The sequence below is a fragment of the Crocuta crocuta genome, unplaced genomic scaffold, assembly GCF_008692635.1.
Source record: "Crocuta crocuta isolate KB4526 unplaced genomic scaffold, BGI_CrCroc_1.0 scaffold16, whole genome shotgun sequence".
NCBI lineage: Eukaryota > Metazoa > Chordata > Mammalia > Carnivora > Hyaenidae > Crocuta > Crocuta crocuta.
The window spans coordinates 670,823-742,911 of record NW_027531893.1 but is presented as its reverse complement, the minus strand read 5'-3'; the positions used below and the strand labels follow the sequence as shown (position 1 = coordinate 742,911).

The window sequence follows — 72,089 nt, the reverse complement described above, 5'->3', positions numbered from 1 at the left end:
CCTGTCCCCTGCTCACACTCTCTCAAAAATAAATATAAACATTTAAAAAATATATAATCCAAACTGGTATGGCATGTGTATAGTTGAGAGGTCTGAAAAGCTCTTGAGCATTTCAATTGATTTGAAGTTTACCATAATTATAAGGTATAATGTAATTGTTGAAAAGCTAAAAGTATTAGCATGCTACAAGGAAGCTCACCAGCTCCCTTAATAGAATAACTAATTCCCCAGGCTTCGCAGTGGACAGAGTCTACAGATAGAGATGAGCAGTTAGACCTCATAGCTTGACTCTTATACTTTAAGAGATTACACTGGTACTAGGGCGCCTGGGTGGCTCAGTTATTTGAGCGTTTGATTCTTGATTTTTGGCTCAGGTCATATCAAGTTTCATGAGCCTGAGCCCTGGGTCTGGCTCTGTACTGACAGGGCAGGGCCTGCCTAGGATTCTCTGTCTCTCAAAAATATGTAAATAAACATTAAAAAAAAAAGAGATTACACTGGCACCAACAGCTGTACCCTATATATCCTTACTCTGGCACAAGTTATAATTTAATAAAAGGTGCCAGGAAACTGGAGAGAATTTCCACACAAAGACTACCTTACATAATCAGCTTCTGGGAATGGCTTTTCTTAAAAAGTAGAACCCTGGCTCACGTCAGGATCGTGGGTGGGTGGGAGTGACCCCCTGCCCAGGCGTAACATTGTGTTTCCTTGGTAAGCATCCAATTGCCTCCCCATGCACTGTCTGATTTCTCCAACAATAAGAGTCCTCCAACACTTCTAAAAAAGTGTGGAGTGAGGAAGAGGATCCATGTCTTTCTCATCATAGATCCCCTTCCTAGGTCTTAATTTTATTCCCGGGATGTATCTTTTCTATTAGCAATTGACATTGGGAACGACGACCTCATCACAATGAGACCTTGATTTCTACTCTTGTGATTGGCATGAGAGTGCACTTTGGCTTCACTAGGACAACTGTGTCATAATACAATAGTCCAACATTAGTACGAGATATACACATATGGGCAGGGCCGGGTTGTCCTTTCTATCAAACCAAAGTATTATCTGTATGAAGAAATAATACCTTTGATTTTGTAGTACACCGAATCTTGAATATTAAATTCAGTTCCTACGTATCATAAAGAGGAACTTCGACATGCTGCTGTGTTTCCCAAAGAAGAAGCTAGGTTTGAAGAAACTGGAGGAGTGAAGGTTGCAGAGTAACCAGGGAGCTGATAGCTTTCTTGAAATTCCATTTAGATGAAGAAACACCTCTGAACTTAAGGTTTCTGTCCTCTCAAAGATCTCTGACTCTTGACTATTCTATGTTGTTCTAGATGGAAGTACGAAGACCATTGGGTCTAAGATACAGGGAAGCTGACTTTGGTTCAATATGATTAAAAACAAAAACTCTCAAATACCTAGAATTGTCCCCATAAAAAAGACTGCCTTATGATGTGTGCTGTCTATTGTTTAAACTATCTTCAGAATTCTCCTGGAAGAACTGGTTACTGAGTAGTCAATAAGGCAGGGTCTGTTGTTGGATTGCTTAGATCAAATCCCAGATCCACCATTTACTACCCGTGACCCTGGGTATGTTATTCAAACTCTATTTCTCAATATCTTAGCTGTATCATGTGAATAACAACAAAGTTGTTAGGGGGTTAAAATGAGTTACAATTGACAAATTCTTAGAACAATAGAAGGCAAATATTAACCACAGTAATTGTTGGGCGTTACCATTTTCAATGTTTCTGACCTTCGCAGATAAGGAAGTCCATTAATATAATACTCTGGGCATATGTTGGGTTGATGGGCTTCTCTGGCTGTGTGCTATGATTTAAACATCAATTTAGTAGAACTATGGGATAGATATTAAAATAAATAAGTTTAGGCTCTTATAAAAATTTATAATTTGGTGCTTTTTAGGAGGCTTTGAGTTAAATTTGATTTAGCATAAAGAGAAGAAAAATAAGTACATGAATAATAAATATGAAGATCAGGACCTGAGCCGAAATCAAAAGTCAGACACTTAACTGCCTGAGCCACCTAGGCACCCCTAAAACAACACTTTTAAAAATACTAAAAGTGACACAAATTTCCCTGCACCCAACTTTTTTTATATCAACTCTAGATCTATAGGTTAGCAGCGATTACATTTCTGTCCTTTTTCATCGGTGTTTATGTTGCTTGCATATGAAAATAAGTTTTATTATCATAGAATTATTTTCTGGTTTATTTTTAAATTTTGTACTCAATGAAAGCAAAAGGAAATATTGAAGAAATGATGCTGTATTTTAAGTCAGAAAAGATATATCAGATAATCCTTTTCTTCTCAATTAAAAACATGTTCTTGATATGCATAACATTTTTCTTCATCTTCATTTAAGATAATATAGCATGTAAATTATGTAAGTAACACTAGCAGCAATAACGAATATTTACTTAGTGCTTATCATATACTGGTAAGATCTTGGGCTTACTATTTATTCTACATTATCGTTCTAACAAAATCCTTAGAATAGTCCTATGTCAAAAGGAAAACCAGAGATCCAAAATGGAGTCGCTTGTGCTAGGTCATGGTGCCAAACCAAATCAGGTTAATACGTAACCTAATTGCAGTTTCAATTTCTGCTTAAAATGTACTTTTAAATAGGTCAGTCAGGAATTTTCTGGTCAGCATCGATAAAGTAATCCGTCACATGGACTCTTCCATCACCCACAGTGAGATGAGGTAATCCACCTGGTAAGACCTTTTTGCCCCCAAAGGAAGTGACTTCACCTGAAATAATTCTTTTTACTTTTTAAGATTTCCTTGTCATGGCTTTAAAGCCTTTCCCTTTCTATAGATAGCCCTTTGGAGCACCCCTCTACTTGCTCAGTGCTGCCTGTTTCATGAATTAAATAATGAAGCCAATGAGATGTTTAAAATCTACTCAGCTGAATTTTTTATTATTTGACTTCTGTGAGGTAGCTCTTATTACTCACGTGTTACATGTAAGGAAACATGGATTACAGATGTTGGTAAACAGCAGAACTAGGATTCTAACCCATGTCAGCTTCAAACCAAAATTTTGAGGTTAACTTGCCACTGTTCCCAAGTATGCACAGCACAGCTGTAAAATGCAAGATCATTTTGGATAGTATGGGCATAAACATTTTTTATTTTAAGAATTGTGTATTTATTTTAAAGCATTAAATTGACTTCTTAGTATGTCTTATGAGATGTGAGGGTACCGATCAAGAAAGAAAGGGATCCTGACATTGGAACGGTGACACCTGGGAATATTTAAAGAAAGCTAAACCTCAAAGTGGCCTAGAATCACTCAATTATTCTCTTTCGTATTTTGGGGGAATAATTCTAATCCCTGGCTTTGCTGGAAATAGCTGACCATTTCCCCTTTATTAAGAAGCTGCTGGCTCTTAGCTAGTTTTAAGAATATGGATTTACAGAGCCTCTTGGATAAAATGTAGATTCAGATTACAAAAAAGAAAAGTTGCAACCAGAATGGACTGGTTTATATTTAAAAAAATCTTAGTTATTCCATATCTTCCTCCAGTGCAATAATTATTTCTCAGAAGCTGCTGTGGTTAAGTTACAGAGTTAGATTCTGATCTCTTGACCTCAAACAGAAGACTGTATAGCAGGGGAGTCAGAAAATAAGCCAATAGTTTTCCATCCAATATAAAATGGCATTTGTGACATAGACTTCCTAGGGATGGCCTGCTGGTCTATGAACAGCTATAATAGGAGGTCTGACTTATTCAAGGGAAAAGATTCCCCGATGGGTTAAAGTTTACCAGGTATAGAAGCAGGAACAAGCACTCCAAGTAGGCAAAATAACATGTAGAAACACTGTGCACACATAAAATAGCATGTGCACATGTGGTGGCGGGGATAATCAATAAAGGGCTTTAAGAAGGTCACCATGGCTAAAGTAGACAGGACAGTTAGAGCAAGGAGGCACAACATGAGACTAGTTTTGTTAATGAGCCTTACCTTCAGTGGTAAATCTTATTCTTCAAATTTCAACTAGCATTAAAAAAATTTTAATGTTTCTTTACTTTTGAGAGAGAGAGACAGAGAGAGACAGAGACGGAGCATGAGTGAGGGAGCGGCAGAGAGAGACACACACACAGAATCCAAAGCAGACTCCAGGCTCTGAGCTGTCAGCACAGAGCCCGATGCAGGGCTTGAACTCACAGTCTGCGAGATCATGACCTGAGCCGAAGTTGGACACTTAACTGACAGCCATCCAGGTGTCCTTCAACTAGCATTTTAACTGCAATGTTCTGTTTTAATCGTACTTAGTTTTTTTTAAAGTTACCTTTTGAGTACTAGGAATACTCGTTTTCCTTCTACTTAGTAATATTATTTTTATTTTATAACCAGTTTATTTAAAGAGTAAGCTTTAATAATTTCATAATCAATATGATTATAGAAGTGCATTAGGTTTAGAAAAAACCAGGAAGATGGCATAGACTGACTCTAGATTGACAAACTTTTTTTTCTTTAAAGTTTATTTCTTTATTTTGAGAAAGAGAGAAAGTACATGTCAGGGAGGAGCAGAGAGAGAGGGAAAAAGAATCCTAAGCAGGTTCCTCACTTCCAGTGCAGAGCCTGATGCAGGGCTTGAACCCATGAACCATGAAATTATGACCTAAGCCAAAGTCAGATGCTTAACTGACTGAGCCACCCAGGAGCCCCACCTTAAGAAAGTTTATACAAGGCCAGTGTTTGTTCGGCAAATTATGGCCCTTGGGCCAAATATACTCCTCATTTTGTAAATAGCTTATCACTGGAACACAGTCAAACCCATTCGCTTATTATTGCCTAGGGCTGCTTTCCCCTCACACTGGCAAAGCCCAAAAGCCTAAAATATTTACTACCCAGACTTTGACAGAAAAAACTTGCTGATCTATGTACCAACCTAGCTATACTTGTAAAGCACTTTTGAAAGCTTTACAGTCATTATACTCATGACACAGATACATTTAACAGCCCAACTGCCCTCTCACTATACTTGTCCCTTTTCTATATTCAAGACAGTTGAGTGCCTTTCTACAGGGCAAGAACATTCCAGGACACCTAAGACTGGAGGCCATGGGAGAACACTGGGCTATTATGAGAGTTTCTTTGTTTGCTGTCTGACAGGATGGATTCTGTCTTCTGCTCAAATTCTGTTTGATCAGAAACACAGAGGCATAATAAAAGGAGCAGATGAATTACTGAGGCCCTGAGCCTTCACTAAAGATTAGAGTAAAACTTGAACTTCAAAGGATCCTGGTGAAGAGGGAAGGTCGATAGCTTTGAACTCTCAATAGGGATGAGGTGAGGGGACTTGAGAGAGGGAAGGTGGAACCCGTCATTCCTAACTGGTTTTTGCAGTGCAGGGTGGGGAGTACTTCCTGTGCAGGTCAAGGTTCCATCACATGCCGGTTTCATGTTCCTTTTCAGCCTAACAAAGATACGCTGATTAGGTCTCCATGATGAGTGTTCTCTCCAGAGAACATTCCTCCTGGTTACCTGGGCGTGTCCTGTGAATGGGCAGCAGGTATATTTCTGCATTACAGCTAGTTAATGTTATGAATGCTTGCTGTATCCTGTGCTCTGTTTCCAGTCTTCCACATCTATTATCTCACTTCATCCTTACATCGACTCCATGAAGTAAATACTATTATTATCCCTATTTTACAAAGGCAGGTGCGAAGGACAGGGGGATTTAGTAACCTGCTCAACTTCACATAGCTGGTACTTGGCAGAGTGGGGATTGGAGTTCAGGATTTGACTCTACTGCTTCTATTCTGACCTGGATACCCTGATGAAGGCCCAGTGTAAAGCTGTACTTGCAGGCTTTGGAGGAAGAGGTGTTTTTTGAGAAGTGAATATTAGTGTCAATCCCTGAAGAAGAGACAGGGCTTTGGTCCAGAAGCTGGGATGAGGAAGGTTGGCCTTGGAAAGGCTAAAGAAGGAATTCCACTTCCTACACTTGGTCTCTTTCCTTTTTAGGTAAGACTTTTAGGGAGACAGAAGTTTATTTTGTACATGTTTTTTAAATGTTTATTTATTTTGAGAGAGAATGAGACAGTGTGAGCAGGGGAGGGGCAGAGAGAGAGAGAGGGAAAGAATCCCAAGCAGGCTCTGTACTGTCAGTGCAGAGCCTGACTCTGGTCTCCCACCAACTATGAGATCATGACCCAAGCTGAAATCAGAGTCAGACACTTAACCAACTGAGCCATTCAGGCGCCCCAGGAGGCAGAGGTTTAGACATTAGCTCTTGGGTGAAGGCTGCCACAGTCAGCCGCTCCCCTCCACCCCCATGTGGAAAATTTTAGGTGAACCAAAGGAAATGGGGAGCTGTTGGAATTTTCAAATAAAGGGCTAATATATGTGCTTTATAAAAAAGAAGAAGGGAACCTGGGTGGCTCAGTTAGTTGAGCCGCCAACTCTTGATTTCGGCTGAGGTCATGATCCCAAGGTTGTGGGATAGAGCCCCACATCAGGCTCTGTGCTGACAGTGTGGAGCCTGCTTCTCTCTCTCTCTCTCTCTCTCTCTCTCTCCTCCTCCTCCTCCTCTCTCCAGCTTGCATGCTCTCTCTCTCTCTCTAAAAAAAGCCAACACAACACAACAAAACAAGCCCTGAGGCTTTGCTGAAGTTATACTGGAGGGAAGAATGTAGGAGACTTGAGTGGAGTCAAGTACACACAGCTGCAAATGTGCACAAAAGAGGAACCTGGAGAGCATAGTGTTGGTGTCACAGCCGCCCTTGCTGTGGGGAGGTCAGGGAAGATGTGACTGACTGGCCACCAATTTGGCCACTTGGGGGTCTTTGGTGACCTTACGTGAGCAATTTTCATGAGCGGTGGAGACAAAACCTCATCAGAGTGGATTCCCCAGAGAATGAACTGTTAACATGTATGTACTGCAGGGTGGAGACCTCGTTCTCAGAGGAGACTTGCTGTGAAGGGGAACAGGCAATGAGTAGACAGAGTTGTGAAGTTGTGGGGCATTTTATTTTTTTTTGTTTATTTTTTTAAAAAAGGGTGCTATTTAAGTATGTCAACTGATGAGTATGATCTAATGGAGACAGAAAATTTGATGATATAGGAGATAAGGGGATTACTGTGGGAGCAAAATCCTTGAAGTTTATAAGAAGTAGTCGGGGATGGTGCATGAGCAAGGAGTTGGCCTTATACTGGGACACAGGTGTTTACTATTAAAAATAGGAAGAAAGCCAGACTCTGTGGATTTGTAGATGTAGGGAGGCTGATGGTTTGGTTGATAGCAGGGAGGAAGATAAGAACACTCTCTTCTGAATGCCTCTATTTTCTTAGAGCTTAAGGAACAAGGTCACCATCTCATGTGAAAACAGAAGAAAGGGTATCAGCTTTGAGGAAAAAGGAGAAGCTATGTGTGATATTGTGATTTGTAGAAAGATATATGTGTTCGGTCTTTTTCCCATTTCTGGAACAAAGTTCCTAAAATCCTTGGAATTTCCTAAGTGATGAGAACAACCAATGTGTCTCTTGTTATGTTAATTAGGCGACCTTTGGAAATCATGTAGGATGGAGGGATGGGGGCTGGTTAGCAGGAGAGCCCACTCTGTGGTTAGAGGGTTGAGGGACAGCACTGGAGATTGAAATCAATGACCAATGATTTAATCAACCCTGTCTATTTAATGAAGCCATCACAAAACCTCAAAAGAATAGGAGTCAGAGAACTTCCAGATTGATGAACTCACGGAGATTAGGGGAGGGTGGCATGCTTTGAGAGGGCATGGGATTTCTGGCCTCTCTCCATACCTTGCCCTGTGCATTTCTTCCGTCTGGTGTTCCCGAGTTATATCCTATTATAATAAACCAGTGATCTAGTAAGTAAAATGTTTCTCTAAGCCTTGGGAGCTGCTGTAGCAGATTAATCAAACCTGAGGAGGAGGTCGTTGGGACGTCCGATCTTATAGCCAGTTAGTCAGAAGTACAGGTGACAATCTGGGCTTGTGACGGGCATCTGCAGGGGAGTGGGGTGGGGGCAAGCCTTCAACCTGTGGAGTCTAATGCCATCTTTGGGTAGATAGTGTCAGAATTAAGTTAAATTATACTGAATTTCAGACACCCTGCTGGTGTCCAAGAATTGCCTGTGGTGTGCAGAAGACCCCACCCCCACCCCATCGCCTACATGTTGGAATTGAATTCAGAAATACAAAAGACTATAAAATAGTAAGAGAACTACTTGTCTAGTGCATTGGGGTGCTCTTAAATTTTGAGTTCTGTACTTAACATAAGTCCTTTTTGTTCCTTTCTCTCCATCATCACCTGCTTGAGTAAAGGGGTGGAATAGACAGAGTGGAGTTTTCCAGGTTTGGAGTTTTGGAAAGATGTACAGAAGAGAAACAAGCAAAGGAGAGAAGGTTATATGCATGTGAGGGAAACCAGAATATGTCTCCTCAAAATGTTCCTCTTTGCAATAAAATTTTTTTGCAGACTGAAGGCAATTAAGAAGTAGAAAATGTAGAAACAGTTCTTCCTTTTCTACCCAAAGGCAGGAAATAAATTTTCTTTTTGTTGGAAACAGACTCTTATCAAGACTAGAGAAATCTGGGGGCCCCTGGGTGGCTCAGTCGGTTAAGTGTCCGACTTCGGCTCAGGTCATGATCTCAAGGCTCGTGGGTTCAAGCCCCACGTCGGGCTCTGTGCTGAAGGCTCAGACCCTGGAGCCTGCTTCAGATTCTGTGTCTCCCTTTCTCTGATCCTTCCTTGCTCACGCTGTCTCTCTGTGTCTCTCAGAAGTAAATAAAAACATTTAAAAAATTAAGAATAAACTAGAGAAATCTGCAAGTAAATTTGTTAAACAAACCTTTATCTTTCTAGTTGCTTCTTTGCCATTTATTACCCATCACCCACACCCCTTTGCTTTGTCCGTTCTTTGCAAGCTTGTTTCTTTGTCTAAAAGGTGTAAAAACTTCTTGGTCTGGCCATTTCTGTAAGAAAATATATTTCTGCTGTTTTAAGTTACCAAGTTTATGGTACTTTATCACAGTAGCCCTAGGAAACTAATGTAGTCATATTATTATTAATCTAAGGATTCTTTTTTGGCCTGACTAAATGGTAAGAAGTCTAAATTTGATTACAGAGCACAGTTGAACGTGGGCATTTCTCGTGCTCCAGTCTTCCAGAGAATGCAAGAGGGAATGGGCTTCTTGCATGAGGAACAGATGGTGTCAAATCAGCAACTGAAACACACTTTCATATCTTTTTTTTAAAAAGTCTTATTTATCTAGTTTAGTAATCTCTACACCCAGTGTGGGGCTTGAACCCACGACTCTGAGATCAAGAGTCACATGCTTTTCCGACTGAGCCAGCCAGAGGACCCAAAACACACTTTTAGATCTTAAAAACCTCAACAGTTTTAGATGTTACGTCTTGCTCTCTTAGTGCGCACTATGAAAACACATGGTTTTCAACACGGGGAGAGTGTTACTGGCTTCTAGTAGAGCAGGGATGTTGTTAAATACTCTACAATGCACAGAATAGTCTCCCACAACAAAGACGTATGTGGCCCAAAATGTCTAAAGTGCTAAGACTGAGAAATTTGGGGGTAAATATAAATATAGTGCCATGATATTCCCGTCGCTCCTTCCTTTCAACTTAGCTGTAACATGATTTCTGTTTATATCAGTACTCAGCACTGAAATTATCATGATTGTTTACTGTCGAGCCAAGTCGTGTACTATGTGTTTCCTTTTCATATAACTTTTGCTTTTCACGAAGGTGGTCGTTGACTCCTTTCTTTTTCATTTATATATTTTTCTTCTTAACCACCATTAAATCCTCCTACATCTTCAATTAGTCTCTCAATATAACTTCCGCATTGTCGAACTTGCCAAATTAACGCAAAGTTCTTTTTCTTCCAGAGAAGCTGCTTTCTGCCTTCTGTTTTTATGTTCCAAGTTAGAAAAGGGTACAAAACGGTTTCAGAGAGATTAAATGGACAGAGGTCACACAGCTAGTCTGTGGCAGAGAGCTGGGACTCAGACCCAGGCACGGCAGTCTATCCCTCGCATTTCTTTTTGGTGTCTGTGTTGATTGTGTGGCTCTCAGATCAGGTTTAGGTTGGGGGCTCAGGTAGTGAGAAATTCACCCAACGCAGAACAAAAGAGATAGAAGAGTATTGAACACACAGCAAGGGAGCTGTGGGCAGAGCAGTAGAGACTGTCTGCAGTGAGGTGGTGAGGAGAGGCCACAATTACAGGGTGGGGTGAGGGAGTATGGGAATGTATGGAATTAACCTTGTTTTGGTAAGTTTCAGAACTGTGCCTGGTTTAATTGGTCAGTTAGGGCCTACGGCTATTTAGAGGTGGGTCCGCATAATGAACCCCTTTGCATTGTCTGTTTCCATGTAGCTCCGTGGTGGCTTGGGCCGTTTTTCTTACTCCGGTTTCCCTTGTTCAAGCTGGTTGCGTGCAAGTGGCCTCTACATGATCTATTGCCAAAATAATGGTGTGTGACCACCCATCCCCAAACTCAGTGCCTCAAGAAACGATTGTGTATTTTTTCCCACGTGTCTGGGGTTATCTAGGGTTATCTGAGGCCGCTCATCAGAGGCTTAGGGGCTCCATTTACCTACAAGCTGGCCCAGGAATGCTCTCATGCCGACAGCAAAAGTGCAGGAAAACGAAGTCAATTGTACTAGTGCTTTCCAGCCTCTGATGATCGCATCCTCCTAATCTCCCATTGATCAAAGCAAGCCACATGGCCAAGCCCAAAGTCAAGGGTCAGAAAGGTTCAGGATACCTATAAGGATGGAGTGGTGGGGAGCAACTATTAATTAAGAATAGTTGTATCTACAATGTTGACTAACTAGTAAGATACATAAATGACAAGAAATGCTTATTAAAATATCTAATGATGAATATAAATAAGTCATCTACCTTGAGATGTCTCAATTAGTTGCTTTTGGCTAAACACAAGCAATTTCTTTAGTTTTAACCATGAATTCTCGCCAAAAATATGTAAGCATTAAAATCATATTGATGAGGAGAACAAAGGAAAGAAACACGTAGTTTGCATTCCATCTCCTGATGGCTTGCAGCCCATTGACAGACACCTAAAACATGCAGAGTGTGACCTTCCTCAGGGAGTTAATGGCTGCCTTCGTGCCTTCAGGTTTATGCTTTATTAAAGACTAAATGTAACCTTATCTTAACTGCAGCTAGCTCCTCAAGGTCCTAAAAGCCTTGCCTCAAAATTGCCTAAAAACTTACTTTATCTCTATCACCCCTCCCTCCACAAATTTACAAGTATATAATCAGTGACTTCTCGCAACCCCAGGGTAGCTCTTTCTGCCCACGCGTCCTGTCCCTGTGCGATAACAAAATCACCAGTTGGCACTAAAAATGTCTCAAAAATTCTCTTAGCCATTTACTCTCGAACCCCAGACTTGCACTTTTTATCAATATTGCAATGCGGTATTAAATGTATCAAAATACTTCAATCTGATTCGTTTGCTTTCTTATTCTCTTTCGTAGTTTTTGAAATTTGCACACATAAACGAGGATACCCATTTGAAATGTCAATGTTACAGACAATGAAATTAAACTAACTTCTTTGAACTTTAAAGTAGAACATTAGGGCACCTGGGTGGCTCAGTCGGTTGAGCAATGACTCTTGGTTTTCTCTCAGGTCATGATCTCACAGTTTGTGAGTGTTGGGCTCTGTGCTGACAGCTGGGAGCTTTCTTGGGCTCTCTCTCTCCCTCTCTCTGCCCTTCCCCCGCTTGTGTGCTCTCACACACTCTCTCAAAATAAATAAGTAAACTTAAAAAAGAGCATTGAATATATTGCTCTTAGACTACATTAATATTTGAATGATAAAAATTCACAAATTAATTTTATTCCTAATTAATATTCCTAGAGCTAAACCATACCCATACTCTATAAATTTATAACAGCATGTTTTTAAAATATGCTACTATAATGTGCTACTATCACTCAGGAGCCACTGAATGATAAATACCTTCAAAAACAAAGCAAGGAGCTTTTAAAAGATGAAAGACTTGCAAATTTCTGTTTGAAAATTTTAAGCAAATTACCTCAAGATATATGCTTGTCTATTAAAAAACGTTAAAGAGTTCAACTGTATAAATCACTTAATATACTATGCAAAATAATCAAAAGAACCCCTAGACTAATACAAGAAAGTTATTAATATATATTTATACTTATTATGTTGATATTATCATTTATTCAGTAATACTATTACAATAATGTTATTTTTCTATGATGCTGTATTTGTTTTAATGTGGATATCTTTTAACTCTGAAATAACAGATAAGAAAGACAAGCAGAAAAAGTGTTTCTATACAACCATAAATCCAGTCAGAGATACCCTACTACTAAATCTTTCCCACTTTCTTGTTTGGACTGTGACAGCCTATGGCTAACTGGATTGTTCACTTTTCGTTTCCACCATGTGGAAGTAGGTCAGGTGCCAGGACTTCCCCTTGTTGGAACTCCCGTGAAGGTCGAGAAACTGTAGACCAGGTCTGTCTGCAAAGAGGCTCAGAGTCAGATCATACAGGTACTTTCTGGGGTAGAAAATTAGAGGCCACTGAAGGAGGCAGAGCCATCTGTGCCCTCCTGGAAAATTGTCCTTAACATAGGTCTGCTCCTAGTGCTTTCTTGCAAGCTGCAATTGAGAGAGCTGGCTTCCCTCTCCTGCCAGAAACACACGGGAGCCTGCTGCTGCCTGAGGGCAGGTAATAGAGGAAGGGGAGCAAACAGACCCCGCGTACGGCCTGAAAGCGCCGCTTCTGCCCACTTGCTGACCCCAGGTCCTGGAACTTGCCAGCACCAATCTTCAAATTCTGGTATTTCTTCCCGGAAGTGGATCAAAATTGCCCAGACCTGTGTTGTATTGAGAATCCTTACAGCCATTTAATTTACAGTTGTTGCTTTGTGCGTCTGTCAGTTGGTGTGAAAATATTAGGATATTTGTGCTAATGGAAGTAATTTTTGACAGCTGCACTTTTTGGGGAGTGGGCTAAGGAGTGACCCCTGGGGGCCCCAGTGCCCCTCAAGGGATCAGGTTTGTGACCTCAGGTGGCCCAAGATGAGTCAGTTTCCATTCACAGATACTTTGAAGTGCGTTTCCAACTTCACCCTATTCCTGAACCAGAACCTTACAAGGTTGTTAGACACCTTTGGTCTTTAAATACACGCAATATACGAAAAACACTTCAACTTTTTTTTTTTTAATGTTTATTTATCTTTGAGAGACAGAGAGAGATACAGTGTGAACAGAGGAGGGGCAGAGAGAGAGGGAGACACAGAATCCGAAGCAGACTCCAGGCCTGAATTGCCAGCAGAGAGACCGATCCGGGGCTCGAACCCACAAACATGGGATCATGACCTGGGCTGAAGTCAGACGCGCAACCGACTGAGCCACTCAGATACCCCTTCACAAAGCACTTAAAAGAGGAGGGAATCCAACATCTGGCAAAATGAATGTGTACTAAGATTAAAAACAAGAAAAATATTTTATGCCAGCTCTTTGTTTTAAACAGAACATAGTAAATTCACGAGGAGTTTCTACATGTGGCAACTCTATCAGTCTTGACACTACTACATTTTAAGACAAAACTATCAGACAAAAATATAAAGAAAGTCATGGGTATCTAATGTACAGCATGGTGACTGTAGTTAATAATACCGTATTGCATAGTTGAAAGTTGCTAAGAGACTAAATCTTAAAAGTCCTCCTCACAAGATGTAACTTGTAACTTTGTGTGAAGATACATGTTAACTGGAGTTACTGCAGTGATCATTTTGCAATTCATACAAATATTGAATCATTATACTGTATATCTGAAACTAATGTATGTCAGAGAAAGAGTGAGAGAGAGAGAGAGGGAGAGAGAGAGAAAAGAAGGAAGGGAGGGAAGGAGAGAGGAAGAGAAAGAAAGAGAAGGAAAAGAATGAGGATGACATGGTGTTTCATCAGGCACATGCTTAATATTAAAACTTTTGGGATCCCAGACCCTCCAATCCTTCCTTTACCACACCCACTAAATCTCCAGAACCTGCCTTTCAAATAACTTTGTCCCGTCCACTGTGCCACAGCTTTACTCAGACCCTCAGTATTTCTTACCTGGATTATCACAGCGACCTCCTGGTCTCACCACTCTCCCCACTGCTGATCAGACTAATCCTTCTAAAATCCATATCAGGGGCGCCTGGGTGGCTCAGTCGGTTAAGTATTTGACTTTGACTCAGGTCATGATCTCACAGTTCGTGGGTTCGAGCCCCGCGTCCGGCTCTGTGCTGACAGCTAGCTCAGAGCCTGGAGACTGTTTCAGATTCTGTGTCTCCCTCTCCCTCTGACCCTCCCCTGCTCTTGCTCTCTCTCAGAAATAAATAAAAACATTAAAAAAAAATTCTTATCTGCTTACAGACAGTTCACTCTCTTGTTTTCATTAAACATCCATAGGATAAATCCAATCTTCGCATAGAATACACATCTCTAAATAGCCTGACCCCTATTCTGGTCTTTTTTTTTTTTTTTAATGTTTATTTATTTTGAGAAAGAGAGACAGAATATGAGTGGAGGAGGGGCAGAGAGATAGGGAGAATCTGAAGCAGGCTCCAGCTGTCAGCACAGAGCCTGATGAGGGGCTCAAACGCAGGAGCTGTGAGATCACAACCGACTGAGCCACCCAGGTGCCTCCACCCCTATTCCAGCCTTACCTGCAGCCACCCCTACACCATTCCCTGCTTCTCTACCTCTGAACGGAGTGTCTTAGCTCTCCATCCCCAGTCAAGTGTCTGCCCATATGCTTAAGAACAGAATTTGTTTGTGAAGGATGCAGCTACCTACTTCCTTGTGGTTATAAAAAAAGGGTACTTAATACCTACTCTCATCAATGAACTTGGAAGGACAGCATAATTCCAATCAGACATTAAAGGGAATCTTAACAAGTGTGGAATTTTGAGATAAATAAGTGTACCATTTATGCAGGCTTTCTTTGTTTTTTTTTTTTTAATGTTTTATTTATTTCTGAGAGAGAGAGAGAGCAAGCAGGGGAGGGTCAGAGAGAGAGGGAGAAACAGAATCCAAAACAGGCTCCAGGCTTTGAGTTAGCTGTCAGCACAGAGCCAGATATGGGGCTCAAACCCACGAACCGTGAGATCATGACCTGAGCCAAAATCAGACGCTTAACCGACTGAGCCACCCAGGCGCCCCAGGCTTTCTTTGTTTTAAGATTAACCCCAATAGGTAAAAAATGTACTTAGTAGTATCTCTTAAGAAGTGCTTCTGGGCATTGGAATTAAGTTAGATGTGGCCCAAAGGTGGAGTGGGGAATAGGGAGGAAGGAGAAATGTACCATCTCATACACAATAGAGAAACCAGACAGCAAAGGCTAATGCCCTTGGTTAGTGTGGTTTATGGAATAATTTTTCATCCCTGATAAATCATAACTAAATCTTCCTCTCTAGGAGTGCCTTGGTGGTTCAGTTGATTGAACACCTGGCTCTTGATTTCAGCTCAGGTCATGATCCCAGGCTCATGGGATCAAGCCCTGCATCAGGCTCTACTCTCAGCGTGAAGCCAGCTTGGGATTCTCTCTCTCTCCCTCTGTCCCTCTCCCCAGCTCACATGCCCCCTCTCACTCTCTCTAATAAATAAAGTGGGGAAAAAATCTTCTTTTCTAATTTGAAGCCAGTTTCTAGAGGGAAGTGAATTGAAGAGTTAGTTTACACATTTACACGCTCAATTTAAAATTTATCTACTCATCTCCCAGTGCAAATTTTACATCACTATTTATTTGGTCAATAAAGGAAGAATTCAAGGAGGACTGAGCACAAAAAGACAAGATTATTTTATTTTTTTAATAAATTTTTTAATGTTTTATTTATTTCTGGGAGAGAGAGAGAGTGAGAGAGAGAGAGAGAAAGCAGGGTAGGATCAGAGAGAGAGGGAGACACAGAATCTGAAAACAGTTTCCAGGCTCTGAGCTGGCTGTCTGCACAGAGTCTGATGCAGGGTTCGAACCCACAAACCATGAGATCATGACCTGAGCCAAAGTCAGACACTTAACCGACTGAGCCACCCAGGCGCTCTGAGACAAGACTAATTTAAACCTGAATTATCTGGATGCCAATAGGGACTGATCCCACAGGAGAGGGTCATTCACTCATCAAACAGAAACTGATCACGGTGGGGCCCTAATGTTTGGTACCATATCTAGCTGAGTGAATTCTACCGAGAGCACCTAAGAGGGAGAAGGGGGCAAGGAGAACAGATGGCCAAGAGCAGAGGAAAGCCTTTCAAAAGAAAGAGATTAAGGGTGGGGGGTGACTGGGGGGATAGGCTAAATGGGTGAAGGGGATTAAGGAGAGCACTTGTTGGGATGAGCACTGGGTGTTATATGTAAGTGATGAATCACTAAATTCTATTCCTCAAACCATTATTACACTATATGTTAACTAACTTGGATTTAAATGAAAAAAAAAGTAATAGACTACTGATGTATACTGAAAGAAAGAAAGAAAGAAACAAAGAAAGAAAGAAAGAAAGAAAGAAAGAAAGAAAGAAAGATGAAAATATCAGCAACAACAACACCACACTGGGTGTTATGTGGAAACTAATTTGACAATAAACTATTTGTAAAACAACAACAACAACAACAACAGCAATAGAAGAAACGGGTTAGGAGAGTTTGGGATGCAAAAAAGCACCATCAGATACAGGGAAGGACATCCTATTGTTTCTGAACAGTGATGGGCTTTCTTTACGCCTTCCCCTTGCATTCTAGTTCCATACACGTATTGATAAGCGAAGCTTGCCCTGACACTCATTTCCTTCGAATTCACAAAACCTTGCACTTGAATTTCAAAGTTTTGATTTCCTAAGAGCTTTACTATAAGTTGATACAGAGGATTCTGCTTTAATTTCAAGCTTCTACAGGTTATTTTTTCATTCTTTTATTCTCTAGTTTCCTCCCACATTCATACGGGGCATTAAGAAATGCAGTGGTGTTAAGAAGAGCTTCCTTAGAGCTAAGCCAAGGTCAGACACGCAGATGTATCTCCACCTGAAACTACTGACTGTTTTGTGTGACAGTTTTGTTTAGACAAAGCCATGATTTAAAGTACCATGCTCTTCCACCACACAGTATATGAAAACTGGAAATTGCAGAAGTGTGTTTCTGACACTTACAGGAAAGAAACTTATAATAGAAATATCCATGAAAGAGAAAAAAAGTTATCATGGGTATTAAATAATGAATAAACAAAGACAGGGATGAAACTTTGTGGTTATACCTCAACACAACTAGAAAATGGAAACACATCTATACATTAATATAAAGCATCCCATAAAACAATAACAAAAAATAATACGATGGATGACGTCAAGTTAGCTGCAAGTATTGGGTATATAATGGGAAGATGTAGATCCTGATACTGCTCTTTCTTTAAGTTTAGTCCTTTTAGTTTAGATATTGAATGATACAGAAAGTGAGGTTAGGGAGATAACATAGGAGACTGTTATGGTATATTTCTGTTTCCTCTGGAGGCTAAGGGAATAGAAAGGAATTAATGCAAATGGTAAGTTCAGAAGAGACTCTTTAAAAAAAAATTTTTTTAATGTTCACATTTTGTTTTTGAGACGGAGAGAGACAGAGTGGGAGAGGGGCAGAGAGAGAAGGAGACACAGAATCCGAAGCAGGCTCCAGGCTCTGAGCTGCCAGCACAGAGCCCAACGCAGGGCTTGAACTCGTCAACCATGAGATCATGACGTGAGCCAAAGTCAGATGCTTAACTGACTGAGCCACCCAGGTGCCCCTGAGAGGAAATTCTTGATTTTCTTGATCCCTAACTGCATATAAGGTATGCAAGAAGGAGGGATCCAAGCTACTTCTAAATTTTGAGAAGCTGTTTGAATACTATTGAAATCCTGGGCAAAAGGAGTGCTTTCCTTGCAGAGTTACCAACAGTAAGAAGATCAGAGTGAATTGTGGCATAGGCTGACTGTTAGCTGATATATTTAGGGCAACCTTTTCCCAAGTGTATTTTGTGAGAGGCCAAAACACAAAACAAATGTTCTGTTGGACTGCACTGTTACAGAGTAAAGTTGACTATCAAATTATTTATCAACATTTATCTGGTTTAGTGAATGGGCCTATTCAAGAAAGTTTGGTATTAGAAAAGACAGTGGTTTTGTAGAAAGGCAATGTTGAATAACGAACTTCAATCACCTACTTCTTCCATTTTGAGAAGTTTCCATTGACCTCCTGACATGATTTGGGGGGCGGCAGGTTGACCCCTGACAGAATTTTTTACCATTAAATTAAACATGTTAGCCCCCCAAAATGGTTTGTGTTGTAAAGTTTAAAAAATCTGGAATTTATTTATCCTCAAAACTTCAACAGGAAGTTTTCACTCAGACAATTTCTAGTGTTGGGGAAGGCTGATAACTTCTAACACCGAGGATGACTCGGAGGATGTGTCCCCTACGGGACTGTGCTTTAATTGAAGAAAGAATATACGGAACATTTAAGCTGCAAACAGTTCCCTAGAAGATCACCTTTCCTTCTGATGTGTCTAAATTACCTGATTTGCACGCAGCTTGCAAAGTAATGTACGATTTTCTGGATTAAAAAACATTCTTTCCTTTGGCTAAGAAAACAAAATACCCCGTTATTTATGTTTTCGATTTTATGCCATCAAAAGCAAAGCATCCCATTGGCAAGCATATCTGGAGTTATTTATAGATCCTCTAGAAATAATATTAGGAATTCATGTTTCTGAAATGGAAATGAACACTGTATAAACTAAATGGAAATGTGATTACCCAGTAAAAGTTGTAATACATTGAAAATTGATTTTGTACTCTTGAATACCACTGGTCGGCTATTTTAAACACTGATCTCAAAATATATTGTATGAAATTAAGTGAATTGACTCTGAGTTTCATTGCCCTTTAAAGCCTCTGTGTCAGCTTGCAGAAAGTCCTGGAGACACAGTGTCTGCGATCCGATGTCTCCAGACAGCTAATTTTCTGGGTAACAAGTAGACTCTGGAGAAAAAAATAAAAATGGGGAGGGGCTCACTTAGAAATCTGTGTATAAATACTGAGAAAGGTTAAAATTAGGCATGGGCAAAATAGAACGTATCTCTAGAGAGAATAAAAACCAGGGATTAAGCAAACAAGATCCTCCTTTTTTCAGAGTCTTCTCCCCCTCCCGCCCCAGCCGACAATTACCACAGCCTTGGACTTTCTGAGAGACCGATATGTTGCTTTAAAAAAATATGCTGAAATGGAGTTTCATTCTTATTTCTGTGTAGCTGGGTGGCAGATAGGTTCCAGTGATTTCATCTATGAGCTGTGGATTAATAATAATAGTAATAACAAGAACAACCATACAGGGTCATTGTGGGAATTAAGAGAGAATATATGCCATGGACTGAATTTATCCCCCCCTTCAATTTAATATGTTGAAGCCCTAACCCCCCCGTGTGACTGTATCTGGAAACAGGACCTTCAGGGAGGTAAGTAAGCTTAAATGTGGTCATAAGGGTAGGACCCCATCTTGAAAGGATTAGTGTCCTTATAAGAAGAGACACCAGAGAGCTTGCTCTCTCTCTGCCACATGAGATGGCAGCCATTTGCAAGCCAGGAAGAGAGCTCTCACTAGAAACCAATTCTGCTGGACCTCTAGCCTCCAAAATAGAGAAAGTGAATTTCTGTTGCTTAAGTCAACCAGTCTATGGTATTTTATTATGGCAGCGGGAGCTGAAGAATACAATAAGGTAGGGTATCAGAGGGAGGATCCATGTGAGGCTTGCTCATTTTTTAATTCCAGAGCATTCTCAGTGCCCATTATATAGTAGATACTCAACAAATCTTTACTGAATGAATGGATACACAATTGAATCAAAATTAGAAAAGTTAGGCAATAGATATGTATTCGAATTCTCTTTGAGTAGAACTGGTTTCAGATGCTTTCTCTGGGTTCTTTATTAGTTTGCATAACTTGGGCAGCATGTACATTTAGTGTAGTGTCAACCCCGGGTTCTTTTTCACTCTCTACCTGTCCCTTTTCCTTCACCTCCTCCCTTTTCCTCCACTTACCTAGGTGGGTTTTTAGAGTATGCATCTTGGGATCCAGACTGTCTGGGTCCAAATCCTGGCTCTACTGCCTGTGGCCTCGGGCAAGATTTTTAACTCCTGCATGTGCCAGTAATAGCATATGTAAAAATGCAGATTATTATAGTATCTATGATTGGGTTGCTGTGGAAATTAAACAAACTGATACATGCCATGCTTAGAAAACAAACGGTGAGCTCTCATTGAGGTTAGTAGTTATCAATTATTCCTATTCATGCTTTCATCAGATGTTATATCCCTTTCCTCTTTTGTCCCTTAAATCTCTGTCCTGGCTCCTTCCCACCAACATTTTATATATGCAAAAATAACCCAATTTAGAGATAAAAATTATTCCTTCACCCCTTACCCCTCTTTGGCTACAGGCCAGTCCTTTCCCTCTACTTTACAGCTACTTTTAAGACAGGTCACAGATGCCATTGCCATCCTTTTCCCAAGTTGCTCTCAGTATATTTCAGCTGAACATCTTCCTATCCGTGCCTATCCTCCCCCATCCTGAATAATTGGAAATACAATGGTCATTGATCCTATTTTTAATTTTCTCTAATTTCAAGTGGAATTTAATGATACCAAGCATATCCCCCTTCCCTTCCTCTCTTCTGTTGTTGGCCAAACCACATTCTCTGGCTCTCCTGCCGATCTGACCATTTGTCCCTGCATCTCGTGAAGGCTTCTTCTTTACACTTGCTTTCGGAGGTCCTCAGGGCTCTGAGTCTGCATTCACTTCACGGCCAATTGCATCCACTTCTCTCCCTCTACCCGCACAACCATCTATCACCGCACGCTCTCTGTTGCGCGTCTTCAGTGTCTCTCAGATCGATGTATGGAAGTCCATCTCCACCATCAATCCTGGCCGAGCCCACCATCCGTCTCTCACTTTTTTAATACAACAGCCTCTAACTGGCTTTTTCTGACTCTCATCTTGTCCTCTCTCAGTTTTCATTCCAAAACGCAAAGTGGATCTGTCCTTTGTCTGCTGAAACCCTCTAAGTGACTTGTCAACACCCTTAGGAAATGGTCTGCCTGCTCTAATGTACCCACAAGGTTTCAAGACCTGCCTTTTTGCCTACCTTTCTGGCTTCAGCCCTGACCCACCCATCTTCTACTCTCCTAATCCAGATTCCATGGGCTTTGAGTTACTCAGTGTTCTGATACTCACTTTTGGCAGGACTTTGAGCATCATAGACCCTCTTCCCAGACTCTCCCTACTATGCTTTCCAGTCCAGGTGGCTTTCCTGCTATTTCCTCCAACAGCATCTTTCTCTAACACAAACTTTTGTTTTAAAATCTATATTCTTTGCTCCATAAGAAAATGAATTATCTATGTCTTATTTGCCTCTTAACACAATATGCATTTAAATATTTGTTGAATAGGTGAATAAATGAATTCTCCTCAATTTTCCTTATGCTCATTTTTAATCTTTTGGTTCAAATGCTTTGATCTGTATGATGATTAATGTTATGTGTCAACTCGACTGAACCAAGGATATCTGGATATTTGGTCAAATATTCTGAGCACTTCAGTGAGGGTGTTTTTGGATGAGTTTAATATTTAAATCAATAGATGGGGTAAAGCAGATTGTCCTTCCTAATGTGGGTAGGCTTTGTCCAATCAGTTGAAGGCCTGAATAGAACAAAGAGACTGACCTTCTCTGAATAAGAGGAAACTCTTCCTGCCTCACTGCTTTCTAGCTAGGGCATTGGTATTTTCTTATCTTCAGACTCAAACTGAAGCATCTGCTCTTCCTTGGTCTTAAGCCTGCCAGTCTTGAATTGAAACTATACTATTGGTTCTCATGGTTTTTAGGCCTTTCAGCTCAAACTAGAACTTTTACTATTGCCTTTCCTGGGTTTCTAGCTGACAGACTCACCCTGAAATTCTCAGGATGTGTCAGCTTTCATAATTGTATAAACCATTCTTCTAATTAACCTCTCTGTCTGTTTATCNTATACACCTAGATAAAGATCTCTATTGGTTCTGTTTCTCTGAAGAGCCCTAACTAACAATCTGTCAATAATATTTGGACTTGGAAATATAGCAAGAAGTGAATCAGATACAAAGACAATAAAACTAAATGTTTACCACCTGTTCCTTGCATCAATTTTCTAAATATAACTAATTTTGAATTAATTAATTGATTGATTGATTTTTGAGAGAGAGGGAGAAAGTGTGAGCAGGGGAGAGGCAGAGAGAGAGAGAGAGAGAGAGAGAGAGAGAATCCTAAGCAGGCTCCACACTGTCCGCACAGAGCCCAATATGGGGCTTGATCCCATGAGCTGTGAGATCATGATTGGCGCCTAAACCAAGAATCAGGCACTTAACCAACTAAGCTACTCAGCTGCTCCTGAATTTCATTTTTATTCAAAAGTTGCCAAAATCCAGAAGGTTGTCATCAAAAACAGTGAAAATCAAGAGGCATCAACAAGCTGTAAATTGAGCACATCAATCTTTAGGGACGTGTCATGCAGTAATACATATACTGCCATTGAGTGCATGTTCACACCAGTTTTTTTTTTTTTAATTCATATTTCCAAAAGAACATTTCAAACTTAGGTTCTCCAAATAGCCTACAAATTTAAAAAATCTATAATGTAGCTAAAGTCTCTTATTGAGAACCACGTGAGTTCTGCACACCTGACAAAGGTAGTTGCTGAACAGAAGAGGGGAAAATTGAGCAATTAGGCAACTCCTACTTTTTTTCTAGGCACATGGTGAGTCTTGTGTATGTTCCATAAATTAATGTCCTGTTGAAATCCCAAGTTTGGCACCTGGTACATTCCTAATTCCTGGTGCCACTATTGAATTTTCTGGCATGAGAATTCAGATAAGTCCATCATCATCAACAACAAAATCTGAACACCTGCTCTGTGTTAGGTTCTTTGCTAGGTGGGGAGAAAACATGAAGAATAACATATGCCTGCTCTTGAAAGAAGAGTAGGAACAAAGGAAGAATGAAGAAAATGAAGAGTGAATTCAGTGGTAGATTTTCTGTTCTTTACTCTATTTGCCTTCATTTCTCTCTCACTCACCTTTAGGACAAATCATGGTGTACGGGAAGAGCATGGATCCATGCCAATTATTTTTATACAAATGTGCAGGTGCATAAAGGAATCACTGGCCAAATGGCAGTTTACAGGAAAGAGATTTAGAGTATTTAGATACATGACAATTCAGTTGAAACAATAAAGTGTTCTGAGCTGCTAAAAAGCTAACAGTGCTTAATGTTGTTCCCATTTGCAGAAATAAAGTGTCCTGATCAAAGTAGGTAGTAATTTTCCAATTGTATACTTTATTATCTATTCCTGAAAGATCTTGGATATTAAGCCTGAAGTAAAACAATTAAAACACATCTGGACATTTTCTTCAAACTTTTGGCCCTCTTCTATGGATGACAACTTGGAAAAATGTGTGAAAATTACATATGGGTCTTACTGTTGAGAACTTTCTAGGGGTGCCTGGGTGGCTCAGTTGGTTAAGTGTCCGACTTTGGCTCCGGTCATGATCTCATGGTTCGTGGGTTCAAGCCCCGCATCCAGCTCTGTGCTGACAGACTCAGAGCCTGGAGCCTATTTCGGATTCTGTGTCTCCCTCTCTCTCTGACCCTCTCCTGCTCACGCTGTCTCTCTCTCTCTCTCTCTCAGAAATAATTTAAAAAAAGACTTTCTAGCAACTAAAACTACAGAACGAAGAAAGGGGTTGGCCTGGGAGAACTGAGTTAAGTACAATAATCTCTGTCACTGGATGTGATCAAGAAGACAGTGGAAGGACACCTGTAAAAGATGATCTAGAAGGAATTAGTCTATTGTTTGGGAGTTGAATTAGATGACTTTTAGTTCTGTCCTCGAGCTCTGAAGTTCCATGATTTTAGATTTTTAGTAAGTTGTAGACTATTTATCTATTCAATGGGTAGACACTCCAAAGGCATATTATTAAAACTCTTATAGCATGTCCAATAACATCATTACCTATGCAAACAAAATGAACTCCGAAATTTTGCTGAATAATCATTAATGCAATAAAGTGTACATTTTGGTATTCAATCAAACCTACAGTATGTGGTATTTCACAAGTTGAACATTTTCCTTGTAATTCAAATCGTAGATGATATAAAGAGTAAGAATATCATTTATAGGGGCACCTGGATGGCTCAGTCAGTTGAGTGCCAACTTTGGCTCAGGTCATGATTTCGCAGTCTGAGAGTTCAAGCCCTGCATTGGGCTCTGTGCTGGCAGCTCGGAGCCTGGAGCCTGCTTCGGATTCTGTGTCTCCTTCTCTCTCTGTTCTTCTCCCACTCATGCTCTGTCTCTTGAAAATAAATAAACATTAAAAATTTTAAAAAATATCATTTACAATCTGAAATATTTTAGCCATAGAAAAATAATCCATGAGTTCTCTAAAGCTATTTAATACTTTCCCTTCCACTGTATCTTCTATTTCTGTCTTTATTATTCTTTTGTTTCTGTTTTGTTTTGTTTGTTGAAAATATCATCATTACAAGTAAGTACAATGATAAATGTTGTTAGATGCTTGCGTTAAGTACTTGGGATCTGAGTACTTGCTCAAATGTATTCCAGGGAACATTTTCATTTATTTTATCTTCCTGTCCATTCATTGTTTCTAATAAAAGGTTAAGACTAAAATAGTTCTCCCTCAGAAAAGTACAAGAGCATATTTCATTTAGCTTTAATTCCTAAAAGTTAGTGAAACCAACTAACTACTACGATATAAACTTTCTGCATATTCCTCTCAATATTATTTTTCTCCAACAACTAATTTTCAAATATTTAAAAGTTCTGAATCTGAGATCCTGTGAGACTAGTTCAATTTTTATCATGGTTATTAATAGTATGTTAATAAAATATCTCAGATGTAATATAAATTCTTGTTGGAATCCCATGAAAAGTGGGGCTAGTTCTCTCTTTAATGTATAATTCACTTTTTTTTTTTTTAATTGGGACATCTCTCATCCTTCCTGGCTTGCTACTTGCTTCTGTGACATCTGTGGCCTCTCAATTCCTTTCTTTTTATTTATTTATTTTTTAATGTTTATTTATTTTTGACAGAGAGAGAGAGAGAGAGGGAGAGAGAGAACAAGTCAGTGAGGGGCAGAGAGGGAGACAAAGAATCCAAAGTAGGCTCCAGGCTCTGAACTGTCAGCATAGAGCCTGACACGAGACTCGAACTCATGAGCCGTGAGACCATGAGGTGAGCCAAAGTCAGATACTTAACTGACTGAGCCACCCAGGCACCCCTCAATTCCTTTCTTAGTGGAGCTGTTTAGGTCAGCCAGAGGAAGCTGCCAGGAAACTCCCTCAGTTGACATCCTGAGCAATAACCAAAGACAAGACTTTTTCTGGGTCCAACCAGATTGAGACTCCAGTGAACCAAGCAGGGTCCCTACTATTTAACCTTTTACTCCTCTACCTGCAGGCAATGTTTCTTTTTTCTTCTTTTTCTGAAGTAATGTCGATTGCTGTCAAAGTTATCAAAACCCTTCTGCTTAGACTCTGTGAATGAAGCATCATTAGGAAAGATGTAAGACCATACGTATCATGATAAAAGAACGAAACATTGATTTTTTTTAATGATGAGAAAACAGTATCTTATAAAAAGTTTCATTGCAATATACGAGCAGAATGAATGATATATATTAGCTCCTGAAAGCTTTGCAAAGCCTTGTTCCTTCACTGAGAGACGGTGGGGTTTATCCACTCAGCTGTTGACAGCTTTCCCCTTATTTGGTCTTTGCATGAAAACCATAATTAATACTGCCTTGAATAGTCCAAGCTGAGTTGAGAAACCATCTGTCAGAGATGTTGTCATAAATTCCTGCCTTGGATCGAAGGCTGCATGTTATTAACCTTTACGGTTTCTTTCAACCCTTGACTCTCCTTAATCATGATAAAGATATACTTTTTCCAAATGGGAAGGTTGGCCCATGTGATGTTTTGATTCTAGTGGAATTGTTAAAAGATGAAAATAAAATCTTTCTGTAAGTAAAAGATCATTCCCTCACTCTCACCCTCTCTTTCTTTCTCTCTCTCTAATGGTTGTCTAAGAATTGACCATTTCTACAGAGAAAATTTAAAAATTAAGGGGGAAAAGTCTTGATATTTATATTCTCCTTCTATTAAGAGAAAAACTCTCTAGGGAAAAATTTCTCTATACTCATCCCAGGTTAATTTATCATTTGGGTTGCTCATGTCTGGTAAGCCACTGCCTATGTGATGGCTTACTGCTTCAATGTTAAAAATCAGAATGAGGCCAATTCTAGTGAATAGAGGTCCACACAATTGCTGTTTTTGTTGGTTCCTCTGTACAAAGTCTAAGAATGGAGGGGAGGGAACCTGGCAACACAACAAAACATCTCTGACTGCCATCGTTTCCTGCAGCATATACAGAAGCATGTGTTTGATGGGGGGTGGAGAAGAGCGTTTCTTCTTACTTTCCCTCAGTAAAGGAGCTTAGTTCCATTAAGCAGTGTTGGGAAGTGTACTGGAGATTGTATATTTAAAATTAATTTGAAAGGTAAAGTGTTTTTAGTGCCTTTTAATATAAACAAAAATTGATTTTATTAAACTGCTTTCAGATGTTACGATACAATGATTTATCATTCCAAGTCTGCAGCATAACTTCCTTTCCAAGTATATTGATTTTTAAATGTATTTAGGAAGTGGAAAAAGAACCAAAACAGTCTACCGAAATTCTTCACCCTCCCACTTAGACAGAACCAGGTCCATTACGTCAACAGAGTCTATTTCAAAATAGTACAGAAAAATTATTTTTTCCAAAGGACAGAATTAGCCAACTAGAAATGTTTGTTAAGCAACAAAGGAGAGGTCATACGCTTCTGAGCTGTGTTTTGCTGAGTTGAAACATGAAATGTCAAATATTGATAATATTCAAAGTTAACTACACTGAATCATTGAAACGTCTGAAATATTGACATGGATTATCAATATTATTGGAGTCTTTACAGAAACTAGAAACTTCTATGTTCATTGTTAACATGAAAAATGCAAAACATTCTATTTCTCTTCAGATTCAGTACCTAGATAGAATTAATTTAAAATTTGAAGCATTTTTAGAAGAAAACTTCAGTGTTGTAGAAGTTAAACATGGGGCAAAAACCATACTTGTCACTTTTTCCCATGTTTTCTGTTAAGGACATAATGGTTGCTAGCTCAGGTGTTTAACTGAGCTCAGAATAAATGTCTCTGCAAAAAATGGAATTTTAATTGTTGGGCTGCTTAGCTGTTTCAGTGATGCTCATTCAGAATGCTGTGTTCAATATGTAGCAATAATTGTATGTATTTTTCCTAGCTTGTGATAGAAGGTATTATGTCTTTCGGTGTAGTATTCTTCTAACAAGATTATCTGATTTCAAATAAAGAACCCACTTCAGAGCGCAGCTTAAATATAAAGACTATCATCTGAGGATTAGAACTAGTGTGATTTTCAGTTATGCAGCTTGGTATTAGCTCTATTGTTATTTCCCAGGCAACATGAAAGAGCATATTTGTTTCTAGTGCCTGGCTTTTCTACATCTTCCCTTGCATCTGTGATAGTGGAAGGAAAGAGCAATGCAAATTGTAAGGTAAAATCCACAGAAGATCCCAAATCACCGTGGTTAGTAGGCAGAGGCATGACAGCGTTGGTGTTACGAACAGACACTGGAGTGCGGTGTATTTGGACTTAAGTCTGAATATTGAATAGTTGTCCGACTTGGGCAGTTACTTAACCTCTGCAGGTTGAAGTTTCAGAGTCTTCATGTGTAAGAGGAGGTTTGCTAGAGGTTTAAGTATATGTGTGTGTGTGTGTGTCTGTATGTATATGTATACATGTATATGTACCTATAGTTAAGATATATATATATATATTTTATATGTATGTATTACTTATATATGGATATACATTTACTTAAGATTAAATATATCTTACTTAAGATATATACATCTTACTTAAAACTATATATACTTACTTAAGATTATATGTATCTACTTAAGATGTATTTATGATCTATATTCATTTAAGATATAAACATGGATATATACATATATTTACTTCAGATTTTACATATATAATAGGGCAACATTTCTTGGCAGGTGGTGTTACTTAAATATTACTATATTGACTTGTCACTTCATAATTAACTTCTAATAAGTTAATTGAATTGATTGATCTGATGGTTCTTTCCCTGTTTCTTCTTTAAGGTTATAGCAAAATGTCAATTAAGAAATTGAGTAAATATGTAATGAGAAGCCCTACAAGTCAATAGACAGAATAATCACTTCCTGAATACATATGAATGAAGTCTCTGTAGAACTAGCTGAGGGGCTGTTCATGGGCTTTTGTTTTAGGGCTTATGGATTGATATTCCAGGGACAGGCCTGACGAGAGCCCTTCTAGCCACCGCCTCTCACCACCTAGTACTACAAAAGTAGACTTGCAAAAACGTATAACCTCAAATGAATGGATACACTAAGCTGGAGCTTCATAAGGACAGAGAATTTTGCCTGTGTTGAGCCATTGCTGTATCTGCAGAATTCAGGCAAATGCTTTGCAAATAGTGGGTGCACAGGAACTATTTCTTGAATGAATTGAATGGGTGGAGACCTTGACCTTTTCTTTAAAATAGGATTAGCTTTAGAAACAAGACAAACAGGGTCACCTGGGTGATTCAGTCAGTTAACTGTCCAACTTCAGCTCGGGTCATGATCTCGNAATAGGATTAGCTTTAGAAACAAGACAAACAGGGTCACCTGGGTGATTCAGTCAGTTAACCGTCCAACTTCAGCTCGGGTCATGATCTCACTATTTGTGGGTTCAAGCTCTGTGTGGGGCTCTGTGCAGACAGCTCAGAGCCTAGAGCCTGCCTCAGATTCTGTCTCTCCCTCTCTCTCTGCCACTCCCCTGTTCATGCTTTCTCTCTCAAAAATAAACAAACATTTAAAAAAACAAGACAAACAAGCAAACAAAAAATAACAGGTTCTCCCCCTTTTTGACAGATTTCTTACCCCAAGAATGCTGGTAAGCAGGAAAGCAGGGCTGAGGAGTAGCAGGTGAAGGACCTGAGTGCAACCTGTACACTTTACAAGTATTCTAGAAACCAAGGATTTGGTTAAGCATTCACAGGAATGTGTGGTGTGGAGTGGTGCCACACTTGACCCAGATTCCAGTGCATGTGTCACATTTGTATTACAAATATTTTGTCCAGCACCTAACTTTAGTGTTCATACTTACACTTTGTCCTTGCCAAGGTTTTCAGAAATCCTTTATCTATGACCAGTGTCATAAAGTGATGTTTTTACTTTCTGCTAACATTTAGCTTACTTTTTTTTAAAAAAAGTTTATTTTTGAGAGAGAGAGAGACAGAGTGCAAGCAAAGAAGGGGCAGAGAGAGAGGGAGACACAGAATCTGAAGCAGGCTCCAGGCTCTGAGCTGTCAGCACAGAGCCCAATGCGGACCTCGAACCTACAAACCGCAAGATCATGACCTGAGCCAAAGTCGGACGCTCAACCGACTGAGCCACCCAGGCGCCCCTCGCTTACTTTTAATAGCTGCTCTTCAACTTTGGCCAGCTAAAATAATCAGTGTGACCCGATCCATTTCACAGGTGGGGATGAATATATTGCATTACTTATAAGTTAGCTTGCAACCTCAGAGAGTGGATTAAAATAACATTCTCAAAATTTTTCCTGACAATCATCTAAATACATATTCAGTTTTACTGCCATAGTGAACATTTCTGAAAACAGAAATAAGCCCCTTTCGTCGTACAGACGAGCTAATAGCTTGAAGCGGAAACCATTCATTTGTACATACTGTAAGTTTTCCTAATTATCTTTGTAATGAAAACTGAGAAGGTATTAGTCATCCTTTGCTGAGCCATGCTCAATTCTACTTGTCATTTCTAACTATAATAAAAACAACAAACAACCTTAAAGTACATTATTAATTGATTAGGCATGATTAGATAAAATGGCTTTTATCATCTCATTTAACTTTGGAGTTTCCAGACATTAATAATGAGTCACCAAAAAGCTATCACTGATTTATAATGCACATTACCACATCAAGGTTTGGCCCCAAAACTCTGTGGGCCCAGAAGCAAAAAGAAAGATGTTTACAAGTGAGCCATTGCAGAAATACGCTGAAAACATATATCTGTTTTCATGATAAACAATTAAGCCAAAGGTGAGTATAATGAACATTCAGGTTCATTTTATTCCAAGGAACAATTTCTCTTCCTGAAGTTCCATGTAGAAAGAGTCCATAGGGTTAGAACACTATTGGTGGTATAACTTTGCTTGGCCTTTGGGCATACAAGGTAAACGTTTTACAACAAAATTTACAGCCATAGATAACACACAGGATCTGATCAGTGTCAACACACTTGGCATTTAAGGCGAATCCACGTTGGAAAACAATCATTTCCAGGATGGAGATCAAATATCTTAACACAGTGTCACCTGTCTGAGTTTAAAAATGTATCCATAGGATGTGTTTTCACATTTGTCAGTTTCTTTCCACTTGTGTACTAGAGGGAGGCACTTCAAGAGCCATTAACTGTAGTTTTAGGCATACAAGATACTGAATTTCAGCAGTGATTGGTTAAATATGGCAAGGAATTAAAGTGAACTTGGATTAAGAAAGTAAACAAGTCATTAAATCAGAAGATTTTGCCAAATCTTGTAAGATCACTCATTTCTGATCTGAATAACCTCCTCACTTAAAAAAAAATAGTAGTAGTTATCACCCACCCATGCCCAAAAAAGTGAATATACTACAGCTTCTGACGTTAAGGTATAATGGTTTTGCTATAGGGGCTCATACGGGGTTTTAAATATTGACAAATACTTTATGTTTTGAGTAACATTTCAAAACATTGTATTATGCATAGGTTCCAAAGTGTCATAAAAACTACAAGGTCCAATAAAACATATTGGAAGAGTTTAGTAAAACGTATAAAAATTAAAAGGCTAAAAAAACCCACTCTGTTTTAAACGTGTAAAAATAAATCCAATTGGTTCGTGGGAATCCAGTGACTTTTTTTTTTTTTTTNCCCGCCACAACACGTTGGAAAGTAGGTCCTGGTACACACTAAGGAATATCCAACCAGGTAAATACATCAGGGTGATGAGGCCCATGAAATTGAGCGGGTAGTGAGAATAGTCCCAGGAGCAGGCGCCGCACGTGCGCAGTCCCAGACCCCAGGACAACTCCCATACGTAGATGAAGATCACGTAGATGGGCACCCGCTTCCAAGTGCTCCAGCCACGACGGCGGTGCAGGTGGAAGTAGAGCTTTTCCACCACGAAACTGCAGCTGCCATATATAAAGAAGGACCAGAGGGACGTGTGGCCGCTGGTAGCCCCGGCTCCCGGCTCCAGTAAGTTAAAGAAGAAAGTGAAGAAGATCTCATCCAGAAAGCCGTGCATTCCGAAGAAAAGAAAGCGGAGCAGGTCCGGCAGCCCCTGCCCGGAGGCTCCTCCAGCGCCCTGAGTGTCTCGGGGTGGTCGCCTCCGGCCGCCTGCAACCGCGGGGGCCCGGGCTCCCTGAGGGGCGGGGGGCGCGCGGGGCCACGGCTGCTGCGGCTGCTGCTCTGGCTGCCGCCGGTACCGCAAGCGCAGGAAGCGCTTCAGGAACACATGGCAGTGGTAGAGCGCCAGCACATACTGCAGCGCCAGGTNGTGCCCGGCGCCGCCGCGCCCCCCGGGCCGCTGCGCAGGCCGAGCAGCGGAGCCTGGCCCGCGAGCGTCTGCAGCGCCACGTGGGCCGACGGGTAGACGAGAAAATTGAAGAGGAAGGCGCTGGGGCAGCGCCGCTGCTGCAGGTAGACCTTCTCCAGGGCTAAGTGGGTGAGCGAGTGCAGCAGGCAGCGGTAGGGCGAGGAGAAGCCCACCATCCGGAGGTCCGGGCTGCTCGCGAAGCGCCGAACCGAGGACACGAGCACGTCCAGGGTGATCCCGTGCATCCCGTAGAAATAGAGGCGAATCCAGGCGGGCAGCGCNGACGCCCCTTCCCCCGGCCCTCCCCATGCCCCCTCTCCGCGCGCCGCGCAGGGCCCCCTCCCTGCCCCACCCTCCGAGTAGATCCCGCGGGGGTCCGCTGGGGGAGAAGGCCGGGCCCTGCCTCTCCGCCCCCTTCCGCCAGCCCTGCACCCTGGTCCCCAGAGGCGCTGGGCGGAGGCGGGAGTGGAGAGACACCTAACAGGTGTGACTGCGAGCGGATGGGCACTCCCGGTGTCGCGGAAACCAGGGCAAGGGCCTGGCTGGCAGACGCCAATGGCCTGGTGCCACAGACCAGAGGCCGGGCCTGAGACCAAACTGCCGTGCTCTGTATTTAATGTTCTCGTTCAAAGCCAGCTGTGTCCCAGTCACAAAGAGTCAACACGAGACTCCATGCCTGCGGACCCCGGCATCTGAAATGTTGCCACGGCAGGTGGTCCACTGTTTCAAGCTCTCTCCCTGACCAGTCTGCTTTCCTAGGTTGGCTTACTGGGGCCCAAAGGCTGAGTCAAAGCCCCTCAGAATTAGGAAATGATTTGAGGCCAGGAGCGCTGGTCATTGCTAGGGCTGCCGCGGAGTCTCACATCAAGAATAGTACCTCGGCTCAGGCTGGCACACCCCGGTGCTGCCTTTTCTCCTTGCAGAACTAGGTCATCCCAGAAATGGGCAGTGAAACAGAGGGTGAGGATTTTGGTGTGGTCTTTTTTTTTGTTTTTTGTTTTTTGTTTTTTTTTTTTTGCTTTTGAGATAGAGAGGGTGGGAGAATCTAAAATTTTGGTGTGTTGGGGGCTGCACTTTTTAAAAATCCAATTATGATTCAAGCTTAGAATTGAAAAGAACCTTATCATAGGTAAAATACACTGATTTGTTACCCTCCAAGTCCCCACCATCATGTCTAGAAGAAACTAGATGAACTGTTCTAATCTGTAAGGCGATGGGCTTTTCCTTGGCTGGAAGGCTTTCTGGAGATTTTTTTTTTTCTTCTGGAGAATAAATATTCTGACGCTGTTCCTCCATTTCTTAAAGCAATCTCCTCCCCACTCTCCCCTTATGTTACAGTCTATGGTTCCTAAATGATTTGTGATTTAGGTAAGAAAATAAAAGTATGATGAAAAGAAAAATGGTTAAAGTAACAGCACTTGTATCAGGTGAAAGTAATGACTTATTTATGTATTTTTGGCTTTCTTAGTATGTGGCTTGGTTGCAGACTTCTTTGGCAACTGTCAGAGTCAGTGGATGGAAAATGTCATGCCAGGGACAGGAGCCTCAGGTAGCAGGCTCAACAAACCAGTTGCAAAATCAGAGACGGGGTTAGTTGCTCAGGTGACAGAGCAAGTACAATAAAGAGAAATAATAATGTGTTAAAAAACAAAGTGCAACTGGTAAATTTGAAGACCTATTCGCCTTCAGTCAAAGGTTCATGAATTGGGCAGCATCCCATTTAACAAACAGAAATGATCTCCAAGGAGCTGTGTGAAGTGGAAGACGTCTGTAGGCAGAAACATGGAGGGACATGGGAAGTTGTGAGTAAAAGAAAAGAAAATCATTTTAGGCAAGGTCACCTTCCTTTGGGTGGGGGGGGGGTCTATCACACATATTTAGTGCTCATCAGGAAATTCCAGATTGAGTGACTGAAGGTCACATTTCTGTAATTAAGTTTTGGTTTGCTGTCACGGGGGAGAGTGTCTCCATACCGAGACTGTTATTCTTTTTAAACACTGTAAACATTTTCATGAGCACTTACCATATCCAAATGCTAAACACACTGGGAAAATAGAGGGTTCTGAGATGTACTCTTCAAGAAGTATATGATCTAATTGATATGACAATAATCTATCATACATTTCACAGGGCTCCTGGGTGGCTCAGTTGGTTACGTGGCTGACTCTTGATTTCACCTCAGGTCATAGTCTCACGGTTTGTGAGATTGAGCTCCTCATCGGGCTCAATTTGTGCTATCTCTTTTTCTCTCAAAATAAATAAATAAATAAACTTAAAAAACATATTAATAACAAACCTATCATATCTGTGTAAAGCCTATTTATGATTATTATTAATAATAACTACTTGTGATCAGCTAGTTGTACTGTAGTTTCCCTTATCTGCAGTTTCGCTTTCCGTGGTCCAGGAGCAGATGCTCTCTCTTCTGACATATCACCAGAAGGTCAGTCGTAGCCTAACATTATGTCACTCTCCTCACATCACACAGACATTTTATCCTCTCACATCATCAGGAGAAGAGGGAGTATGATACAATAAGATATTTCGAGGGAGAGAAACCACATTCACATAACTTTTGTTACAGTATAATGTTACAATTGTTCAATTTTATTATTGTTGTTAATCTCCTATGGGAACTAATTGATAAACTTTATCATAGGTAAGTATGTATAGGAAAAAACATAGTATATATGGCATATATACTCAATACTATTGGTTTCAGGCATCCACTGGGGGTCTTGGAATGTACCTCCTGTGGCTAAGAGGGAGGGGAAGCTGTTATACATACCAACAAATACATTTCTTTGAGTTATTATTTTACTATACAAACCCAAGCCTAGGCCAAATTTATCAGATACTAAAAACAAATACACTCATTCTCCATAGCTGCCACTCCAGCAAGGGACGATAGCATCATCATATAGCATAAATATAGCCATTTAAACATGCATACACAGATTTACTATACTAAACTTGAATCGTTTTCTAATACTCAAGTAAACTTCAAGGGCTCAAGTCTATTTATTCTAATTTTTCTTTTAAAAATGTTTATTTATTTTTTAGAGAGAGAGAGGGACACAAGAGAATCCCAAGCAGGCTCAGCACTGTCAGCACAGAGCCCGATAAAGGGCTCTAACTCATGAACAGTGAGATCATGACCTGAGCCAAAATCAAGTTGGTCACATAATGACTGAGCCACCCAGGCACCCCATATTTACTCTGTTTTTTTTTTTTTAAATGTTTTGATTTATTTCTAGGAGAGAGAGAGAGAGACAGCGTGAGCAGGAGAGGGTCAGAGAGAGAGGGAGTCACAGACTGAAACAGGCTCCAGTCTCTGAGCTGGCAGTCAGCACAGAGCCTGACGCGGGGCTCGAACCCACGAACCGCGAGATCATGACCTAAGCGAAAGTCGGACGCTTAACCGACTAAGCCACCCAGACACCCCTACTCTGTTTTTTTTCTTAAAGATGACAAGGAAAACCTTGAAAGGTCTAATTCTATACTTCAGTCTAGTTCATCCCAGGGAATGAAGGAAAATCTTTTGGATTAAACAAAAAAATTAGATCTTCGGTGTCTGTATTTTTAATCTCAGCACTTAACAACATTACTGTTTTGTGTACCATACATATATATAATATTAGTCTAATAGGACATGTATAACATGTATGCGTATATAGTACACATGCATTTGAAACATGCTAATTTTTTAAATGAGGGAAAATATCATAAAAAGCTTGTGTTTCCCCATTGTTGTCAATGTAGTGTTCTGCTGAGTGGGTTAGATTACTAAAAATCTCAGTGTTCTGGGTCCTTTTATGAATCTGTTTCTCATCTATTTTAGGAGAAGTGATGCAAAATATAAATCAATAGTTATAAATCTATAGCAGAATATGCAACTATCACTTGTTATTCTATGCTATTTTTTAATATTTTTGTGATGGCCTCTCCTTAGTTACACCACTTCAAAATGTATGAAACACTAACTTATAAAAAAAGTAGAGATGGGGCGCCTGGGTGGCTTAGTCGGTTAAGCGTCCGACTTTCGCTTAGGTCATGATCTCGCGGTTCGTGGGTTCGAGCCCCGCGTCGGGCTCTGTGCTGACTGCCAGCTCAGAGCCTGGAGCCTGTTTCAGTCTGTGACTCCCTCTCTCTCTGACCCTCCCCTGCTCACGCTGTCTCTCTCTCTCTCTCCTAGAAATAAATAAAACATTAAAAAAAAAAAAAGTAGAGGTGCACCTGGGTGGCTCAGTCGGTTAAGCACCGACTTCGGCTCAGGTCATGATCTCATGGTTCGTGTGTTGAAGCCCTGCCTTGGCCTCTGTGCTGGCAGCTAGCTCAAAGCCTGGAGCCTGGTTCAGATTCTGTGTCTCCCTCTCTCTCTTACCCTCCCCTGCTCATGCTGTGTGTATATCTCTCTCTCTCTCAGGAAAAAAAAAAAAAAATTAAAAAAAGTAGAGGGGCACCTGGGTGGCTCAGTCCGTTGAGCGTCCCACTTTGGCTCAGGTCATGATCTCATGGTTTGTGAGTTCGAGCCCTGTGTTGGGCTCTGTGCTGATAGCTCAGAGCCCAGAGCCTGCTTCAGATTCTGTGTCTCTCCTTCTCTCTGCCCCTCCCATGATCATGTTCCATCTCTCTCTGTCTCTCAATGATAAATAAACGTTAAAAAATTAAAATAAGTAAATAAATAAAGTAGAAAAATAAAGGATAAAAGGAAAAGTCTTTAAAAAGGCAGGAGACCAAGGACTGGAAGAATACCCACTGTGTAAGTTGCCATTAATTCTTTCATTTATTGTCTCATTTTAAAAAATGAGTATCTTTTACCATTCTGAAAAGTTAGCCCACCAATGATACCAATCTTTGTTTCTGCTGTATCTTCACATTGTTCTTTTGTTTTAAATGTTTCATTGCTGGGTTTCCAAAAAGAAAACAGTAGCACAGCTTTAATGATCCGTGATGATCTTATAATTTACAATCCTCACATTGAAATGATCATAAAATGCTTAAAGGCATTTCTGTGTTGGCCTTTGCTACTGCAAACATTAGATACATCTGTAAACCCAGCAACTTATTGGGAATTGGTGGGCCTGAGGATGAGGGGACTTTAACAGTATAGAACAGGAATCTATAATAAAATAACATCAGTTTGAGATTCCTTAGATTAAAAAGTAGCCATTCAATGAATGCTTTGAAACTTTGTTCTTCGTGGAAAACAGTCTTCTTTGACCGCAGAGAAGCTGAGTCAGCGTGTCTGTAGAGATATAACAATTCACGTGGAGCCAACGCTAATCTTACTAGGCTGGCCAGGTTGGCTCCAAATAGGTGTACACCCCAGAGCCGGGTAGTTAGTGTGACCAGGGAGAGATATGTAAATAAGGAGAAGGGTCCTTTGGAGGATTATGATAATCTTCAGTGAATTGTTGCCTAGTGGCCACAGGGTCTCAGTTGTAGTCTTTGAGATGCATGGAATGCCTGAGACCTTTCACTGCACACCAGAACAAAAGGAAAGTGCCTGGAGAGCCCAGCATTTAGAAGAAAGCTTAAAGAAGTCCAATAAGGTAAGGTACAAATGTAATGACAGAGGAAACAGTAAAAGGTAGCAGCCACATTAACAGTAGATGTAAAAACCTTTCTGAGTATGGATCAAATTACACACACACACACACACACACACACACACACACACACACCCTTCCTATATAGTATAATCATCAAACTAAGAAGCAAGACATCCATCCAAGAAGGTTTGCAATTGCTGAATGCTGGCTCCCTACAAATCCCACCCAAATAACCTGCTGCTAAAGCAAACCGAATATGTTGCTTATCATGGTAAGGGAGCTTTCTTCCTTGACAATGATCTTGGAGTAGGAAGGATAATGTTGGACTATTTATGAAGTCTTTAGATTCTGGTTTAAGATGGGTCTTTCACTAGAAGGGCTTGATTAGAATTAGGTGATGACTATGATATAATGGTTTGGGATTGGTGGACACAGCAAGATGGGTGTTTTGAGGCGAGAGCTTCAAAAAATGTTGAGAATGAATAATAAACTTCTATCTCTCTGGTCCAGACCTTCCTAGAATAATAAATTTGTGTTGATAAAGACAGTGGAAGTCATGTTCGTGACGATAGCCAAACAATAATGCCATGACCATAAAGATAATAAGCTTTGGCAGGTATATGATTTGGGGTTTTCACAGTCTAATGGGGAGTTTGAGGAGAATCATTTGAGTAAGGATAGGCAAAGGGAATGAAGAAACAGGACTGACACTGAGTTTAGCTAAAATGATGCTCGTCCCCAGTGGAGGACAGGGGAAGGAAAAGAGGTTGATTGACAGTTCAACAAAAACACAGCTACATACAATCTTTGTATGCATATGAGTATAGTTTCACTTACTTTACGTATATTGTTTTTTAATTTCTTTTGATATATACTACAGTTTCAAATTAAAGAATTCTTTTTTTTATTATTTATTTATTTATTTATTTATTTTTTACAAACAGTTTATTGTCAAATTAGTTTCCACATAACACTCAGTGCTCATCCCCACAAGTGTCCTCCTCCCTNGAGAATGAATAATAAACTTCTATCTCTCTGGTCCAGACCTTCCTAGAATAATAAATTTGTGTTGATAAAGACAGTGGAAGTCATGTTCGTGACGATAGCCAAACAATAATGCCATGACCATAAAGATAATAAGCTTTGGCAGGTATATGATTTGGGGTTTTCACAGTCTAATGGGGAGTTTGAGGAGAATCATTTGAGTAAGGATAGGCAAAGGGAATGAAGAAACAGGACTGACACTGAGTTTAGCTAAAATGATGCTCGTCCCCAGTGGAGGACAGGGGAAGGAAAAGAGGTTGATTGACAGTTCAACAAAAACACAGCTACATACAATCTTTGTATGCATATGAGTATAGTTTCACTTACTTTACGTATATTGTTTTTTAATTTCTTTTGATATATACTACAGTTTCAAATTAAAGAATTCTTTTTTTTATTATTTATTTATTTATTTATTTATTTTTTACAAACAGTTTATTGTCAAATTAGTTTCCACATAACACTCAGTGCTCATCCCCACAAGTGTCCTCCTCCCTGCCCATCCCCCCTCCCCCCCACATCCATCAGTCCTCAGTTTTTGTCAGCATTCAAGAGTCTCTCATGGTTTGCCTCAAGAATTCTTTTTAAAAATGTTTATTTATTTATTCCTTCATTTATTTGTTTAGAGAGCATGAGGGAGCTGGGGAGGGGCAGAGAGAGGGGAAGAGAGATAATCTCATTCAAGCAGGCTCCACACTCAGCATGAGCATGGAGCCCGACACGGAGCTCAATCCCAGGACTGTGAGATCATGACCTGAGCCAAAATCAAGAGACAGATGCTTAACCTATTGGGCCATCCAGGCACCCCAGAGAATTCTTTTTATATGTTCCCTAAACAGTTGGGAGAGCAAATGAACCATCAGGAGGCAACTAACAGATTATTAGTGCTTATTGACAACTGCAGAAAGGTCAAATAGAAGCATGTAAACTTGTTTTGAACATGTCACTGTTGGGGAAATCTTTCCTATTGTTCCCATTGAATGTCTTTACAAAGCTCCTTCTTTTTAACTGTACTCTTTTGATTCCTCTTTCTGATAATCTGATTAATGGGGAGTCATATTGATATCAGGAAAGTTTTCTTTTGTACCTCCTGGTAGCCCTTTATGTATTTTTGTATTGTCAGTTTGAATTTCAGGCCCTTTTTCTGTCCCAGAAATTTCTTAGAGCTCCTAGTTTTCACCAGGGAACTGCCTCAGCTAAGGATTATTTCTGAGATTTCACTGAGTGGGGCTCTTAAAGAATAGACTTTGAATAGATGTTTTTCATTCATAAAGCTTATAGAAAAACCAAAACAGTAACAAGTTGTTTTGGCAAAGCTTGCTTAAAAAATAAAATTTCACTTTGAGCAATATTCAAATCAGAAATACTCCCTTCGTGTAATCTTTGCCTGGTTGCCAGTGCCCTACTTTGAATGTCCAAGGAGACTATTTTTCCCTCTCCAGTTAATTCCATTCTTTTTTTCAAAGGAAGCAGCTTAGTTTGAATAATACTACTTGAGTCCATTGGTTAGGGTTTATTGGTAAGAGAGATCATCACTGTTAATGGACACTACTTAACGTGTACCTACATGTTAGCTGTGTACTTCACATGTGTTATCAATACTTCATATAACTGTTCTCTTATTTTTTAACAGATATTTGGAACTTAGGCCCTGAAAAAAATTACTTGCTCAAGGTCTCAGCTTATAAATCAAAAGCCAAGCTATGAAGTCATTTCCACTTGACACCAAAGTTCATTTGTGATACACTGTGTCATCTCCTTTGTTCTCACATTAAAGTCATCTTGAATGAGCTGAAGTTGCAGATTTCATAAAAAAAAAAAAAAAAAGACCTGGGGTACCTGGGTGGCTCAGACAGTTAAGCATCCAACTTTGGCTCAGGTTATGATCTCACGGTTCGTGGGTTTGAGCCCCGCGTCAGGCTCTGTGCTGACAGCCAATTCAGAGCCTGGAGCCTGTTTCAGATTCTGTGTCTCCCTCTCTCAATACCCTCCCCTGCTCATGCTTCTCTCTTGCTCTCTCAGAAATAAATAAAACATTAAAAAAAAGACCAGTTCTGTTTATAGTTTTAGGGGGCATTAATTTAAGAATCCCTAACCCTTCCCCAGCTACTCTATCCCTTTGCTTATTATGCATTTTATTTTAATCATTAATCTATACAATCATTTCATATCCTTTGTTATTGCTGTTCAATACATTTACTTGTTTATTTCCCCTGCCTTTCCTTCTGGGTTTCCTTACAAAATAGTAAATGGCTATTTAGTTGTACAAATGTGGCTAAATGGCTTACGGTGGAATAGAAGATAGAGGTCAGGAGAGCCTGGGTGGCTCAGTTGGTTAACCGTCCGACTCTTGATTTTGGCTCAGGTCATGATCACATGGTTTGCCAGACTGAGTCCTGCATTAGGCTCTGTGCTGGCAGCATGGAGCCTGATTGGTTGGGATTCTCTCTCTCTCTCCCCTGCTCTTGCTCTCTCCCTCTCTCTCTTTCAAAATAAATTAATAAACATGAAAAAAAAGAGGTCAGATAACAGGAAAATAAGTATGGAATGCAAATGTATTCCTGTGGGCTGTTAGTACATATTTCCAGATATTGACATTCAGCAAAATCACACCCTGCTGTTCCAGTGAACACCCATTCATAGTTACCTCAGCGTGATTGAGTGCAGTGACTTAACCAATAGATTTGCGTGAGTTCGTCTAGTTAACAAAGTCCATTTGTACCTGGTCTCCAAAACCTACGTGTGTGTGATATTTTAATACATTTTATAGTTTCACAACTACTTATGGCACTTCTTAATTTTTTCCAGTCATTATCTCATTTTGTCCTCAATCAGCTAAAACCAGAAAATGCCACTTGCTGAAACTCACACACTGGTAATGGCAGGGCTGTTTCTCATTTAAAATCTAAAAGCTTCTTTCCAGACTACACTCCCCATCTTACAAAATGTCTCCAGCCCGATCGAGGGTTCTAAGTGCCCATCCCGGCTATGTGAAACAAGCTCACTGATTGGGGCTCAGAAAAGAGGAATCATTTTCAGTTAAATTCTAGAAGACAGATGAAGGAGGCCCCAGTAGTGCCATTGGCCAATAGCCTAGATTTCTCAGACCCTCGGGTGAGGATGCAGCTCATAGAACTCAGTGTACTGATTGCCTTTCTTAGCAAGGCTGCTAGTTTTGTTTCTTGTCACCTGGTGACTACCTAGTGGCTTTCTTCATTGACTGTAGTTATTCAGCTTGACTCGTGTGACCATGTTTCTTCTGTGAGTGGTCATGTTAGTGACATATTGCTTTCATGTGTGGTTATGACTGTCACAACTCTTGCCTTAGAGAATATACATTTCTTATATATATACATGTATATATATCCTATATACATTTTATTTATAATAACTAAATATAAACATATGCTTAATTATATTTTTCTTCATCCAGCAAATAGTTATGGAGCACTTATGTGCAATACCTTAGTGTCAAGCCTTAGACATAAAAAAAATGAATATAGAAAAGTCTACCCCTCTTGAAGTTTCAAGTATAGCTTACTACAAAAGATGTACTTGCCTACTGAATAAATTGGAAATAAATAAAAGTAGAAAGTAAAACAAGTACACATCCCCCATGATGCCACAACCCATAGATAACCACTGTTAATATTTTGGTATGTAGCCTTTCAACTATTATAGTATCACCAAAAGGAGATAACATTATGCATTCCTTGTATAATTTGTAATTTGCCTTTGTCACTTATTGGTGATTAGGGAACATCTGTCTGTTTGATAGTCTGCGACATCATAGGTTATGATGGATGACAACTGATTCCTTTGTATAGACAGCCCATAATTTGCTTATCCAATCCTCAATTTTTTGCCAGCTGTTTCCAAAAAATTTTGCTGATATGAGCTTCTATGTGACAAGCATTCCCTTAATTATCTTTTTCATGTAGCCATATTTATTTACCTAGGCTACCTACCTTAAAGTTCAAACGGACAATCAAAATTATACACATTTTTAGGCTTTGGCTATTGCTAAAGAGACCGCTAGAAGCCTTCCTGGAAATTCTGAATACTTTTGTAGAACAAATAATTTCCTTCTGATGGGAATGGGAAGTCACAGCTGGTGGCAGGTTGGCCTTATGGTAGAATCTTGGTGTTGAGAATGTACGTTTGGGGTGTGCTACGTGATGGGTTGTACTGATTGGATAGTAATAAAGATACCTCTGACAAAAGTCTAATATGATTAAATAAAACAAATGTACTATTGTGAACGATATACCGTTACTTCTATTTCTCCATGTGTAAAATTCCATTGCTCATTTCTCCCTCTAAAACAGATACTTCCCTCCCTCCATTCCTCCATCCCTTGATACCTTTGTATGTATACATACAAACATTTTTGTGCCACTTATGCAATAATCAGAGCATGATCATTATGCTCAAACATCTCACCATCTAGTGAGGGAGGTAGATAAGTAAATACAGACCACAAAACTGGATAATACAAATTATGACAGAAGAAAAGCCTGAATGTATTTGTACACACAGGAGGGAAACCTGACTCTAATTAGGAAAAGTTTGTCTTTTAGGATCGTCCTGTTCTTCCTGTATACTAACCTTGACTCCTTAATATCCCTCAATCCCTATATTCAGCAGTTATTGTCTACTGTTTATTTATACTCTCCAATATCTCTTTTAAAACGTTTCTATAGTTTATTATCTCCTTCGCATTTCCAGTGTTATCACCCTTGTGCAGACCACTATCACCTCAGCCAGGACTATTCCAATAACATGTTAACTGATGTACTGAGCATAAGTTTCTTTATCCTCCTCTGATCTATCGTGGATAGACTACTATCAGTGTAACCACCCTAAACCATGACTTTGAAAGATTTCGTTACCCTCATCAAAAACTTTCAAAAGATTTCCTTGACTTATAGCAGAACACCCAAGTTCTTTTCTTGATCGTCAGGATCAAATAGTGATCTACTTTTCCACCCTTATTTCTTGTACTCATCTTCAGTCACTTTCATCAGATCCCCTCCTACTTTAGTAAGCCCTGTCCATTTTCCAAGGCCTGCTTATATATCCTTTATAAAGCTGGGCTGGACTTCACCTGCTGCATATTCTGGTTGTTGATGTATCACTCAGAACAATTTCATTATGTACTGCTTTTATTGTTACCCTGAATTTTCAAAATGTCTCACATCTATGTTTTGTCATATTGAAAACTCATTTGAATTACAAATACTGTCAGCATCTCTGTAGCTCCTAGCACAGAAACTTACACAGAGAAGTGATCATCCCACTTCTGTGGGTTCTGACGTTAATTTAAATGAGCTACTGTTTGGATATTCTTGAACTTTATTGATTAGATCATATCAATAAAATCTAGTAATAATGATATGAACTAGGTCGTGTATATTTCTCCAACCCTTCCATATTTTAATTTAAAATTAAATATGAAATTTTTCTAACTGAGCTCCAGCAAGCACTTTCCTTCCATCTCGTCATCCTTTCCCCTTGCTAAGGAATGCTAGGGAGGGGAACGCTTCTTTCTTTCTTACTACCAGGCTGCATAAATCCTTCTGTTATGGACCCTCTTTCCTAGGAATCTTTTTACAGAAAATCACGATGAAGGAAGACAGGAAGGAAGGAGGAAGGGAAAACATATGGAAATGTAGCGAGCAAGTGTGACGGTATCTGGCCCTCCCACCATTCCTAATTCTCACGTACATGGCAGACATAAGTATTGCAGCATGTTTCTCCAATAAGTCTAGTTTTGCATTTGAATCCCATTCCACGGAATGTTATAGGAAGACATCATCAATCAAGAGGAGCTGGCAAGAAAAATGGATTGTACTTGGCATTCCCATTCTAGATTATACATGGGGCATTCATGTCTGTTTGGATAAATTAGATATATGGTACTTTGCATTATATACATACGCTCTCATGATTGGAGTAATTGTTTTTTCTATAAAAGCTCTCCCCCTGGTAAGCAGACCCTTACAGCAGAATTTTTAGACATCACAAGGTTCCTGGGACTGTAAATGTGTTATTGCTTGAGTTACACACAACTATTTTTTTAATGTATTATGGCATGAGGTGAGCTCTTTTTTGTGTTTAAGGTTAAACAAAATCATTGTTAGGAGCCAGAAAAATTAGCAAATAAATGGGTTAACATTTGCGTAACATTCTTAAATTTTCAATCCCGAGTATTGAGTTTCAAAAAATATATTAGAATATCAGGTATTTATTTTATGGCAGGGATCTAGGCTCAGTCAGTACAGTTCTAAATAGAAAGATTTTTTTTTAAATTTGCATAGTACTTAAAATCTACAAAGTGCTTTCATATTCGTTTTTCTCACTGGTTCCTTGAAATGTGTGATAGGCAAGAAGTACCATTTACTGCTAGGGAAATTCCAAAATACGTAAATTATATTTCAAGAGTTAAAATAACTCTTGGGAAGGCTGGGGTAGACGATTTTTGAATTTAGCCTCTATTTAATTAAAAAAAAAAAAAAACATTGTGTGTCACCTATACTTTGATAAAAAATCCAATATTTTCATATCTTCAACATTTGTAATGTACAAAAGGCTATGCAGAGAAAATTTCCCTCTGATATCTGTCTCCTACCCTCACATTTTCCTTTGGAGCTATATTATGAGCTTAATATTAGTTCTTTGGTTGTTTATCCAGAGATATTCTATGCGTATGCTAATGAATAGAAGCCTCCTTACCATTTTTCATGCTAATGCTAATACACTGGTATACTTGGTTCTGCACCTTATTATTATTATTATTATTTACCTATTGACTGTGCATTCACACTGTATACATAAAGAACCCATCTCCAATTTTTATTTTAAACAGCTAAGCAGTATTGCTTTGTTTGAATGAATCACTATTTATCTTATCAGGCCTTTTACCAATGGGTATTTAAATAGTTTAAAATCTTTTGTCATGGCAAAAATGCTACAATACATACAAACATAAAAATGGCCAACAGACCCATGAAAACGTGTTCAATACCACTCATCATCAGGGAAATGCAAATCATAATCATAATCAGATATCACTTTACACCTGTAAGAATGGCTAAAATTAAAAAGACAAGAAATAACAAGTAATGACAAGGATGTGGATAAAAAGGAACACTTGTACCCTGTTGGTAGGAATGTAAACTTGTACAGCCCCTCTGGAAAACAGTATGGAGCTTCCTCAAAAAATTAAAATAGAAATATCATGTGATCCAATAATTCCACTATTAGATATTTACCCAAAGAAAATGAAGACACTAATATGAAAAGATATTATGCTAAGTGAAATACATCAGTCAGAAAAAGACAGATATCATATGCTTTCACTCATATGTGGATCTTGAGAAACTTAACAGAAAACCATGGGGGAAGGAAAGGGAAAAAATAGTTTCAAATAGAGAAGTAGGCAAACCATAAGAGACTCTTAAATACAGAGAACAAAGTGAGGGTTGATGGGGTGGAGGGGGGCGGGGGAGAGGGGAAAATGGGACATGGGCATTGAGGAGGGCACTTGTTGGGATGATCACTGAGTGTTGTATGTAAGTGATGAATCATGAGAATCTACTCCTGAAGCCAAGAGCACACTCTATATACTGTACATTAGCTAACTTGACAATAAATTATATTAAAAAAAGATATATGCACCCTATGTTTACTGCAGCATTATTTACAATAGACATATCATGGAAGCAACCTAAGTGTCCATGGATAGAGGAATGGATAAGGAAGATGTCACACACACACACACACACACACACGCTGGATGCAGCCATGAAAAGGATGAGATTGTGCCATCTGAGACAAGATGGATGGACCTAGAGGGTATTCCACTGAGTAAAATAAGTCCGACTGAGAAAGACAAATACCATATGATTTCATTCATATGTGGAATCTAATAAAAAGCAACAAGAAAGAATGAACAAGCAAAAAGCAGAATCACTCCTATAAATGCAAAGAACAAAGTAATGGTTGCCAGAAAGGAAGGGGTTGGGGGATAAGCAAAATGGGGTAAGGGGATTGGGAGATACAGGCCTCCAATTATGGATGAATAAGCCATGGGAATAAAAAGTATAGCATATGGAATACAGTCAATGGTATTGTAGTAGCATCCTTTGGTGACAGATGGTAGCTATGCTTGTGGTGAACATTGCATCATGTATAAACTTTTCGAATCACTATGCTGTACACCTGAAACAAATGTGACATTGTGTGTCAGCTATACTCAAATAAAAATAATGCTACATTTTATAAGGTTTGAACACAAGATCATTCACAATGTGGAAGTATATGACTTAAGGATATAGAAGTGGAGCTCTTAGGTGAAAGGATGTAGATGGTGGTGATTTTGAAAGATATTGCCAAATTGATAGCCTAGGGTATTGGATCAATTTGCATTCCCACCAGCAATTATGTAGGGCCTATTTCCGCACAATCTTGTCAGTAATATTTTATTACATTTTTTGATACTTGCCAATTTGAGAGATGAAAAATATTGCAATGGTATTTTTAATTTTTAATGATCATATTTTGAGTACAGTGGGGCATTACGTCAAATATAGAAGAACTATTTGTCTTTATTCTTCTGTAAACTATCTTTTCGTATCCTTTCCATTAGGAAGACTGGTCTTTGTTTTTCTTTCTTTTTTTTTTTTTGAGAGGAGTGCGCATGTGAGTTGGGGAGAGGGGCAGAGGGAGAAAGAATCTTAAGCAAGCTCCATGCTTAACACGGAGTCCAATGCAGGGCTCCACTCAGGGTGAGATCCACGACCCTGGGATCATGACCTGAACCGAAATCAAGAGTCAGACGCTCAACCATCTGAGCCATCTAGGCACCCCAAGGTGATAGACCTTTTTTAAATGTACTGATAGCAGTTCTTATGTATTAGGGAAATTCATTCTTTGTGTGATGCACAACACCTTTGGATCTAAATTTCATGTTCCTACCATTATATTAAACAAATAAATGAAAAAAAATCATTTTTAATGACAGTGTCTCCAGAACTTGCGAATCTTTCACATTATTTATCTATTTGCATGTAATGATACTCCCTTTATTTCTTTCCTGTGAGATTATTTCACCTCTGTAATTAATTTACAATGTTGATGAATTTCAACTTCCCTCAATTTTCCTTATTTCTGAAACATCTTTAGAATACCTTTCAAAATTCTAATCTTCCCTCTGAGTATTCATTCTTAGCAGAAGGCATTTCCTTTTTCTGATTTTTTTACCCAAATATCTGGAGACAAATTAATTTATAAACTTCTAAATTTAGAATATCATGGTAGCATAGATATTTCTTTTGAATCTGTTTGGGCACCTGATTTTTCTGGGGGTGTGTGATAGCAAATTGCATTCCCTGAGCTCACTCTTCTTCTTATGTAATCTATGGCAATTGTGATTACCTCTGGAATATGGTGTATCCATAAGGCTCTCCCTTACTCTGTCTGTCCCAGAAAGAAACTATTGCACTGTTTTTTCCCATGCCCTCCTGTCCACAGATGAATTTTAGTGGATTATGGTTAGCCAAATACAAATTCTGAAAACATAAAGAACAGATTGTCATTGACAAACTCTTTGTTTTCAAGTTATTTATGTGGCTTTTCAGCAATAACACAAAGCTCTCTTTGTCTCTGAAAAACAGAAAGAACTTCTTAACTCACCAAGTATTTAAATCTACTCAATATGATGGGTGGGCTAATGCATGAATCCTGGCCTGGTACAAAGCAAGCACTCTGAAAAACTCATTCTCAAGCCATATATGCTGCTCAGTTTGCCACCATGAACGGTACTTAGGCAGAAGATTGAGAGGAATGTTGAAAGAATGTTTAAAATCTTTAAAGACTGTTTAAAGACTTACAGTGGGAATAATTCAAGTAGTGGGAATTTAAATCTATAAAGAAAGGCATAAGGACTCATGGTTATTTAGCCTGCAAAAGGGAGGTTTCCAGGAAACTTTAATAATGTGTTTCTAGGTCATACTATAAACATAGAAAGAATGGTGCTTATGTGGTCCTTAGAATGGTGCTTATGTGGTCCTTACTTGGGAATAAGGGAAAATGAGCACATGAGTAAGGAAGAATATAGGTAAGAATATACTCCTTATTTGAAAAATAAGGATGTGCTCATTTCTCTACATATATTACAGTTTAATAAAAAGTTAAAAAAAGGAACGACTGATTTTTATCTGTATGGGATGCCTTTGGAATGGTCAGAGAGCTAGATGGTTTGTTTAAGCTTAGTGATAATGAGTATGGCCCCTGCCATCAGATTTCTTAGATTAAATCCTAGCTACACTTTTTTTTTTAATGTTTATTTTTGAGACAGAGACAGAGTGTGCTTGGGGAGGGGCAGAGAGAGAGAGGGAGATACAGGATCCAAAGCAGGCTTCAGGCTCTGAGCTGTCAGCACAGAGTCTGACTGAGGGCTTGAACTCAGGAACTGCGAGGTCATGACCTGAGCTGAAGTCGGTGGCGCTTGGCGCTTAAACCAACTGACCCACTTCTTCCTGTTTGGGTGACCTTGGAGAAACCCCTCTCCTCATTTCTCTTAGCCGCATTCCTCACTTCTAAATTAGGTATAATGACAGTGTTGTTATGAGGATTACATAAGATAATGTATAGGCCTTAGTTATGATTTGGTTTTGTTTTGAAAGGCAGAACATCCAGCTATTAGTGGTCTAAACAAGAGACACATTATTTTTGTCTCATGAATAATTCTTACTAGGTGCCTGGGGCTGATGTGGTGCCACACAGCTCCTGGCATGCAGGCACTAGCTCATATAGCGCTGTACTATGGGTGACTTCCATTTCTAAGTACCTTTCTACCCTGGCCATCTAGTCATTGTCTGCATTCTGGCAACAAGAAGGATAAGGAAAAGGCTTTTTTGAGAACACTTCCTTTTCCGGGCCATTGGTCAGAATTTAATCGCATTATGACATCTAGCCAAGGAAGCCTGGGAAGCATAGTCTTTTTCCAAGTAGCTTTGTAGCCAGCCACAAATCGTGGGTTCTCTTAGTATAGATAAAGGGGAATACAGTTGTTGAGGGAAGACGAATATTTAGAAATGGCTAGCAACTTCTGCTACAGAGTGCCAACTGCTTAGTACAGACTCTAGCAATAAATAAAAACTCTCTTGCTATCATTGCAAACTCAGATTCATATATCCAGTGTCCAATGTGCTTTCTTCATGTGGATGTTCCACAGGCAATACCAACTCAACAGTTCTAAAAATGAAGTCATTTTATCACTCGTTATTCCCTTTGTTCCGCTGTTTTCCCTCTCAGAGGCCATGCACTCTGCCTTTCCTAGTCTTGGCTAATGGTTTCACCACCTATCCATCTTGGAGTCTTTGTCTGCTACCCCTTTTGCTTCACTCACTACATCTAATCAGTTTCGAAGGTCTACCAGTTCTCCTTGGGAAATGTCCCTTGGATATAGCCTCTTTTCTCTACCCTCACTATTCATTACTTTAACTTCACCACTCTTTAGAATGGCTGTTGGGGTCCTTCCTCGTCTGACTCCCAATTTGACTACAGAAGCATCTAGTTTTATATATTGTAATCAAATATATGTTGCACCTTGTGCACTTTGTATCTTTATAATCTGTGTTTAAAAAAAAAAAGATAAAATACAGGATATTCACCAAACAATTCACCAATGATAATATTGCTCCTTATATTGCAGATGAGGAAATAGGCTCAGAATAGTTAGACTTTTCCCTCTGTCTTGGAGCAACTAAATGGAAGAGCTGGAATCTGAACCCAGATCTGTCTGTTTCTCAACACCGAACCCTTTCTACATTATCAGACACTTGGAAATTAAGGCTTGAATTCATTTTGAAATTCCAATGGCTATGTTTTCAGGGGACTAAAAGAAAAAATGTCAGCTGGTATTGAAATTGGTGTCTGTCAAATTTATGAATGCTTTAACTTATTAAGATTCCCTCTTTTCCTCCCTCAGAATAGGCACAACCAATAGCTTGTAATTCTAATCAAACTAATACTAAATTATTTCCTTTTTGAATTATAGCCAATTTTTTCCTTGATAATAAAAAAAGTCATTCTCTAATTTCCCATTCTTTGTTTGTATATAGTACAATGTGGTTGCTGTTATTATAATGACTGAGAATCCAGGTCTACCAATAATCAAAAGATTTACATTTATTGTGTATATATTATGTGTCAAATGTGCTAAATGACCCACATATAATTTCATTTAACCCATTCAACAGTCATGTAATTGTTGCCCCAGGAGGCATTTGGCAATGTCTGGAGGGAATTTGATTGTTCCGAGGGTAGGGGTGGGTATGTACTGCCATCTAATGAATAGAGGCCAGGTCTGATGAGAAATATCTTGCAAAGCATAGGACAGCTCCTTACAACAAACTATGTGGTCAAAAATCTCAATAGTGCAGAGGTGAGACACCAAGCTGTCAAGTATTACGACATCTGTATTAAAGGCAGAGAAAGCTCAGAGAGGTTAAATGACTTGTCCAAGTTTATGTAGCCTGTAAATGAGACAGCCAGCCCTGGAACCTAGATATATTTAGCTCAGAGTCCATGTTTTCCCCCATAGAGAGGCAAAGAGAATTTCAGTTTAGAGAAGGTGAAGATTAGTACATATATACCAACAACATAAAATTATTTCAAAGGATAATTAAATGAAAATACATGATTGTTAAGTGGAGTGTTTGGCAAAAACTGACCTTGCTATGATACCTGAAGTTAGTGCCTGGAGTGCTTAATATAGACAACTAAAGCTGTAATCATGTCAGAAAAAACGGAATCATTTTTTTTTTCTTTCATTTAATCACTTTCTTTTTTGTCTCTGAAAATGTTGTGGCTGGATGTCGAAGCTTGAAAAAAGACATGGGCAATCAGATAAAGTTATTCAGGTTTCTAGAAAAGAAGATCATCAAAAAATGTTCCATCATGGCTTCACTAAAAATAGACACATTATAATGGATGCAAAATTGATATCAAGAAAGGCTTGATATTATGGTGGTAAACTGCCTGAAGTGCTAAACAATCTTTTAAATGAGTTATTTGTAGTTTAGAAAATATAAATAGAGCTTTGGCTTATAGGACTGCCTGCTTATAGGCATATTTGAAAGCTCATGTAAGCAATGTACAGAGACTGAACCTAAGTATTTTAGATTTCTGTCAATGAAGAGGGAATAGGACATCTCTAAACCATATCCATAGTATTTCCACAGTAGCAAGTGGCAATCACTATAAGGAATTAAAGGAGAAGTCAGATGTTACCCCCATATTGTGTAACTTTGAGGGACAGCTGGAATAGTGATATTTCTAACTGTAAGGCAGGGTGTGACTTTAGGATGAAGTATTTAGATCAAGATGTCTTCAAATGTAATTCCTTGATCTGCCTAGATAAGTTTATGGTACCCAACCAAGCATTTCCAGAAGGTCTGATAACTCATCTTTCAGAGCATTTACCAACATCATTACTTTTGCTTATTATCTATTTCCTCTAGACTGTAAGCTTGGGGAGAACAGGATTTGTGTCTAACTTTTACAGTATTAGAGATTTCCTTAATGAATTCTTGAATGTACAGGAGTTTTCTTTTTCAGACATAGGTAGTTTAGTGAAAAGGGATTTGCAGACAATACAAAAGGGCACCTCCATGGGAGTAAGTAGTTATGTAAGTAATCATGTGCCCAGAGCGATGAAAACTGAGAGGATAGAAGAAAAAGGGCATAGACTGAAATAAGTAGAATAAGAAGCTAATGGTAGATTCCCAAGAAACATTCCTAGCGATTAGGCCACAAGAAAACAAAGAGCCCTATTTGAAGATTTTTTTTGAACCCACCAGAGCTCATAGAATAAGAGATGAGCGGGTTTGCCAAAGTTTTCTCTTTCCTCCGCCTAGATTATGCAGTTCTCACCTCCTCCAGTTGAGATGTACTCAAGAAAAAGAAATGACTTTGTGGCTATTTTGACTGTGACTTTTGAAGTGTGTTGAAGAGCGTCATGAGATGGGGCGCCTGGGTGCCTCAGTCGGTTAAGCGTCTGACTGCGGCTCAGGTCATGATATCACGGTTTGCGGGTTTGAGGCCCGCGTAGGGCTCTTTGCTCACAGCTAGCTTAGAGCCTGGAGCCTGTTTCAGATTCCGTGTCTCTGCTCACGCTGTCTCTCTCTTTCTCTCAGAAATAAATTTAAAAAAAAAAAAAAAAGCAATGAAAAAAAAAGAAGAGGGTCATGAGCAAAATGACCAGCAGTTAGCTCTCCAGCTGGACCTGGGCAATCAGAGGGTCCTCACCGCCTCTCCTCCCCTCGGACGTTCTGCTCACTGCTTCCATGGTGGGAGCTGTTTCCAAGGATGTAGACTTTAGAGAGTACTGTGTCAGACGGTCTTGACTGGGTATGTGACTATTTAAGATTCTGGAGCACAGGTCCAGAGATCTACTGTCTTGTTGCCACCCAAGGCAAGCCTCATATAAGTTCCTTGCTTCTTAAACCTGCCACCTACCAGTCTGGAGTGGTCTGCTTCTTCCTTGGCCTCTCCTTGCCCACTGCATCTTTTTATTTTGAAGTGAATGCACCTAGAATGTAAATAGCTACTCTTGAGCAAGTTTTGATAGCTTTTGATATTTGTAATAATACAAAAATTTAAACCTTTTGATTCCTTAAGAAAATTTTGTTTAAATAAGTTATGGGTACATTTCTGCTTGTTGGAAAATATTTTTAAATTTATTTCATAAAACGTGATGATTTATTTATAATATATTATTAGAATAACCTAATGCTTTAAGGGAAAAAAAGGCATGATGAGCACACGGAACTGACTTAAGGTATTCTATACTACAGATCACTTGCAAAATCAGGTCAGTGAGGAAATAAGGTCTTGGAGCTTTTGAAATACATAAGCAGGGGGAAGTCACTGAAAGGTGAACTGTAATAGAAGAGTAATTGCAACATCTCCATCTTAGCCTGCCCAATGTATTAAGCTACCTGAGAAGTTGTTTTCACTGACTGTTATCTAGGTTTAAAGAAACCACAATGAGTCCAAGTAACTATGACAGCAGCTAAATCTTGTAAAAGAATAGAGTTCAAGGGGTACACACTTTGATGAGTGATGCATTCTATAAGCCAGGGGTAATTCCTGAGGCCGAACTTCGGTGCGACAGTGAGCTTTTCTCTGCTGTATGCAACAGACTTGCCATTGGCCATTGTTAACATCAGAATCTTGTCAAACCTAATTTTGCTTAAGAGAAACCTGTGCTTTGGAGTCATGAAGTGACTTGTCCAGGATCACACAACTGATTGCTTGCTCAAGCCCAGATGTCTGGGCTCCCAGTTTAGTTCTCTTTCTCCTACACGGTGAATCCTCTATAATGTACCAGAAAATGACGAACAGAAAGAGAGATGAAAACATTCTCACTCTGTGGATTACGAGAAAAAAGTATGTGCTGTTTGGTGGGCTATAAAAAACTTATCTTAAAAACAAAGAAAACAAAATCAACCTTTATGGAATTTTTAAGTACAGATCCACATTAAGATTTAAAGTCCAAGGAACCTTAATGGTGACATTTAAAAAATATCATGACATGATCTCACGGTTGGTGAGTTCAAGCCCTGGGTCGGGTTCTGTGCTGACAGCTCAGAGTCCAGAGCCTGTTTCAGATTCTAAGTCTCTGTCTCTCTCTGCCCCTTCCCTGCTTGCATGCTCTCTCTCTCTTTCTCTCTCTCTCTCTCAAAAATAAATGTTAAAAAATTTTAAAAAATTAAAAAGGATTAAAATGAAAAATATTCTGAAATAACAGATTAAATACACACTAATAGCATGATAATGTATAGCTGACATAATTTGAAGGATGGCATAAAAATATTAGTGGTATAGCTAAGGAATTTAGTATCTTTTGCGTATGTGTGTTTTATGCATCTAAATAGGGAAAACAGAAATAAAAACAAATCTTAACATGTAACTCCAAAAAAAAAAGTAGCCCAGAAATATTTTGAAATAATGAAGTACATGGCCTCCTATTATTGGTGATAGCTCAGCATTTTCTCTGAAGATACCTGGGTGTAATTTAACTAAGATTTAGAAAAAGAAAAGTATTGGGGAACCTGGGTATCTCAGTTGTACTTGGGTGACTCAGATTAAGCATCTGACTTGGGCTCAGGTCATGATCTCACTGTTAGTGAGTTCGAGCCCTGCGTTGGGCTCTGTGCTGACAGGCTCAGAGCCTGGAGCCTGCTTCGGATTCTGTGTCTCCCTCTCTTTGTCCCTCTCTCTCTCTCTGCCCTTCCCCCTGCTTGCACTCTGTGTCTCTCAGAAAATAAATAAACTTAAAAAAAAAAGACATGTATAAAACATTAGGAGTATACACAAAGAAAAGCCAATAAATCCATTCTATTTCACCCTATAAAATAGGAAAAGCAAAGGGTCTGTTTTGCTGCCCTTTTAAATAGGACCCCTGATCACAAAAGCTGAAAGGAAAAAAATAGTCCTAAGAGGGGAAAACACCCAAAGGAGTTAATTCTTGTTTGATATAAGTGCATGTATTAGTTTTCTATCACTTCTGTAACAAATTACCACAGCATGGTGAAACAAAACAAAAATCTATCTTATATTTCAGTAGGTTGGAAGTACGGCATGGGTCTCCCTGAGCTAAAATCAAGGTGTCCACAGGAGTGCACCCCCCTCTGGAGTTTCCAGGAGAGAATCAGTTTCTAGAGGCTGCCCACATTTTTGGCATCTTCCTCCATCTCCAAAGCCAGCCACGTTGCTTCTCTCTGACTATTCTTCCTAGTCACATCTCCTCTGACTCCCTTCTGCCTTCTCTCACTTTTAAGGACCCTGTGATTACATTGAGCCCACCTGGATAAGCCAGCATACTCTCCCCATCTCAGGATCCTGAACTTTAATCATATCTGCAAAGTCCCTTCCTGCCAAGTAAGATAACATATACACAAGATGTGGTCCTCACTGTGGGATCATCATTCCATGGACTACACAGTCCATGTAGTTAATATTACATAACATGAAACAAAAAATTTTCATTGGAGCTCTGGTAGTCCATTTAAAAATGACTTCAAATTAATATATGAACATGGTTAAAACAATAACATTGTACTGAAGGGTTTACCCTGCCACATAATATCCCCTTCTGGAAGTTGCTACTTTCACAACTTCAGTTTTTAGTTATTCTGGTGGGTAGCTCCGTGTCTCTAAATAAATCACGTATAATGAGATTTCTTGACTTATCAACTTCGACACTTCCTAGTGTCACCCTGCTGTGAGTCATGAGGATTTACCTCACACAACTCACACCTGTCACTATTCCTCATGGAACTTCCTAAGGAAGGGGTATGAAGGTAAATATGTCAGTGCTTTCAGATGGAAACATTCTTTTTCATTCCCCCCACTAGATTAATGGTTTGGCTGGGTAGAGAATGCTAAGTTGGAAAAAAGCTATCCACAAAACCTTGAAAGCATTGCTCTACTATTTGGTGTTGCTAATAAAACAAAAAAGAATCAATGCTCCTGATACTACTTTCTGTGTACTCAATCTTCTTTGCCTCGCCCTCTGTGGAAACTTTTAATATCATTTAACCATTGGAGTTCCGAAATTTTATAATAAGGTGCTCACGTGTGGTTCTTTCTTAAATTCATACTGTTGGTTGCAGGTAGAGCCTACTGCCTTCTTTCATTTCTGGAGAATTTTTTTTGTTTTAATTCTTTGATAAGTTGCTCTCATTTCTTTAGAATTCCTAATAATTAGACTTCCTATATGGAGTCTCAATTTTGATGGTCTTTTCTCTCATATTTTCCTCTCTTTGCTTTCTTTTGCTTTTAACCTCTTAGAGAGTGCCTGTGATCTACCTTTCAAATTTTCAATTAATTTTTTGATTTGGGAAATTATTCAATTAATTTCTGAAAGCACCTTCTTGGTGCTGGTCTCTGGATATAGTATTTTCTACTTAAGGACACTAAAGTGGCTTTCTTCCACTTCCTGAATATTCTTGGGTTAGGGGACAGTTTTTCTATTTATCCTGGTCTTTCTTTGTTACACTGCATCCTTCCTGTCAGTTTTCTGGTGATCATTGGTTGTCCATTTATATTTAAAACTGAGAGAATTATAAGGTAACCATGTGCTCTGTATGTGAAAAGACTTGTTGGCTGGAAGTTTTACATTACAGTGAGAAAGAGGTGAGCCAGTAACCTTTGCTTTTGGCAAATACTAGAAGTAGGAATTGCTTTCTGGCACCAGTGAAATGTTTGACTACAGGTCACCCTGTGTGAGAAAATAGGTGTCCTATACAGGTCTTCAGTTAATGCCCTATTTTCAAGGCCACTTTCTCCTGCCCTTTCTTGTACCTGTAGTCTCTAATCTGAAGCATCTCAATTTCTGCTGGGCAAGTTGTTTCCTCTATCTGCTGAAGCCTCTTCTCTTCTTTCGGGCTATGGCTTTGGCACAAGGCATTCTTTCTCAATTTTCATATTCCAGAAGCGTCGTAAAGTACTGGTTTTTGATGGTCCCACTATTACTCTTTTAGTTATCATGTTTTTATAATTTTAGATAAGCCTTATTTTAATCTTAGACAGAGGGCAAAGTTGAAAATGGGCTGAATTTGCTATTTTGTACTGAAATATAATATATAATGTTTGGATGAAGTTGGTGGGAGAAAGCGTAAGATCAGTCAGTAAAAATTTGTTAATGATGCTTAGATTTTATGTGGAAATGAAGGGATGAGGACACACAGAAATAGCATCCTATGTGATCCGGAGCCGTAGAATTCATGGATGACATCTTATTTTTCAGGCCTGCAATTCCCCTCACTTCCAATCAGATCAGAACTTTGATTCAAACACATCTAAGAATATAAAATCTCCTTTGATTTGAATTCTTTTGCTTTTTAAGTCCTTTTATTTTTCAACAGACACTTCTCAGAATTGTGTGCAATAACCTCTAATCTGGTGTCTCAGTTACAGTTTGATCAGGGAAAGAGAACCCCTACGAATGATATGGAATAGATTTATGGTAGCGATTAGATCAGACGAAATGTAAGAGAGTCTGGAGACAGAAAGATCAAAAAGTAAGGGTTGGAGGATCAGAGAGGAGTTGTTAATCATCATATAAAGGGAAACTGGTGAAGTAATATCTGGAAGTCCCTTCTGCACCTGCCTGTGGTGGGCCTCTAGTCAGGGTAGTTCAGCGGGACAAGGAGGTGGGAAAGAAATCTGGACCTGAAGTTGGGAAGGGAAGTGCAAACTGAGATCCACGGGTACAAAATGGAGGCCGAGAAGACAAATTGTAACTCAAATGGGGCAAGGGGAACCGTGTTTGATGCTTATGACATCTAACTGTGGCAATTCAGATCACCTGAAGATGAACCTGTTCATCACATTGTTGCACATGCACCTAGACTAGAACTCAGAAAATCTAAAGAAGGAGATGTGGTGGGAGTTAAGTCCCTGTTGACAGGCTGCTGCTCCTTGTCAGGTGGGCGAGTAGGTCAGGGACAAGGTGCATGAACTGTAGCAGTGCGTGGGGCACAATCTTAGTTCAGGCTGTCACCGTTCATCAATTAGGCATAATCAAGTTTAATATTTCTGTTGGATGTCCATGTGGACATGTTGGTAGAAAGTTGGAGTTTGCGGCCTGAGAGTGTAATATTAGAATCTTAAGATTTTGTAAGCAGAAGATTTCGATGGTTGATAAGGTTCAGAAAGTAGGAGATTAAGATCACTAGATTTTAGGAGATTAAGGAACTATGAATCTAGGACCTTAGGTTATTGGATAAATCATCCAAATGGACACAGAAGTCATACACTATGATGATGGGTATTTTGAAAGGTTAGTGTCAAAACCATCTAAGGTAGGTATTGGGCAATGGGAACAGATGGCTGAGAATAGGAGCTGGATAGCGTGCCTCAAAGGAGGAGAGGTTTGTTTGCTTTTATTAGAGAAAGGTAGAGAAGAAATGATTTAAAATTAACATGAGGTGCTAGGCAATGCCATTTCTTCTCTAGTAGATAGCCTGTTTTGTTCATTGGAGATATGAACTTCATGTAATTTTGGAGGAGCTATCAATTTTGGTGTCCTGTTTCTCGAACAGTACAGTATTCTCCATAGATAGAAACTGGGTCAAAGAATAGTTTTGTGACCCAAGCTGTTTCAACTAGAGTACTTCTGTATTATAGATGTACTTGTCAGGAAGAAGGTAAAGATGATGTGATCTTATGGTGATTGGCAGCCATCTTGCCTACCTTCTGCATAGGAGAAGGTTGCAATAGAATCCTGAGAAAATTAATTCAAGAAAAGACACATGGAAATGAAGGCTGAAAGTTGGAATAATAATTCTAATGTTTGTTTGTGTGTTGAGAATACTTCTTTTCAGTTATATAAGTTCGTAGTTAACTTTTTTCTTTTTTTTTTTAAGCTTAAGCTAGATATGAGTTTGGGTCTCTATTACTACTAACCAAAGACTATTAATTAATATGCTTCTCCCTACAGCTAATCACCATGGCCTTGGACTGATTTATAAGAGAACAAAGAGCCCCTAGTACAGATTGGAGAGAAAGAGAGGGATTCTCCAGGAAAAGCAGAGTTTCAGTTAAGACTAAGAGTATAGAGTGCTTGTTTACAGTGTGATTAAGCTTTGAAGGCCATGATGAAAAGGGCTGGAAGAGTGGGAACTGTGAGAAGGAGGGTGACAGGAGAGAAAGTGCTGAATAAAGAGGTACTTAATATGTATGAAAGCTCTTCAAAAACAATTAATGTGCTAATATACTAAGGTATAAAGTCATCATTGCCAGGACTTTGTGACTGTATGTATAATAAAATATGTAGTGCAGATTTTATTAAAAATGCCACTTATATGAAGCATTTAAAGTAGTCAGATTCATAGAAACAGAAAGTAGAATGGTGGCTACCAGGACCTTGGGGAAGGATGTTATGGTAATGGGTTATAGGATTTCAGTTTTGCAAGAGGAGAAGGTTCTGGAGATCTGTTGTGCAACAGTGTGAATATACTAAATACTGCCAAAATGCACACTTTAAAATGGCTAAGATGGTAAATTTTATGTCACTTTGAAAAAAAACACAATGTAAAAAAGAATTAATTAGTTCAGCTAATATAACTTATAAGACACTATGAACGGTTAAGATATTGAAGTGTAACTGGAAATAAAGAAAGGAATCAATCCTATTAAAAAATGTCTGTGAGAGCGGCGCCTGGGTGGCTTAGTCAGTTAAGCGTCCGACTTTCGCTTAGGTCATGATCTCGCGGTTGTGGGTTCCGGCCCCGCGTCGGGCTCTGTGCTGACAGCTGGGCTCTGTGCTGACAGCTCGGAGCCTGGAGCCTGTTTCAGTCTGTGATTCCTTCTCTCTCTGACCCTCCCCTGCTCATGCTGTCTCTCTCTCTCCTAGAAATAAATAAAAAACATTTAAAAAAAAAATGTCTGTGAGAAGAAGCTGTAATTTTTAGAGCAAGCACAACGTTTGTTACTAAAAATTGAGTTGTAGGTATAGTTTCTGCCTCAGAAAAATAAAGTCTAAATTTGAGATGGAGATGGATCAAAGGTCAGGAAGAAGACTAGAGAGAAAATATCATAGTTAATAACTAACTGATACCATAGTAGAACAATATAGAACAGATAACTGGAAACAAAGAAGTTGGACTCACTCTGGAATTTCAATAAAGGAGAAAAGAATGAATGGTTGAATGGAAAAACAAATAAGCAAAACCTAGCTTTTAGCAGGCAATGATTGTATCTTTTGTGTAATTGTTTCTGTGAAAGTGGCCCCTTAGCAGACTCTAGCAGGAAATTTTGGGTTTGATGTGCTGGGTATGAAGAGTGCCTGATTGCTAATCTCACTCAGAGTCAAAGAATATATAGGTTTTGCTTATACTATTAAATCAAAGTTCAAGAAACTTCTGGATTGTTTGAGCTAGATCTACTCTTAGAGGTCTATCTCCCTTTTTACAATTAAAATTGTACAAAACCTCAATTTGCCATGATCTGGCCTTGATTATGTTCAAGGTCACACAAGTAACGCATGGCATAGTTAAATTCCAAGTCTCTAGATGTTTTTCCTTGTACTTTTCCCAAATGTGAGTCTGGCTATCTGTCACACTGTATGACTGGAAATTAGTGTCTATTTATCTGACTGCCAACAGCATCAGCAGCTAATGCTTGGTCCTTGCCTGGTCCTTGTTATCAAAAATTGCCAGTGAAAGGTCATACAGGGGTTATTAAAGCTATAAATAACCCCAGCACAAAATTAAGTAATAATGTATCTTTCATTAAATGTTCATATATCTTTGGATTAGATGGTGGCATATTATAAGGGAAATGGCATTCTCCAAAATGATGGGTGTAGGATATAACTTCAAGTATTTAACACAGAGAACCTCACAAATCTATGTCCCTATTTCACTTACTTCTAAATAACGTCTTACTTTATATGTTTTTTGATTCTTGGACAATAAGCCAAATATTACTGAACTGTCAGATTAGAAGCAGGCATGAGACAAGTTGAATAATAAGCAGTCTTTCCAACTTGATGTTCACTTTCTTTTTATGAATGGGAGACCACTTTCTTTTTATGAGTGGGAGACCAAAGAATCTTCCCTGCCTTTCTGCCCTTCTCTCTTTCTTGCCCTCTCTACCGTCTTCTCCTAAGAATCCAAGTTGCCCAAGTTTTGATTGAAGAAGAAAAACCATTCTATTTCTTGTTGGTCTGGTTGGTTAATGAATTAACCTAATTGATAGGGTGCACATGAAATTTATTGCTTAAACGGGGACGTTTTGAGGGACATGGAAGCCCTATTAAAATTAGACAGTATTAACTGGGCATAAACAAGGGATTGTCCAAGACAAATATATGGTCACTTTCTTTGTGCAGGGAGGTTTAGTCTATTCCTGACACCATCTTTTCACAGCAAACCTAATCATCTGTAAACATAGGAAGCAAAATGCGATGCTGTTCAGAATTCTCAGAGGTAGAATATTCAGGTATTCAGCACTGAGTTGCGAGCTTTTCAGAGCCACCATTGCTTCAAAAAGAGCTAGATTAAATTAACATGGAGAGGATTAGCTTAGGTTTTTGGATATTTGTTTCTGATGAGCATTCACATGTTTGCTTATTAAGTACTGTTACTGTATTTCTGTACAGCAAATGGGGAAATAGTTAAAAACATGCTTAACATAAGTAAGCCAGTAATACTTCTGATAAGGTATGGATTCATATGAGAAAAACTACAAAAGATTAGTAAAGCTGATGTATATTATATTTACCTAAAAATTCAGATATTCAAATATATTTAAAAATCAGATTATTCAAATATTAATCAAAATGAGGTTACATCAGAATTATCCTTGGAAATGATAATTTAGAACTTATCTTTTAGGGGCACCTGGGTGGATCAGTCGGTTAAGCGTCTGACTTCGGCTCAGGTCATGATCTCACGGTTCGTGGGTTGGAGCCCCGCATCATGCTCTGTGCTGACAGCCAGCTCAGAGCCTGGAGCCTGTTTCGGATTCTGTGTCTCCCTCTCTCTCTGACCCTCCCCTGCTCACACTATCTCTCTCTCTCTCTCAGAAATAAATAAAACATTAAAAAAATTAAAAAAAATAAAAAGAACTTATCTTTTAAAAAATTTTTAATGTTTATTTATTTTTGAGAGAGAGAGAGACAGAGACAGAGCAGGAGCGGGGCAGAGAGAGAGGGAGACACAGAATCTGAAGCAGGCTCTAGGCTCTGAGATGTCAGCACAGAGCCCGATGCAGGGCTTGAACTCACGAACTGTGAGATCATGACCTGAGTTGAAGTCAGGTGCTTAACCAACTGAGCCACCCAAGCACCCCAGAACTTATCTTTTGCCTTTGAACCTACAGATAGAATACTTTAGGTTGTGTTAATAATTCCTATATTTAAAAATTGTTGAATAGGAGACCAAATATTTTCAAGTTTCCATAATGTAACATATTTTTACTCCTCTAGGGAGCCTGAAATATTACAATTTAGCCTTCAGTGCACTTCATGTGATATTTTCATTTAGAAAAATTTCTTTGATTGGTATGTGGGGAAGGAAGCCTTACCAGGTTAAGAAAAAGTACCATTTTCCTTTGGTTTTATTTTATTTTGTAGGTGTGCCCCAAAATTTTGAAAAACAGAGAATTTTATATTTAGTATAAAATTACAGTAACACCTTGCCAGTAACTTAAACCCTTTGGAACAGAGCCCTGCATTGAGATTATGTGGAAAAGGCTTCTAAGTTCTCTAAACAATTTTCACAAAGCCTCTGCACTAAATCTATGCCCTTAACTACAGCACCCAATTTATTGACTTTTCACTGTGTGTGTGTGTATGTGTGTGTGTGTGTGTGTGTGTGTACCAGAGTATAAAAAACTTTATCTATTTTCTCTATGAATAGAAAATTTGGAACAAAAAACTAGAAGGGAGGCAGGAAGAGCTGATGAAAAAGGAGACAGACTTAATCTACATACATTCTTAATGAGATCTATTCTTAATCAAGACTCCGAATCAGCAAGAAAAATTTAAATGATGTCCAAGAACCACTGCTTAATAAGGGTAAGATATAATTTCTTTTAGAAAGAATTTCATTAAAAAATCAGTATGGGGAGGCTGGGTGGCTGGCTCAGTTGATTAATTGTCCCACTCTTGATTTTGGCTCAGTGTATGATCTCATGGTTTGGTTCATGAGTTCGAGTCTCGTGTTGGGGTTTCCACTGAGCCTGCTTGGGACTCTCCCTTTCTCTCAGCCCCTCCCGTGCATACTCTCTCTCAAAAGAAATGAATAAACATTAAAAAAATCAGTGTACATGTTTTAACAAGTGATCGGTATTTAAAGCTGTAGGCTTTATATTTTGGTAAAATTCACTGTCGCTGACCACTTCATTCTCCTGTAAAGCTATATAAATGAAATGGTTTCATAATATGGATTACATGAAAGAAAATATAAAATTATGCATATTATGTGACATATGAGTATATAAAATCTATCTTGGTATAATTTCCCCCCAGAACATATCTCTCTGGACATGAGTACTTGAGACTTGGAGACTGGTGTGTCAGAGTTTGGGAAAACACATAATTCCAGTTCTCTTGGTCACAGGTTATAGGACTGTGTTTAGCTAGTGCTTATTTGAAGTGATAGGTCACGTCGTTCTCTAGTATAGGATTCTAGAGATGCTGATTCCGTGTCACGTCCAACGACATTTCCTTGGCAAGTTGATGAGGTTGAGCTGAGAAACAGCTATAGTTACGCATAGGAAGTGGTGGGTTAGCTGCTACAAGGTACTACGGGGACTGAGGATTCATCGACATTTCAGTTATGAAGAGAAACAATACATTCTCCAGGAACAAAGAAAAGAAGGAAATTGTTTCATGAGAAGTAGCATATTACTGTACTCTCCTTCCCCCTTTCCCTTCATCTATGGATTATGAAAATTGAGTTGTAAAAAACAACTTGCTCCCACCTTTGGGACCATAAAGAGAATAAGACAATCCTATAATAACTCCAGCCTGGGGCTAACGTTGCCAGGTTCCATACTTTGCACCAAAACATTCTTGTTGACAAGTTTATTCTCCCTCAACTTATGAATGAATCATTGAGTTGTTCGTATAACCTCTGAATCATTTTGCTAGTGTGAAAATATGCTGTTAGTGTTATTTACATTCTTTCCCTCCATTTTTTTTGAAGATGTAAGCAAGTTGGGTCAGGCTAGGGGAATCTGTGGCCAGAAGTCGGTTTTCTTCTACTGAAGCTAAGTGCCTTGTACTAGAATTGCTGCTTGGCTCTATTGCTATTGAGATTTTATCAGCAGATCTACTCGGCCAGGTGCTTGTGGCTAAGGAATACCACCGGCACAGTAGAGGGACTATCTTTCCTATTTGCAGATACATCAAGTCCTGGGGGCCTGTGTGTAACACAATCCCTGGACTTTAATCTCTAGTAATTCATTGACCTACCAAGCTCTTAGCACTTCTCTCAGGTCTTAGGCCTTGTGACCTCCCTGCTTTGCCTGGTGAGGTTCCTGCCATCATTTGTCTTCTGTCTTCAGGACACATAAAAAGAAAGGAGGAGGGGATGAGAGGTGGGGGTGGGAAAGAGCTTGGTATGACACAAAACAACACATTCTTTTCTCATCTGTATCTTAATATGGTAGATGTGGAATGATCTTAGTGATTGGTTGGAAGTGTTTCAAATGCCAGAGTGACAATTCACGTTTTTTTTTTTTAATCCAAGTTAGTGTAATCATGATTTCAGGAATAGAATTTAATGATTCATCACTTACATATAACACCCAGTGCTCATCCCAGCAAGTGTCCTCTTTAATGCCCATTGCCCATTTAGCCCATCCCTCTACCCACCACCTCTCCAGCAACCCTCAGTTTGTTCCCTGTATTTAAGAGACTCTTAGTGTTTGTCTTCCTCTCTGTTTTAATATTATTTTTGCTTCTCTTCCCTTATGTTCATCTGTTTTGTATCTTAAATTCCACAAATGAGTGAAATCATATATTTGCCTTTCTCTGACTGCATATTTCACTTAGCATAATTTCACTTAGTGTAATACACTTTAGTTCCATCCATGTTCACTTAGCATAATACACTTTAGTTCCATCCATGTTATTGCAAATGGCAAGATGTCATTCTTTTCGATCACCCACAACTCACATCTTTCAAAAAATAAAGTACTGCTTTACAGATTATTTATTTATTTCTTTGCTTTCGGTAAGGCAGAGGACATTACTGCTAATAACTTCTCACTTTCATTTCATTACCATTTTTTTAAGTTTATTTATTTATTTTGAGAGAGAGAGGGATACACACATAGAGAGAGAGTGCATGTGTGAGTCCCAGCCCCATGTCAGGCTCCACACCATCAGCATGGAGCCTGAGGCACGGCTCGAACCCACAAACCGCAAGATCATGACCTGGGACAAGATCATGACCTGAGCTGAAATCATGACCTGAGCCCAAATCAAGAGTCGGTCGCTTAACTGAAAGCATAGGAGCACGGTTACAGGAGCATAGTTACAGTCACTGGGCTGGGAATTTCACATGCCTTGCCTTCTCCATGCTGCAACCCGGAAGTGACTTACTGTTTCATAATTCTGCCCGAGCTGCTCTTCACTCCTTTCCTGTTGGGAAAAAGAAATCTGCTATTCCTTCCAAGCAGAGCTCCAGTGTCACTTCCTTTCTACTAGCAGCTCCCCTCCCCCAGCCCAGCAGAACTTTGCTCTTCTCAGCTCTTTATGGTACCAGATGCTGCCAGTACGATGCTTATCACCTTCTGTTTCAGTTGCTTATATGCAAATCTCTCCCTCCTACGAGAGGATGAGCTCTTCAAAGGCAGAAGCTCTCTTCACTGATATATAGACAGGGCTTCACACAATGTCTATCTAGTTTTTAGTATTGCTCAACAGGTACTAATGTCAGAGCCAGAAATGGTGGCCAGTCTGATACTCTTAACACTATACCAAGGTATTTCCGAAATAGAAACCAACCAACCAACCAACCAACCAACCCACAAAACAAAAAAGAGTAACTGCTGACTTTATTACCGGCCTAATCTGCATACTTTACTTAACTCAAGCTTGTTTTTATGTGTGGGCATGTAGAAAGTGCTTGGGGCAAGACAGGGTAGAACATGTTTTTGAGTGTATATTTTCTGAGACTTCAATATAAGTCACTTAAATCATAGAAATCTGCATGATGAATACACTGGGAAACTTTTAAAAGTCAAAAAATATAGGCGTTTCATAGGAAAGGTGTGAGCTGTTGGGACATTACTATGTGGAATGAATAATACACATTGAAGGTACCATACTTTTGTCAAAACCCTGACTAAGAGAATCTGAAGGAATTTCTCTCCATCTTTGCATAAAGCAATCTTTTCGTTTCTTCTCATTTCCTCACACCCTCCTTTTCCTTTTCTTTTTCTTCCTCCTTCCCTTCCTCCTCCTCCTTCTTCTTGTCTCTATTTTATATGTTCCCATTCCCTCCCTTTTTGTTCCTGGAAATTTATATTTAAGAAGTTGGCAATGGTGATGGTAAGTCAGCAAATCAAACGAGGGGGTGGTTAGACTATGACTCTATGAGGAAAATATTTCATACTTGGTTTTATTTCTCTGTGTTTCAAAATGCATTTATTTATTTTGTCTAGGCAATACAGTTACATAGAGCAAAATCCAAAATTAGAAAAGGGAATATAGAGAAAAATCTTCCTCCCACATCTATCCCTTAGCCAGGCAGTGTCCTCTAGGCAGAAAGGCAGGATCAAGTTTCTTCTGTGTCTTTTCAGAGACATTTTCTGCATATACAAATAAACACTCACTCACACACAGATATTCCTTTCTTCCTCTTTTATGTAAATGGGAGCACATACGTTGCAACTTAATTTTTCTGCAAATTATTTTTCTTTGACGGCTCTAAGGCAGTCCATCATATGGATATATTATAATACATTTAGCTACTTACTTACTGATGGATATTTAGGTTGTTTCCAATATTATGTTGTTGCAAGTTATGCTAAGTAAATTACCTTGTACATATGCTGTTTCATACATGTTCAAGTATTTCTATATTCAAAGTGAAGAACTTCTAGGTCAAAGGGAATGTACGTTAATGATTTTGATAGGTGTTGCCAATGTGCCCTCTGCTCTCCTTTCTCTCATGAGTGATAGGTTTTTAAATTTTTTGATAATTCCCAGTATGATTTATGGGATTATTATGAAGCATAATAATTTTTTAAATTAAATTAAAAAATTTTTTTATTTAATTTAAAATTTTTTAATTAAATATTACATTAGCTAATTTTTTAAAAATTTTTTTAAAAGATTAATTTCTGAGAGAGAGAGAGAGAGAGCAGGGGAGGGTCAGAGAGAGAGGGAGACACAGAATCCAAAACTGTTGGATTCTCATGAACTGAGCTGTCAGCACAGAGCCTGACGCGGGACTGGAACCCACGAATCGTGAGATCATGACCTGAGCTGAAGTCGGACACTTAACTGACTGAGCCACCTAGGCGCCCCTACATTAGGTAATTATTAAGGCAAAAAACATTTGCTTTTAATGCTTTTATGATGTTTAAATTTTAATAAAGTGCTCAAATAAAAGAAATGATTCTATATTGGAGACCATGTCCAAAGAACTGGTTGAAAAGTAAAAAAGATAGAACTCAACTGGTTATTTTGTTTACATAATATTGAACCACTGATTTGACGGTTTGTTTTACTGACTTGGTGAACATAATTTAGACTTAGATTGAATTTTTTATTTCCTAGTAGTCCAGAAAAGATATCATTTTATATGTTTATTTTCACAGTTACTTTCTATTTAATTCTATTAACATTACCTACCTAAAATGTGTTAGACAAGATTGGGAGAGTCAAAAACAAATATAACAGTCTGCGAATTCAAGGGTTCACAGTCTAATAAATGGCATTCAAATAGACTTCTTTGGGGCACCTGGGTGGCTCAGTCTGTTAAGCATCTGACTTCGACTTTGGCTCAGGTCATGATCTCCCATTTTGTGACTTCGAGGCTGTGTGTCGGGCTCTCTGCTGACAGTTCAGAGCCTGGAGCCTGCTTTGGGTTCTGTCTCTCTCTCTCTCTGCCCCTCTCCTGCTCATGCTCTGTCTCTTTCTGTCTCTCAAAAATGGATAAATAGTAAAAAATTTTTAAATAGACTTCTTTTTTTAAAAGTTTATTTATTTTGGGAGACAGAGAAAGTGAAACAAGAGAGAGAGGGAGGGAGAGAGAATCCCAAGCAGGCTTCACACTGTTAGCGCAGAATCCAATGAGTGGCTCGAACCCACGAACCATGAGATCATGACCTGAGCCAAAATCAAGGGTTTGATGCTTAACTGACTGAGCCACCCAACCACCCCCATTTAAACAGCCTTCTAAAACATAATCAAGAAATGCTAAAAGCACTTGCTTGTCATTTTAAAGATGGCTATTAAAGAAATCACTGTCATAAGGAGGTGAAGAAAATGTCAACCAGAAAACTTATCTCCATTTCAACTGGCCACTTGATAATTATTCACAATTCTCTCCCTGGTGCTAAGGCAAACTGGATCATCTCTTGCAGTAGAGCAACATGAAGTGAGAGCTATAAAATGCTTCACTTCTTTTGGCCTGGTAATTGCTACAATTAGGCAATTTTCTTATAATTTGGAAATGGTTGGTCAATTTAGCCTGATCAATGAAGTTATCTACTTTTAAAAGACCAAACAAGTTGAAAGATCAATGTTTTCAATTTTCATGTTGTAGCCTTGCACTCACTATGTATTACTGTGTAATTCATCGTATTCATGAATTAATATTTATTGTCTGATTAGATTGTAAAAGAATCATGGACACTTGAAACATATACTAGAATAGACATTGTGTGACATTGTTCTACTTAGTGAAGTTTTTGTGAAATCCCTTCTCTTGATTAAACAACATTAGATCTTAACTTCTTATGCAATGGATAATTTGTTCCATATTATTTGGTAACACTTTTGTCCCACAATTACATTGCAAACAGAAATTACAATTTACGATTTCTGTTGTGTGCCATTGTTAATGTTGTACAACTTTGAATTTTAGTACTGTGCTCTCCTAGGGCCAGTTCAACCTTCTTATTTCAAAACTCATGGACTGAACAAATAGTAATTAGCACCTTTTATATGCTGAACTATATTTGGATATTAAGATAACAGCTGGATCTTTTGTCATAGTGGAGAAGACAATAACTGCTAGAGAAATAAAATAATTACAGATTTGGATAGCTATTATGAAGGAAACAACTAAGAGATGAGAGAAAGAGTACCCAAAGTAACCACTAAATTATGAAGGAAGGCCTTTGAGAAGTTCACAGTTGACCCCGGACCAGGAGTTCGAGAATGAATGGGTTCTACGTTTATTGGGAAGAGCAATCTAGGCAGAGATAATAAATGTTAAGTCAGGAAAAAGAGCTTGACCTTTTCTGGGAGAAAGATAAGAGTCCATGACTTATCTGGAAACACACCACTAGTTCCTGCTAGAAGTCATAGGGCTCACTGTTTGTGACATTATCAAACACATCTGATAGAAGGTACAAGGTATTCATCAAGGCATGGATGATGCCTTCATTTATTTAATATGCTCCCCTGGAAATACAAAAATCAAAACAGCAAAACCACTGCCTTGACATCTGGTATTTTCAGTAGTGAATTTATTAAATTACCTTTTAATAAGTTTGTGTTCTTATCATTTTCTTGATACTGAAAATACAAGATGAGACATTTAACTTTTGAATAATATTTTTCCTGGGTACAAAGAAGATTCTAATTGCCACTAGGTTATCATCTCTGACTTTTTAAAAGATTAATTTGTAAATTGGACATAACACTATATGTTAATGCTTTTCTTAGCCCCAGCTGAACCAGAGGTGGACATCTGATCCATGATGGGCCAGGTGGACGATCCCTTACACAATGAATGGAGCTTAAACTGAGAGATTCAGTAGAGGGAGTGAGAGCCATTGCATGCCCATGCAACAAACTACCTAAAATTTAGTGGGTACTAGAGGATCATATACAGCACAGAAAGCCAATTTGAAGAAAGTAGCAAGAAAATACGGAAGAAATGCAGAGAAGCAGCACTAAGACCGAGTGGCTCAATGAGAAACAGAGTGTGTGCTTCCAGATTTTCCAATCTTCATGTGTAGGATTGATGTTAGATTCCCCCAGTGGGATTCCTGCCATGGACACTGTACAGCATGTGGGGCCCACAAATTACAAACTCACACAAGAACCGTTACTTTGCTAAAGAACTCAAGGACGCGTCTTTCATTCAGTAGCTCCGCACTGGCACAGCAAGACCCTGAATTCTGAAGAGACATTCCAGTGACTAACACAATTCAGTCCTAGTAGAAATGCTGCTCTCTATCTCCTGCCCTATGTCCTTGCAACAAAGCAGCGGTGCCAGTTGTGGCTTTGACATCAGAGGGAGCCACTGCTTCAGAATGCGGGCCATATGGGGACAGGTAGATGCTCTTGAGTAAGAGAAAAGACTGGCTTTCTTGTTAAAGGTTTCTCTCAGCCAGCAGGAATGTGACAGACTTTTGCACAAGGAAATGTCATTTACAATAGTGCAGGATGCATATTTTTTTTTCTCTTTAAATGTTCCAATTTGTGACTCCGGAGGAATTCACAAATTGTTATAATATTTAGAACAGTTGTGCATGGTGGAGAAGGATCATTTTATAATATTAAACAATTCATATCATATCTAAATGTATATAAATGAATGCTGACAGCTCAGAGCCTGGAGCCTGCTTCAGATTCTGTGTCTCCTTCTCTCTCTGCCCCTCCCCTGCTCATGCTCTGTCTCTCAAAAATAAACATTAAAAAAAAAGAAAGTTATGGTATATAGAATTCTTGGTTCATTTCTGAGGTATTGACACTTCCTGTTGCCACTGCCTCATAAGAACAAAGTTTGTCTAAGTTGAAACATACGAGTGTATTACTGAAGAACTACAGTAACTCAAGAGTGGTTGTCTAATTTGGCATTACCATTCATAAGACACACATTAAGTGAACATTTGACTATCACAATGTCATCAGCAATTTTACCACGACAAAAGAATTAATTTTGTAGAATATGTTATTTATTGCTTATATATGTCTTTATTTTATTAGTCATCCAAGCATTTGCCTACCAGCAATACACCCAGATATGTACAATAATAATTAAATTCATTTACATGTGATCTCTTGCAACTTTCAGTCATGCTACAGTGTACGTTTACGTTAAAAAAGTTGTTATCAGGTTTGTCAAGTAGAAGGACCAAATACATCTTACTTAACGAACATATTAGTATTTTGACTTCACTTTGAAATATTCATTCACATGGTATAGAAGTCTCTATTGTACTCTGGGCCATGTGCTACCGATACCAGGGGTGGGCCTGCTGTGACCTACTTTTAGTTTTTTCTCGTTGAGATTCCTGTTGTGTCATTTCTATGAGACTTCTATTGTATCCTTTTAACAATGCCCCAATTTTTTGACTCGGGCTGGTTTGAGTGGGTTTCAGCTTTTTGCACTGCAGAGTCTTATCTAAGGGAATCACAGAGGCACATTTCATCTCCCATGTAGATGAAGAATTGGTTCTCATTTGAATAAAAATCATGTAAACCACAGTTTACAAAATTCTGATCTTTATTTCTGGAGCTTTTTTTTTTTTTTTTAAGCAATCAAGACTTTTGAAAGAGACTAGTGACCTTGACAAGTTTTTTAGTACATACACTTCTGTTTCTTTGAATATTTTGATTGATTTGAAATGGGCTATAGGAGTGGAAGAGCCCAAAAAAGAATAACAATTTTATGAAAAATAACAATTATACTTTGAATTAAGGGCCATAATTTTAATAGAGAAAAGAGTCAGTTCAATGTATCACAAAGTATATTAAGAGCCAAACTGACATTAATAGTATTTGACTCATACTTCAGACAGAAAACTAAACAGCAGTAGAAAAGACCTTCATGTAAAATATGAACACTGTCCAAAATGAAATCTCCACTCT

The 72,089-nt window shown here is 39.1% G+C and overlaps 1 protein-coding gene across 1 annotated transcript; it reads right to left on the bottom strand.

Moving 5' to 3' along the window:
- Positions 1–31,148: 31,148 nt before the first annotated feature.
- TMEM229A (transmembrane protein 229A) lies at positions 31,149–33,194 on the bottom strand. Its single transcript, XM_077773180.1, is given in 3 exon segments — positions 31,149–31,858; positions 31,861–32,505; positions 33,050–33,194. Coding segments are annotated over 3 exon segments (1,500 nt in total).
- Positions 33,195–72,089: the final 38,895 nt, after the last annotated feature.